Here is a 72,089-nt window from a genome sequence, read left to right on the forward strand (position 1 = left end):
TAGAAAGTGGGACACTGACAAATGAATCCAGGTAAAATTATTTTATCACTGCCATAATTGCCATTGCATATCATTGACGCAAAGGACATCACATATCATTTCTGGAAAAGCCATTACATATCTGTTGATGCGCTAGAAACAACACTCGCGTCGAGGATATCATCAGCATTTAATATCTGTTGACGTACTAGACACAACACGGGCATTGAGGATATCATCATCATTCATTATCTGTCATAAGCTAGACACAACACTAGCGTCGAGGATATCATCAGCATCCAATATATCTATCGACATGCTAGACACAACGCTGGCGTAGAGGATATCATCAGCATCAAATATATCTTTCGACACGCTAGACACAATGCTGGCGTCAAGGATATCATCAACATTCAATATCTGTTAATGCGCTAGACACAACGCTGGCGTCGAGGATATCATCAGCATTCAATATATCTGTGGACACGCTAGACACAACGTTGGCGTCGAGGATATCATCAACATTCAATATATTTATTGACACATAAGACACAACACTGGCATCAAGGATATCATCATCTTTTCATGAATCAACATCTGAATACATTAAGAGCACACGATTTGGAGGGACGCCTTCAGGTCGCCATCTAAGGATGAATGATATATAAGATTTCCTAGCAATTAACAATTTGAAGGTCATCTATAAGTCATATTATTTGAAATAGGATAGTGTGCAAGATCACCTATGAGTTGATAGCCTGTAGGTCATCCGTAAGCCACAATAACATCCTAACCTGATAGTGTGCAAGATTTTCCAAAAGTTGATAGTTCAAAGGTTATCCGTAAGTAGCAACTAAATCCTTACCGAAGGATATGTAAGATTGTCAAATTGATACATCCAAGGGTTCTATATAAGCCACTTCATATCCAAGATCGACTATGTGCAGGATTACCCAAAGACGATCAATTTGAGGGAGTATCTATAAGCCATATTGTATCCAAGGTCGGATGATGTGCAAGACCACCTGAAAGCTAGCTATTAGAGGGATATTTGTAAGTTATCTCTTATCCAAAGTTGGATGATGTGCAAGATTACCTAAAAGCTAGAAATTCAAAGGATATCTGTAAGTCACCTCGCATCCAATATCAAATAATGCACAAGATTATCCAAAGATTGACAATGTAAGGAAAATTTCTACATCAATCATTGGCTATAACCGGAGAGTTCATCATTCCACATACAACAAGTGATATAGGTAACCAAAAGGGTTTCCACACCAGCATAAGATTTCACGATTATAGAGACTGTTCTGCATAAAGTATCGTCGGTGTCCAAAAGGGCCGCCCCACTTTGAAGATGTATTAAACCGATAAATGTCATAATTATACAACAACCAAGACGGTTGTTGTTTCTGTTGTTTCCAGTTATTTTATTCCAAATAGGTACCATGAAGAGATGACTCCATTTTTCAGGCCACAACTCACACAGAGATATGGTAAAAGACTACCTACATCTTTCATGAATTATTTTAGTACTAACACTTTTTGCTTGAGAAATTGTCGAGAGAATCCAAAAGGATGAAAATCTCAAATCAAAACCACAGGTGCGGACGACTCCAAAAAGGACGCAACACGATGTGGAACTCTTTCTCAGCAGCAAAATAGGACATAGTCTAAAGAGGGATGTCAAACTCTTTGGACGCAAGCTAAAGGATGATCACCACCACCATCCAACCACACCCCTGTTAGAAGGCTTGTCGGTATTTTAGGATATTCTAGTTTCAGCTTCACCTTCGGGATATTTTTAAACTCATGCCGAGGGTAACCTTCTCTTTTTTTCAAATTCGGGTGGCAACACACTTAGAGTTTTGAAAATTATGTCCACGTAAGTTCTTGACTATGGATGTGAAGGATCCCAGATTCATGGTCAAGAGTTTACAAGCCTCTTTTTTACAACTCGATCAACTTGTCACTCATTCCGAGCCAAAGATGGTCTGAAATAAAAGACTATCTTTTCTACCGATTGGGTCGAACTACAAGCAGTCTGATTCCCTGAAATCTTGGGGATATGTAGGCTGGGATCTATGTAGAAAACTCGAATGCATTCCAACCTCCCCCCTAATCCCTTTATTCCTCAGTTTCTCGGTTTTATCAAACACTCTAAAACTGAGATAACTTGTAAATTTTTTGAAAATCGTGCTTTAAATCAAGCTCTATGAACTACAAGTGGCCTGAATTCTCATATAACCTGGGATATGTAGGAAACCTAATACCGAGGTCCGGCCATGACTCTATGAAAATCGTGCGAAAACTAACCTCTTTCAAATTCGAATCAATGGTCAGACAAAAATTAGGAACGTCAACCTCCCTTTGCCCAGGGTTACTTACATCCACCCTACCCAAAGGGAGGGGGCAGTTGTTGAAACCTAATTTTTTTCCTCCACTACTAAATTTAATCCTGAGTTTCTTCAGTTTTTAATAAACCAAAATAATTATTTCATCCAAATAAAAAAAAAACTTAAAATATTTTTCGTACGTGATTTTGTCATTTTAAGTAGCGATTATATACTAGTATGTTCAGTTATACGAGATTATATAATTTGTTACTTAAATATTTATTTTACAAAATATCATATTTAATTAAGGCTTATCTTGAAAATAAATTCAAATGATTAAAATCTTAATTTAAATATCATTTATTCTCAAAAATAATTTATTTGGATAAATATGCATTCATTTTATTAAATCAAGAAGCTCGGGATAAAAAAAAAGTATTAGTCCAATCTATTAGATTTGACCATAATTGAAAATTGGTCATAATTGCAATGCAATTCGTCAATTAATTTTTAATTTGATCAAAATAAATAAATATGACTAAATTTTAAATTCCAATTGGGGTTATATTTTAAATGACCCCAAAATTCTCAAGAACTCTCATAACTTTTACTCAATTCCCACCAAAAAATAAATTCAAATTGCACTATTCCCCCCAACTTTGTCCTTTTTCAATTTTGAAATTCAAAGATTGTACTACATTGAACTTTTTCCCCCCACATTATCTTTCACCTCACCTTATCTTTAATTTTTACATTCTAAAAACCGCCCTAAATGCTTTTTCTCCCACATTTGTAGATGACAAGAAATATATCTCTATCCTTTCCTATAAATACTTTTCTCCCATATTGGTGGAAAAAGGAAAAAAATACCCCATTCTCTCCTATAAATACTACCACTACTTTGGTAGAGAGAGGAGGGGAGAAGGAAGAAAAAAAAGGTTAGAAAGGTGAAAAAATCCTTTTAAGCAAAAATAGTTATTTTTATTTAGTAAAAATTTTTGTTTCATAAGTTGATCGACTAACCAAAATTTTTAAGTTGCCGGCGACATTTTTCGTTGGTGGATGATTCCAACGAAGCTCGTAGTCTCGTTTTGTTGCCCCCAAAAAGGTAAACACACCTTTTTTTATTTTAGTTTTTATTATTGTTTTATTCTTCATCTTTTTCTTCTTCGTAGTTCATAGATATAATTTTGTTTGCTGGGATTGTATACTGTAGATGGCCTTGAAGGCCCTAGGATGTTGTGGTATAGATATTCTAATTATTTTCATGTTCATGATATAAAAATGAGCTAGCAATAGTTGCATGTGCCTTTTTTACTTTATTCTTTGATTATTTTGGATAAAGTTTCAATCTTTGCTTAAAAGATGTATTTATGCTTTGCTTAAACTCATAGTTGTTGGATACATTTATTTTTAGTATGTAAAGTTATTTTCTTTATCTTTAGAAGAATGTTGAATGTTTTGCCTTTTCACCTTATTCTTTGATTATTTGAATAAAGTTTAGATCTTTACTTGAAAAACGATACTCATGTCTTGTTTAAAATTATTGTTGGGAGATATATTTGTTTTTAGCATGTAAAGTTATTTCCTTTATGTTGAAAAGAATAGATAATATTGATTGTTTCTCTTTATTTACTTTATTTTTTGATTATTTTGGATAAAGTTTAGATCTTTACTTGAAAAACAATACCCATGTCTTGTTTAAACTTATTGTTGGTAGATATGTTTTTTATAGCATGTAAAGTTGTTTATTTTATGTTGGAAGAATAGTTATTATTATTTGTTGCACCTTAATAAAAATAGTAATTAGTTAAGTCAAAAATTTGTCATTTTCTTACAAATTATTTTAATGGATTTCAAAACCCTCATATAAGATATGAAGTGCTAGCTTTATTTTTTTATCCAAGATGTTTATTCTTCTTTGTTCGCATGTTGTCTTTTCAAAATGATAACAAATTTTGAACTTTTGTGGCTAAATAAAATTATTTGGATATTTTTTACTCATGCATAGTATGATTATGAAACTTTTGCTTTGCATTTTTTATTTGTTGACCCTCATTCTTGTGCAAGTGTGCTTATTCTTATCATTCAAAAATTGGTTCTTGATAGTTTCTTTTACTTTGAAATATGTCACTTTTATGCCTTGAACATATATTAATTTCTTTATCTTTTCTTTGCATGCAAAAAAATATCTCGAGTCCAAATAGACTCCTCTCCTATTGCATTTCATAATGGGTAAATGAGACTCACCTCTTCGAGTCAAGTTCGAAGTTTAAACCCAAGGTCCACTACATGGCGTGCGGGTGCTAGAAGATAGACGAAGAAGGAAAATGGGTCAAAACCCATTGATGAGATCACTAAGAGACTTGAAAAGTCTCAATTTTTATTATTGCCTTCTATTTATTTTTTCATTTAGTCATTTATTCATTCATTCATTCATTTCGGCCTCGAAGCCAAAGTTGTATTTAATACAGGTGGAGCAAGACTCGAGCCAAAGGCTCTAAAAATAGTTTAGGACAGGTGAAATGGGTCGGAAGCCTAACTAGACTAGGACAGGTCTTGTTGATTTGGGCCCAATGGCCTAAATCCTTCACTTTCTCCTCCCTTCTCCTTTTATGTGTTTATTAGTTTTGTTTAGACTTAGTTCAAATCCCTACTAAGTTTCCTAAATCTATTTTACACACATCTTTTTTTTGAAAAAAAATCAAATCACTATTTCAACAAATTAATCTTTTCGAAGTTAATCAAAAGACGATTTTCAAACAGTCCGGATAACCACAAGTTAGCGGACGTTTTAGGTGTCTAACACCTTCCTAAAACATTAATAGGAACCGCTTATCTAGAATATCTAACTTAAAATGATTTTCCTATTTTGAATCGTTTGAAGTAAATTTTATAAAGTTTTTTTAATTCCTTTTCAAAATTAAGTGGCGACTCTCTTCAAAAGTCAAAATTTCCGCAAAACAATGGTTATGGTACCAAGTTTGGTACTGAAATCTGAACATGAGAATGAGTAATCTCAAGAAAGACTGTTACGTTGAACTGAAGATACCGATGATTCTGAGATTAATCACTCAATATGCATGAGCGAAAACATGAGAAAATAACTGAGTCTGGAACATGATACATGAGTTGAAATGAGTCTGTAATGCGTGACATAGATAGCGTATCGTGGGCTAAACTGATCCATTAAGAACACAGATTACGACTGAAATTCGGAGCTAGAGGGTCATCTTATAAGTAACCCTTCCTCCAGCTGGATTCATCTAGAGAAAATAAAGTGGCATGTTTAAATCACATAAGGTCGGGGGATATAGGGTATCTCCCCCTTGGGAATCTAGTTCCCTTGAAGAATACTGACTTAGCTGAGATACTAAGGAAAACTAAGGCAGTGTACAAGGCACTTACGAACAGAATTGTGACTTAATAGCTGGGATCTGAAACTGAGACATGATGCATGAACTTAGCTGATTATGAGTGCATAAATATACTAACTTATCTGATTAACTGAATAATTGGTAACTGAATATTGGGTATGCAAGACTGAATTGTACTTAGTCTGAATAGCTGGACTGAGACCATAGAGTATTATGCATATGAGAAGGGACTGACTGACTAACATGAGGTAGCTGAGCATGGATTTACCAAAGAGGTTTGAACTGAGGATATACATGATATGGTATGAATCTATCTGATCTTTAGGGGCATATCATGAGTCATGAAAGCTGAGTATACTGTAAAGCATGATACGTGTACATGAGTTATGAGCTGCATCACCTAAGTTTTGAGTTTTTTGTATTCGTGAGACACGATTTGTGACACTGAGTGATTTAGATCTGACTCCCTATGCTGGGAAATGAAAACGCACATAATTCTATAGAAAACGTGCAAACATAAGCTGTGTTCATGGAATTGATTTGTACTGCGGGTTAAACTGAGATCCTTTATATTGGGAACTGAAACCGTACATGATTTATGGAAAAGTGCATGATCGTGGTCCATGACCATAGAGTTGATATGTAAGAACTGAGTGGATTTCGTGATAGCTAAAGTACAAATCTTTGTACTGAGAAAAGAATGGGTTGGGAATCGTCTTCCCTTACTGCTTTTCTATACATACTGGCACTACTATTAGAATCTGAGAGTCTGAATTGGTCACTTGATTTATCATCACATACTTATACTCTGTTCGACACCTTCCCATCCTACTAAACACATCAGCTGCTTCTGTTTCCTTATATACTACTAATATCACATCTACACCTTCATGCTTAATTTCAATAAAATAAACTTAAATTCTAGCTCGCCTGCTAGCACTGTTCAAACCTACTAATTCATGTTGGTACAACTATCCCCATGAATACATAATCTAATCAGAATAGATAATACTATCCCAACTTATCTACTGCTAAACTCTTAGGTCCATGCTTAAAATTCTAGGTCTATACTGTCATAGGATTCTGAGAAGGGATCTAACGGCATATCAAAAATTAGATTTGAGTTTACAAAGAAGTTCTCATGATCATAAATGAAATATGTACAACTTTGGAACATGAATGAACTGAGGGGATATTGTCTGAGCATGTGGCAAATCCCATAACTGTCTCCAGGAACTGCATGAGAAAGCCATATCTTTAGAACTTAAGCTTCACTGTTTCTATTACCTTGAAAGTAAGGTAAGGTTTACATAAGGGGAGCCTGATGTGAATCTGCATGGGTTCCTAAGAGAAACCTTCTATAGCTCGATCTTGAGACATGAAAGAAGGGAAACTGTTCCTAAAATATCTCATAGCCTCCTGCACATAAGTGTGGTGCACAACACGCCTATGTACAAGACTCTACTTGATGCAACTTTCAGACTTCCTAGGACACTGTTGAACCATAGGCTCTGATACCAAGTTTGTAACAATCTAATTTTTCTGAACCGAAATGCTACACGGTGCTCATGACCTCGAAGGACCACAAGCTAACATATGACTGATATCTGTACCTATAAACTACATAATATCTCATAAAATATGCGGAAACATGAACTATAAGGCCATAAGGTTCAATACTGATAAATATCTGAAAAATATGGTATAATAATACCAAAAAGAAACATAAATACTGAAGTCTGAACATCTAATCTAACATCTAGTCCGAAAGCCTCTAACTGAACTGAATAAGGAGTTGAAGGAATATGTCTCCAACTAACTCCATGAACTAAAAAACTAATCTAAAATACTGTAGTAAAGTAATAATAATATTGTCCTCAAATAAAGAGGAGCACTGACTGCTGACATCTGCAATGCTACTATTGCTTCAAAACTCGTACCTCTGTACTTCTGGCGTCAAATAAAATACCATAGCATGAATGCGTCAGTACGACTGAATGTACTGAGTATACAAGTGAGGTAGGCTAAATGCAAAAATTTTTATATGCATGAACAATGCTGACTAATATGAACGTGAGAATACATACATACATACATAACTGTAACTAAACTCGTGGTGATACTGACTACTGAGTCTGAATACTGACAACATGAGTTTACTGATACTGAGATACTGAATGACTAAGTTTACTGATATTGAGATACTGAATGACTGAGTTTACTGATATTGATATGTAATTCACTAATAAGTGAGGAACTGATACTGTATTACTGAATACTAGGAGACTGATACTATATTACTGATAAAGGAATGATTGTTTCTGATAGTTCTGATTATGAAGAACTGATTTGATTGACCGTATATAACAGTCCTAAAATTGAGCTCGTGATAACATGACTACTGAGTATGAATACTAATGACATGTATATACTGATAACATATCATGAATAATAACTAAATTTTGACAACTGATATACTTGATAACATAAGTTCTGATAACTGATAGCATGAATGACTGTATCTGACAGTCCTAAATTTGATGGAACTAACTGAGTTCCGTACTGTATCTGAGTAGACTGTATCTGACAGTCCTGATATCCTGAAGAACTATCGGAGTTCTTTTACTGAGACTGATACTGAAACTATGGGAAGTAGTTATCTAACCGACATACCCCAAATACGCTATAATAGCTAAGCTGGGGTCAAATCTCTGCCCTGATTGGAAGGGTGTCAATACCGCACCACTGGTAAGGACAACTTGTGAGTGACCCTCATCTGGAAGGTACTCTACTAAGAACGGTGGAAACCCTCAGCTAACAGGTTAAGCCACCTCATCTACCCTCAACAGACAGGTATTGATGTCCCAACCTATGCTGGCTACATAGTTCTAGAATGCAAGGACTATTTCTAAGAATCACACCCTCTACTGGCAAGTGAGTTCCCATCCTTGGGTTCGCTCGGTGCTGAATCCTACTCCCAACTGAATGACACTGAACTGATTATACTAAACTGATTTCCTAGTTCATACTAGAATTAACTAAACTGTTACTTATTGTTCTGTTTAACTGAACTGAACATGGACTGAGTTTATTGAGTTCTGATAACTAGCGGAACACTACTGAATTCTATTAACTGACTAAATTCTACTGAGTTCTGTTAGCTGACTAATTTTACTGATGTCTGAACTAAATACTGAACTAAATTATACTGATACTGAGATTTACTAAATTCTATAGACTGACGGAATATTACTGAGATTATGTAGATTACTGAGTACTGAGTAAAACTGAACTGATACTGCCTTTACATGAGTTTTCCTGAGTCATGAGACTGACTGAAGTCTACTAAACATGGCTTTACTGAGAGTATCGTGAAAACATGACATGGCTCTAGGCACACAGCTATATTTTTCAGGTACGAATATCCCCAGGACTCGATGGAAGGAAACTGACATGACTTAGACATACAAGAGTACTTGACGAACATTAACAATCCATAATATAGCATCTAAGGGGAATTCATAAATCATGTGGTTTTCATAACATTTTCATATAGCTAACATCATGGTCAACTCTAATATCATGACAAGCCAACAACATATTCATAGCACATTAATAGCATAGAAATCATCTTGATCAAGTAGACATGGCTTAACTTAAGAGACATGGCAAAATCTTGGAACATGAAGACTAGGTACTTGATCATCATTTATTCATTAAGGCACATTATCAAACACATGGTAGGCATAGCTTTAGCATGGGAGTCAACTTAATCACATGGATATAGCATGGAATCATCATTTAGATCACAAATAGGTCAAAGTGCTCAATTCTTCTTCACTAAGACATTTTAACAAACACCTTGCATGCACTATTTAGGGCATAGGCCTAATGATCAATTTTATACACCATAACACCATAATTTAAATCAATTCCACCAATTGAATCTACAAAATATCATGGTATCATGAACAACATGTAAAGATTTGAACTTTATTCACACAACATGGAATTCACGTGAAATCATAAAACATGGAGTAAGGACTTGTTAATTGAGCACTCTTAAATCATGAAAACATGATTATGCCTATTCTAGGCATTTCGTCGAACACCTTGCATGCACACTTTATGGCATAGGTATTTATAATAATTTAGTCATCTTAAACCATCCAATTTCATGGGTTTTAACTACAAGCACACATACTTCATGAGAATCACCTTAAATTAACATCTTGAAGCATAAACAACAACCATCAACATGTACATGATCATATCTCAACAAGACAATCATAATATAATATTTAAAGCATGGTTCTTGGACTCCAACGGATGAAAGAAATCCGTGGATGAGCACTACGCATACCTTAGTTCTTGATTTTAGGAAGATTGACAGAGAGAATTGCTTGAACTTGGATCTTCTATGGAAACCCTTTCTTGAGTTCTTGAGAGAAAATGGAAGAAAAGAGTATATTTTGATTCAAATGAGCCTTAATCCCATGTTTGGGGTATATATAGGGGTGGAGGATGATCAAATTACCCCTAAGAAAAAAGAAAAAGACGAAGTTGTCCCTCTGTTGACAGCTTTGATAGGCTGTGGTAAATTGATCATATCTTTTTACTCAGATGTTGGATTTGGATGAAACCAATTGCATTAAAAATACGACTCAAAGATATTTCCATTGATATATAGCAGTTCTCCCAATTCATTATATACAGGAAGTTATGATTGTTTGAAGTTGACCCTGAAATGCTGAAAAAACTAGGTACAAAAGCTATAAGAGGGCTCCGCGGCTCAAACGCATTTAGCTACTGGTTCGGGCAACCAAACATCCCTTACACTACTATAAAAATTTTGAAACTAACCCGAGATGTACTAAGAGTTTGACTGATCGAAACGCAACTTTAAAATCGAAAAACGGAGGTCGGAAAGGTCGCCAAATAAATCCCCAAAGTTTGGAAGTATAAAAATGAGACTAAGTCTTGAGAACTTAGCAAAATATTCTAAGTGTTAGAGCTTGTAAAGCTTAATGAGCTGAATTTTAGACTTAGGATTTTACGGGGTCTTACAATAATGTACTGAATGTACGGAGATCATATCAGTTATGCAGGTTTTATAAGAAAAACAAACGGTGTACAAGTAATGCAGAATTATATGGACACTTTTTTTTTGTGAAAAAGTATATGTATATTAAAGTTTCTTATAATTCAAATAAAACAATCTCTGACAGTTTATAGAATTTATAATCATCAACAGGAATAACTAGTAAACACAACCTTGTGAAGTACTATTTGAAAAAGTGGGCATACCCCGCGATACCTACACAACTAAAATAGTAGAAAAGCTCGCTCTCAACTAGGGGCTTAGGAGAAGGCAAATGTAGCCAGTTTTCTTTATTCTTCACCTACGTTGTGTCCTGAAGATCACCGGAGAATTATGTTTAGTTGATTTCATTATCTTTACCTGTTTTTCACTATTTTCACGATACTCTAATGCAAAAACATTATCAGAATGCTCTAATGAAATTATATGTGTGCCTCTTGAAAATACCTTTCAGTTTCCTCCATTTTGCCATGTCCATTGAAATACTAAAAGCTCATCATGTAACTTGAAAGCTGTTAGTGCATTTTAATATTTTAATTATATTAAAGTGCATTATATCAAATGACAAATTGTGTTGCTGATGGTTGCACTTCTCCAATGCACATTAGTGAAATATTATTTAGAGTAAAAGTGTGTATTTACTTTGTGTAACTCTTATAACTACTAACACTTTATTTCACTCATTATTTTATGGTAGAATGTGACGTATAGTTCTTGTAACATCTACCATTAGTCTACCTCATTACTTTTGAAACTCTTATAACATTTGCAACCTATAGACCATTCATGTATCCACTTTACTACACCATATTCTTTCTATTCAATACAAGGGTGAATTCCTCACCTATAAATAGTGGTGTTTCTTTCTTTGTTATGGTGTACAAAGAAAAGAGATGAGTTGTAGTATATTATGAGACAAGAGGAAAAAGATAAGTGTTGGAATATTGTAATGTGTAGTAGTGAAAGAGAGAATTTAGACATAGAAAAATATTCTGAGTCTTTAACTATATTCACTATTCAAAGAGAGTTTTAATGTGTTGAAGGAAGGTGTTCTTATGGTGGAGCCAGGGGCGGCTCAACCTTATAAAAAATAGGCAGCTGCCTTAGGCCCCCAAATTTGAGGGACCTCATTTTTTACTAATATATTATAGATTCTTTTTCAAAAAAAAAATATTATTTATAGAAAAAATAAAATTTTCATATAAAAGGAAAGAAATATTAGAAGTTCATATATCTAAAATATGATGTCTCAAGAAAGATTAAATGCATTGATAATATTATTACTTAAAAAAGATTAATTAGAAAAAATCGATTATATAATTTTGAACATAGATTTCATTATAAAAAGGTTATTATTTCTTAAAAATTTAAGGCCTCTGTTTGATTTTCGCCTTAGGCCACGAATATGGTTGAGCTGCCCCTAGGTGGAGCTTTGGACTCTTCAAATAATCCAGAGTTGCTTGAGTTGTACATCGTTGATGGGTTGTTGTATCTTGATGGGGACAAACCAAGAGTTGATACTGCTGGATCGATGTAGATTATGCCACAGTGAGCTTGAATCTCTTTAAAGAGAGCGAGATATCCACGCCACAGCCAAGAAGAAGATTATTTTATTTTCACTTGGTTGTATGTTCAACTGTAATTTATGTGGTATATTACACCAAAAAAAGCCTTCACCTATAGGAAGTGAAGTGATTTAGGATTTGTTATCCCACTTGTATCTCCACACACTTGGCTTTGATGTTGAAGTAATTGCTCCATCACATCTTTTTGTTCTTAAAATCTAATCCGATAGATGTTGGGTTTAATTGGTGTGAATGAAAAATGGAGGGACACAACCTTTGAGCAAAAGACATATTGTTTTGAACAATGTGAGACTGTTCAGATAGTTTTGTCTGTTCAGAAAAAGACACAATATTTTGAATGAACAGACATGACTCTTCCAAAGGATACACCTTTTAAGTGAACCATTGCCACCTTTCAAAGGAATCTAATGGCTATATAAACCTGCTTTCATCCGCAGGTTTAGAAATGAATGAAAAAATTTCTGAAATAAAAACTCTTTTTGTCTTCAAAACATTCTTTGTGATCAATCAAATCGTTGAGTGAGTTCAACAAATCCAATTATTTGAGGTACCACTATAGTTTGATTAAAAGTCATTTTATCCTGGGAGGAAGATTCCAAAACCTCGGACACTCCGTGAATTTAGGGGGCTTGGCTTTATATTTCTCTTTCATCTTAATTCTGAAAATATAAAACACACTTCTTACAAAGATCACTTTGATCTTGTTGAGGGTGTTTTTGTACTTCATAGTGTTCTTTTTTTAAACTTGAACTAGTGTTGAAGTTGTTGTGCCTAAATATAGATTCTTGTACCCGAAAACTACATAAATTAACAATCTTAAGGAATAATTGCAGAATTTGTATTTCTTGTATTTGAAGATTAAAGCTTTAAACTTTCTACTCTGTTTGAACTTAACTAGTGATTCGAAGACATAAAATCTTCATCACAAGTTAAGATCACTCGGTTGACAATTGGAAGTCATAAAAACTTCATTGCTAACTAAAAACAAGAGGTGTTTAAAATTGTTAATAAGTAGTATCCTAAAAATACTAAATTTACTGTCCTGTGATGAAAGGAAAAATGACTAACGAAAGTCAAATGCAAGATGCGGCTACAACATTAGGGGAAACTAGTATTGCCTCAATAAGTCGAGCAAATGCTCTGCAACCAATGGAACCTGCGGAGAAGCCCAGAAATTTTGTGGGCATTGACTTTAAGCGATGGCAGCAAAAGATATTCTTTTACCTCACCACTCTATGCCTTCAAAGGTTCACTAATGAAGATGCTCCTGAGGTACCCGAGGGAACCTCGGACAAAGAGTATTTCATGATTGTAGAGGCTTGGAAACACGCAGACTTCCTTTGCAGGAATTATATCTTGAGTGGTCTCCAAGACGACCTCTATAATGTTTACAGTGAAACTAAGACATCGAAGGAATTATGGGGGGCACTAGAATTAAAATACAAGACAGAGGATGCGGGAATTAAGAAATTCTTTATTTCAAGATTCCTGGACTTTAAAATGATAGATAGCAAATCGGTTGTCTCTCAAGTGCAGGAATTGTAAGTAATCATCCATGATCTCCTAGCGGAAGGTATATCTTTAAAAAATACCTTAGTTGAACAAATTAAAAATGTTCTTAGTACTCACATAAATTGTTTTGTTGGTTTAATTGTGAATGATGCATTTCAAGTAGTAGCGATCGTTAAGAAGCTACCACCTATGTGGAAAGACTTCAAAAACTACTTGAAGCACAAACGCAAGAAGATGACTATCGAAGATCTTATTTTTTGACTACGTATTGAAGAGGATAATAAAGCTGCTGAGTGAAGGTCAAAAGAAAATTCTACAATTAATGGAGCACATATTGTAGAAGATGACCAAAACAATTCTAAGAAAAGGAAGAAAGTTGAACAAGAAAGCAATCAACCTAAGAAGAAATTCAAGGAAAAGTGCTTCAACTGTGGCAAGATTGCCCATAATTCCATGTATTGTCATGCCTCTAAGAAAGGCAAGAAAAAAGACCAAGCAAATATGATTGAGTCCAACAAAAAAAGTGATGATCTGTGTGCTATGTTTTCAGAATGCAACATGGTGGGGAATCCTCGTGAGTGGTGGATGGATTCTGGTGCCACCTTCCATGTTTTTGCCAACAAAAATTTTTTTTTGGCATTTGCTCTAGCTCAAGCGGAAAAAATAATCTACGTGTCTAACTCCGCTACGAATAAGGTAGAAGGCACAGGAAAAATGAACATGAAAATGACTTCAGGAAAGATCTTGACACTTAACAATGTCTTGTATGTTCCGGATTTACGTAAGTACTTGATTTCTATTTCATTTCTAGACAAGAATGAATTCAAATGTGTAAACATTTTTGGAAAAATTATAATTAGCAAAGGAGAAGTATATGTAGGAAAAGGCTATCTCACCGAGGGCCTTTATAAGATGAATGTAATGAATGTTGAAATAAATAAAAGTTCAAATTCATTTTACTTACTTGAGTCTTATAACCAGGGCCTTACCGCCCGAACCAGCAAGACTAATGTCTACTTATACCTTTGAGAGGTCCACTTATACTATTGATAAAGTCTCTAAATTAATAAGGCCCCGGTTGTGTTGTTATATAAGATTCAATTCAATCTAACAAGCGGACTACCTTCGGCTACTACAAGATCTTTATAAACAAAAGAATGAGCCTACATTACGCAGGTAACACCAGTTGGCGAAGTGGCATTAAGCATCCCTAGCGGATGCCTTCTAGTTGTAGTTGACTTATCGTAATCGATTAGTTAACATGTTGGTTAACCGTATTCTGAAACATGGAAAAAAATCATTGGCTTATCAAATTATCTATCGAGCTGTGAAAAAGATTCAACAAAAGACAGAAACAAATCCACTATCCGTTTTACGTCAAGCAATACGTGGAGTAACTCCTGATATAACAGTAAAAGCAAGACGTGTAGGTGGATCGACTTATCTAGTTCCCATTGAAATAGGATCCACACAAGGAAAAGCAGGGTCAGTGGCTGACTGATATAGCCCATCACCATTTAGCTATTGCAATTCTTTTCCTGATAGTGGGTCACCGGGGCGCAGGATCCCGAAGAGAGAAGCCCAACGAATGTCAGATGCAAAGCCCCGCACCTCATTAAGATCATATTGGCATACTCTCCCAAAAAAGCAACCTCAGTTCTCTCACTTGTTAAAGTAAGCAAGTCAACTCTCTTACTTGTTCTTGTAAGATATTTCTTTCCCGTACTTTAGTAAGTAAGCATGTAAACGACCACCTCTCTGTAGATAAAAGACTAGAGTAGGCCCCATAGAGATGTTGACATTCGGGTTCACTGATCTTGAAAAACTAACGGAGATAAGGTCGATAGTTTGCTTTCTCGTGAAAGTATGAAAAAAAGTCGTTGAGGTAGAGTCCATAGGGCCCTCGTACATTTAGCATAAACCGCTGAAAACTCGAAAGTCTGTCCACTCTGAGTGGGCAGAGCCTTTCATTTCGTGGAAGTCCCCGGCAGAGGAAAGGGCCCCTCGGTGTCTTACACGTCTTCTTCGACCCTGCCGAAGCAGCTTTCTTTCTTCAGGTAGTGAAGTCACTCTGATTTGAGTGTTGGCGACCAAGAAGCTACTCGACCTTAAAGTGAGACTCTATCTAACAAGGCCGAAGTGAAAGCATAAAGCGACTTCATAGCATCAAAGCAGAAAGCGACTTCATAGAGTCAAAGCATAAAGCGACTTCTCCAGCTCTTTCCCACCAGCTCGTTCTTTACTAGGCATCTAGGCGAACCCGCCGGGTTATGGCATGAACATTTACGCTATGTTAATTACAAAATATTATGAAAACTGATTAACTTAGAGGTTTTTTCAAACTTTGAGTGCAATAAATTAAAGTGTCAAACATGTGTGAAATTAAAGTTTACAAAGCATCCTTATAAGTCTGTTGAAAGAAATTCCAATCCCTTGGAATTAATACACACTGATATTTGTGATATGAAGTCAACACCATCACGTGGTGGGAAAAAGCATTTCATAACTTTTATTGATGATTGTACTAGATATTGTTATGTCTACTTGCTAAATAGTAAGGATGAAGTAATAGATACATTTAGGCAATACAAAACTGAAGTAGAAAATCAGTTAGAGAAAAAGATAAAAGTGATAATAAGTGATAGGGGCGGAGAATATGAATCGCCCTTCACCAAAATATGTGTAGAGAATGGAATTATCCATCAAACTACATCCTCGTATTCACCTCAATCTAACGGAATTGCAAAAAGAAAAAACCTAACATTGAAGGAAATGATGAAAGTCTTACTTATAAGTTTTGGTTTACCACAAAACTTTGGGGGGGGGGGGGGGGGGGGCTATCCTTACCGCCAATCATGTACTCAATAGAGTTCCCCATAGTAAGACACAATCAATTCCTTATGATAAATGGAAAGGAAGGAAACCTAACTTAAAATATTTCAAAGTGTGGGGGTGTCTAGCAAAGGTCCAAGTTCCAATGCCTAAAAGTGTTAAGATAGGACCTAAGACGGTGGACTATGTGTTCATAGGATATGCTAAAAGTAGTAAAGCATATTGGTTTTTGGTTCATAAATCCGAACATCTGGATATAAATGAAAATACAATAATTGAATCGAACAATGTTGAATTCTTTGAAAACGTTTACCCGTATAAAACTAGGCATGAATAGTCTAGTGGGGGTCTAAACAACCTCGAGATGAATCAAGTGAGAATGTACATAATGAAGAAAATCCAAGACGTAGTACACGTCAAGAACGTCTAATTTATTTGGATTAGATTTTATAATATTTCTCTTAAAAAATAAGCCTCAAACATTTAAAGAAGTGATGTCGTCGTCAGACTCATCCTTTTGGAAAGAGGCAGTCAACAGTGAAATTGATTCAATCTTAAGCAACCATACGTGAGAATTGGTTAATCTTCCTCCAGGAAATAAACCTTTAGGTTATAAATGGATCTTCCAAAGAAAAATGAAGGCAGATGGTACTATTGACAAATACAAGGTAAGAGTTGTAGTAAAAGGCTTCAAACAAAAAGAAGGTCTTGATTAATTTAATACATACTCGCCAGTAACAAGGATAACATCGATTCGAATATTAATTGCCTTGGCGGCGGTATATGATCTTGAAATCTAGCAAATGGATGTGAAAACTGCATTCCTAAATGGAGAAGTGGAGGGAGAAATTTACATGGAATAACCTGATGATTTTGTTATTCCAGGAAAGGAGAATAAGGTGTGTAAACTTATTAAGTCATTGTATGGACTAAAGCAAGCACCCAAACAATGGCATGCGAAGTTTGACCAAACCATGTTGGCAAACGGGTTCAAGATAAATGAATACAATAATATGTTTACATTAAAGACACTCCGAATCACCAAGTCATTGTTTATTTATATGTGGATGATATATTGATCATTAGTAGAGACATTTCAGACATAAATGAAATGAAATGAATGCTCGAAAGCAAGTTCGATGTGAAAGACCTTGGAGTTGAGGATGTGATCTTAGGTATAAGAATCGATAGAACTCCACAAGGGTTGGCATTGTCACAATCTCATTATATTGAAAAGGTACTTGACAAATTTAAGTATATGGAATTCGGTATTGCCAAGACTCCTTTGGATGTGAGCTTTGCACTTTGAAAGAATGAAGGTGAAAGTGACTCACAATTGAAGTACGCAAAAGTATTGGGATGTTTAATATATATAATGAACTGTACACGACCAGATATAGTATGCACTATCAACAAATTGAGTCGGTACACAATTATTTCCAACAAAACTCATTGGATAGCAATGAAAAGAGTTTTGGGGTATCTTAAATACACTCAAAAGTTTTGGGGTATCTTAAATACACTCAAAACTATGTCTTGCATTATAATAAATATCCTACGGTACTTGAAAAATATAGTGATGCAAATTAGAACACCGAATCGAATGAATTAAAATCCACAAGTGGATATGTATTTACAATCGGTGGAGGAGCAGTCTCTTGAAAATCATCCAAACAGACTTGTATTGCTCGCTCTATAATGTAATCTGAATTTATCGTATTAAATAAAGCCGGTGAAGAAGCAGAATGGCTCCAGAATTTCTTGGAAGATATTCCTTATTGGCCCAAACTAGTGGCACCAGTATGTATACACTATGATACCCAAGTAGCAATAGGTAGGGTAGGGAGCATGATGTACAACGGTAAATCTCGTCACATACAACGGAGACATAATACCATTAGGGAATTCCTGTCTAGTGAAATTATCACTATTTACTATGTGAATTCAAAGAATAATATGTTGGATCCACTTACAAAAGACCTATTTAGAGAAGGAGTGGAAAGGACATCCAAGGGAATGGGTTTAAGGCCTAGGACAAGTCAGCATGGCGGTAACTCTACCTAGCAAACTGGAGATCCCAAGACCTAGGTTCAAGGAGATCAAACAAAGTTGTGTCAGACAGGTTCAACATTGTCAATTACCCAACCCATTCTCATTATGTTGACAATGTTTAGTAAACAAGGATAAGACTTAAAGTGAAAAGTCTTTTAGTGATTATCTAAATTTGGCAGATTTGACCAAATAGTTTAATCTATAGGATTGAATGTTTAGAAATTACCTATGTGAAGTGGAAGCCATTTCAAGGAGAATGTTAGTAAAGGCATATTCTCTAAGCTCTCATGAAACCGGGATATGTTCATGGCTGAAAAGAACAAATCTGTGAGAACCATAAATGGTAAAAGGCTAGTTGTGTGACATATGCTGTCTAGGTGTACATTAAAGTTCGACAGTTTAAAGATATCAAATCTACCAATTGACCGAGTACATCCGATGCATGTTCACTACGAAAATTTCAAAGGGAAACCTACATATCCAGATTCAATCAGTCTTTGCTTGATGATCACATACTTATCCGTAAAGTTTTATAAAGAATAGTCATTCCCCATTCATGTGGGGGATTGTTGGGTTTAATTGGTGTGAATGGAAAATGGAGGGACACAACCTTTAAGCAAAATACATATTGTTTTAGAAAAGGTGTGACTATTCAGATAGTTGTGTCTGTTCAGAAAAAGACACAATATTTTGAATGAATAGACATGACTCTTCCAAGGATACACCTTTTATGTGAACCATTGCCACCTTTCATAAGAGGCATCTGATGGCTATATAAACCTGCTTTCATCCACAGGTTTAGAAATGAATGAAAAATTTTCTGAAATAAAAACTATTCTTGTCTTTAAAACATTCTTTGTGATCAATCAAATCGTTGAGTGAGTTCGACGAATCCAATTATTTGAGGTACCACTATAGTTGGATTGAAAGTCATTTTATTCTGGGAGGAAGATTCCAAAACCTCGGGTACAGTAAGGGAAATTACTCCTTAAGGACACTCTGTGAAGTCGGGGGACTTGGCTTTATATTTCTGTTTCATCTTAATTTCTGAAAAAATAAAACACACTTCTTAGAAAGATCACTTTGATCTTGTGTTGAGGGTGTTTTTGTACTTCATAGTGTTCTTGTTTTAAACTTGAACTAGTGTTGAAGTTATTGTGCCTAAATATAGATTCTTGTACCCGAAAACTACATAAATTAACAACAGATGCTTCCTACAACCAAGGAACATAAAATTAAGTGCAAAAATATACATAACACGGAAATTCTCAAGATCTAATCAAGGCTAACCTCGATTTTCTCCTTTAGGTAACCCTTTTTGCTAGCAAAGTAATTAAGACTGTAAGCGGTTTCTCATGATCCATCAAAGTCATGCAAGCTAGATGATGCAATGAGAGCAGTTAGTCTCATCTGTCCTTGCCATCCTTCTCTTTTTCTTTCTGTTTCTTTTCCTCTTTCTCTTTCTCTTTCTTGAAACATCATCCATATTCCTTGATGGGCTACCACAAACACTAATCATCTCAACATTTTGAGATTTATGTTCCTTTTGAACTTCCAATGCTGCTTGATCTACCTCTAGAGGTTTTCTCTCGTACCCTAAATATAGTCCCCTATCGGTGGCAATGTCGCACTCAGCAGACGCCCGTGAAGTAGAAGGGAGAGAAGGCTCGAGTACCATAGTGCAGCCACTTTCAGTTGTTACGGCAGTATCATTTCGAGTAACTGGAAAGAGTTTGGGACTTTGCGTTGCTCGTTGCTTTCTTCTCCATCTCCTATCTTTATTCTCATACTCCAGGCGAATTCCCCGACATAGTTCCTTGGCGTACACTTCAAATACCTCAAAAAGGTAATAGTCATTTGGGTTCTTCCCTTCTTTATTGCCATAAGCATTCCATAGTGTTTCAAACGGAATGTAGATGCAACTCATGACAGGAGAGTCGAACCAATATTTAGGGACGTCGTAGTTCAACGAATGCTTGCTTTCAGGGTCAGATTTGCAGACCAGTCTGGCTACTAATCTCACTTCCAGTCCATTAGGACAGTATAATATTGAAAACCCCTTGAACTTATTGGTATACCAAGACAGGTTCAGATTAATTGAGACCATTTCTTGATTTATAAACTGATAATCAAACAACTCCAAAATTCTGACTTCAGGAAAAGAAATGAGAAAATAAGCCCTTTGGTTGAAGTCACACTGCGGAATAAAAATCAATATTACTAGAAAGCAATTTGACAAGAATATTCGGCATTCATATGTGTGTGGGATAGATAATTACCTGGATACATGCTTTGAGAAAATGCTGTAGCAACTTCTTCACATCTACTTGTTCACGTGAGACAGTTCGACATTTGGATTTTTCATGACCACACCATGAGATTGCGAGCGCACAAAGCTTAAGACACTTAATTACTAGATCTCTGATGCTCTTCAAGGCTAAATGATAATCTGCATCTAGCCGCTTTAAATTTGGGGGTAGCTCTCCCGGAAGTTCATTAAGATTATGACAGAAATGTACATTCAGATGCTGAAGGTGTAAGAGTTCTTTGATGCTCTTGGGTAAACAAGAAATATTACTTCCACTAACATGCAGGTATTCCAAAGATTGCAAAGATCCCAAATCCTCGGGGAGTTCACCCAAAATATTGCGATTAGTAGGATCAAATTCATTCAAGAAGGATAAAGCTGACAATTGATGCACATGCTGTAAAACATGTGAGATGTTTAACATCCACAGTTTGCCAAGCTTGGTGATGGAGGGAGGTGGTTGGGAGATTACAGTTTCTCTTGCATCAAGTTTCGATAACTCTTGCAGATCACCAATGTTTTCCGGAAGCTTCTCTAGCTTTTTGCACCTCTGGAGATAAAGAGAGTGAAGATTCTTCAAATTACATAGGCTGTTTGGTAGACTTACAAGATCTTCACAGCCATTCAGATCGAGAGATTCGAGGCCCCTCAGATTCCCAATGGACAAAGGCAGTTCCCTTATCCCAGTAGAATTTATAGTCAGTTCTTTCAAGCGATGCATATCTCCATTGATTTCTGGAAATGTATCTAATTTTGGGGAATTAGATATCCTGAGCTGTTCAAGGGATTCCATCTGAAAAGAGCTTGGAAGCTTCTTTAAGTTCTCACATCCTTCTATCTCTAACCGCCAGAGCTTCTTTTGAACTCCAAGATATATGGGGAGTTCTTCCAATCCAGAACATTCTCGTATACAAAGGCCTTCCAATTGCTGTGATTCAAACATGCTGTTTGGCAGCGTTGCAAGTTTATTGCAATCTTCAATTTTGAGATATCCTAGATTTTGAATATCCCAGGGAATACTTTCAATAAGTTCACAACCAATTAATTCCAAAATTCTAAGGCCGCGGAGTGACGGGGGTAAGCTTCTTATCCAGTGGGATCCTACATGGAGTTCTGATAAGCGCCACATATCTCCACAGATTTCTGGAAATTCTTCTAAGCTTGTGCATTGCTCAAGGTTGAGAGTCTCAAGAGATTCCATGCTAACAAATTTTGGGAGCTTCTTAAGTTTGACACAACCATAAAAACTCAAATAAGTTAGCATTCTGCAATGTCCAAGAGAAGGATGGACCTCTTCCAAATTTGAACACCAACAAAAATCTAGTGTCTCCAAGTTTGGCATATCACCAAACTCAGGAGTTTTTGTTAACCCAAGGCTCTCCCTGAGATCCAAATGCTTCAAGTTGCTCAATTTCTGTTTTCACAAAGAAAACATAATGCTTCGATGAAATATCAGTTAGCTTAAGTAGTACTCATAATAGAAATATATGATTCTACTTTATGCGGAAAAAAAATAAAGAGAAGGTTGTTAGGGAATGAAGGAGAAGTTTCACTTTCAGAATGCTCATTGAAGTATGTTGGTTGTAGATAATGTGGAAAGAGTTTTGAACTTTGTATTTGAGATGCATAATTGTCTTAAATGTCAATATATTTTTGTTCTCTTTTTATGTAACAATGAAAATAAAACCTCTTTAATGTGGTAATTTCTTTTTAGATTTTACTTTTTGAAACGTTGATACATTAGTCCGGTATAGCAACGTGATTTCTAAATTCCACAGATGTTAGTTACCTCATTAAAACGTAGTCCATTCACTCTACCTGATAGTCATGATCTCTAGTTTTCACTAATGGAGTGATGGTACCTCATATAAACATATTCCATTAACTCTACATGGTTGTCATAAATTTTAATTTTTACTCATGGTACCACACAGAAACTATTAATTTGTACATCAAACACTGATTCGAAGTAGCTTACAAGTGAATTCAGAGTATATCAGTTCATACACACACAATCTGTTACAGAGAAAAAAATAGAAACTACTACATGATGATTGAACTAACTCCTAATTCATATACTACACCTCTATTTATATATACACTAGCACTAACCAACTGAATACAAAATATCAAATATGTACAGCTGTCAACTAACCTTCCACTAATTAGTTGTAACAACCTAACTAACAACCCAACTAACTGCTGATGACATGGCACTCAACCTCAAGTTAACTATCTACAATATCTTTATTATACTCTCTAATAGAAACTTGTTCCATTTAATATACTCATGATTTATAGATTTCACTCTTAGTACCTCATATAAAACATTCAGAAATGTACTTAACAAACCGCAAAATATCGATGAGACATTTGAAAATATACCAAAATAAATTACTCATGTAAAAAGCTTTAATATTACTACAAAATAAGAAGAAAAAATGAATAAATTTTAAACCCCTGCCATTAAGTTTCATAATAAATTCCATTTTCTCCTGATTTGTAGCATGCAAGCCTTACCATTTTGATAGAAGTTCATCATATATTAAACTGTCCTATTGTATTACCTACAACCCTATCGTCTCAGCATAACTTCCTCATACAGAACAACATGCGTCAACTATTGTTTCTTCATGAAACGACTATGCAGATGCTCAAACTTTTTAGTTAGTATCTGGATATACTAAGTAAATTGAGCAGGGATGTATTCAATAGAATAGCAGAAAAGAAACACAATTTTGCATCAGGTAATCACGACAAGCACAGGGACGGCCTGATGGGCTTAAATCCGAAAAACAAAAATGTCAGTTGCCTTGCATAATAGACAAATTGAGCCTATTTTTGCAGCAAAGCAAATCATGGGGACAATATTTAAAGAACAACCATAAGGAGGGACACTCAGTGCAAGAACCTGAAGTTCTAGTTCCATTTTTAACATTAATAGGGGAAAGAAAGAAGAATGAGCTATTGGAGAGAGGCCGGAAAGAGATAATATGTTCGATTTTGGATAAGGCCTCTGTACATCTTATGTGCAAGTTTAACTTTTACATGATGTAAATTAGTAAATTGAAACATTTATTTGGTGTCGCATTTGAACCATGGCATGATTAATTCACATGTTCTGTTATTTTGCAGAGAGAAAGAGATCACTATACCTTTGGCATTGGCCAAAGTTCAACAAGCCGACTTCTACTTAAACAAAGCCCCACGAGGTGGGATGGGTCAAATTTCTCCGGTAATGAACTTGACTGATAGTACGGCCATTCAATCCACCGCAGACTAGAAGGAAGACAAGTGACAGTGCTTTCAGAGCAAATATTTTTATCAACTATCAACACCTGTAAGCTTCGCATCCTCTTGAATACCTTGTTATGATTTACGTTATCATCTTCAAAACGATAACCTTTTGGGATCCATAGGCTTTCCACCTTTTTTGGTTTCTGTAAACAAAGAAGCATATATTTATTTTTCACGCAATTTTTTTAAAAAAATGAAGCAGAAAAAACTCGGTATAACGAAGTCACAATATTAAGAGTTCTTAAATTATCGATTTTTTTTTGAAATATTCTTACCATCTTTCCAGTAAAAAGGTCATGAACCTCCTCAGCAAGCCATAGTTTGGTGTTTGTGTATTCTTCCCTTGACACATTTTGACCCATTTGACTTATCAAACTATGCATCTCAAACATGTAGCCATTCCTTATGGATAATAGAGATTTTTCGATGAGGCGGCTTAGTCCTATCAAGTGAATGCCACAACTCTTAATTATCCATTCCACCTCATAACTTGGTCTATGATTGTACAAGCATGCGATATCTAGAAATATTCTCATCTCATCTTTATTCAATCCATCAAGACCAATTTTAAGTTTTCCTAGAATGTCATCATTAGGTATCTTCTTCAACCTATCAATTATGTCTCTACATTGCTCTTTATTTCGTCCATAAACAGAAGAACCCAAAACTTTAAGAGCTAAAGGGAGTCCATCAGCATACTTCACCACTTCACTTGAAAGTTCCTCAAAATCTATCTCCGGAGACTTTCTTTTGAAAGCATGCATGCAAAACAGTTCAAGAGCTTCAATCTCAGATAATAGTAGGACTTCATATACTTTATCCTCCTTCACATGAGTGATTATCAGGTGCTTGTCTCTTGTGGTTATCAAAATTCTACTACCCCTTCCAAACCACTCTGTCCCTCCAACTATAAGATCTAGTTGACTTAGATGGTCTACATTGTCAAGAATAAGCAAAACTTTCTTCCAGCGGAGCTCATTCTTTATAATCATGGTTCCATCACGTTCACTAGTTACAACAATCTTTTTCCCCAATAGCTTGCAGATGAGAGTTTTCTGCAGCCATGTTAGTCCCTTTCTCTGGTACATTTCTCCAACATCACCAAGAAAACAATAAGCTTCAAATTGATGACGATATCTCTCATATATAACACTAGCAATTTCTGTCTTACCAATACCGCTCATTCCCCATATTCCAATGGAACAAACGTCATCGGATTTCATATGTAATAATGAGATTACTTTGTCAATTTGAGTACCCACTAAGCTTTCTGAAACGGGTGAAATAACGTTTGGTAATATGTAATCAACAACCTTCTGGATGCAATCTGCCTCATCCCTAAATGTTACAATGAAAACAACAACTATTTTAAATCGAACTTTAGAAATCAAAAAATATTATTATAGAGTCATTTACATTTTGCACGCTAGTGTATGCTCTCTTTTATGATTTATACCTTATTTTATTACTTTAAACAATACTTGCAAAACAATAGACACCCTATGTTCTTGAATTACCCACAAGGGCAAAACATGAAATTACAAATAAGTCAAAAAAGGATATATGGTCCAAAATAAAGAAGAGGTCAAGAAAAGCAAACAGAACAGATCGAAAAAAGCAAAAGAAAGAAAAACCTTACTTGCACTCTTGTAAATGGTACCCTGATATTTTACCAGCTTGCTTACATGCTTCTCTCCATCTTTGAACCTTCTCCATGTCATCTTTGTATTTTTCCTCGTGTTGAGAAAACGACTCAGCGAAAGGTGAATTTTGATGGCTTACATCAGATGGGCTCACATCATAAAAAATTGGAATCACAATCTGATCCAATTCATTTCGGCACTTTATGATGTGTTCAAGCTCCTCCAAGCACCATCTTGATGATGCATATCTCTTTGAAAATATCACGACCGCAAATCTGGATTCTTCTATGGCTTTCAGTAGTTCATTAGGAATTGATTTTCCAGTTTCCAGCCTCTCATCGTCTTTAAAAACATTAACTCCCCTTTGTTCTAAAGCAGTATAGAGATGACTCACAAAGTTCCTACGGGTATCTGGACCTCTAAAACTCAAAAAAGCGCCATACTTGCTATCTTTGGAAGAAGATGCATGAGACATTTTGAAGAATAATGCAAAAGACTAATAGACAAATTCACCGCTTTGGATATATGGTGATAAAATTCACAGAATTGGGGTGGTTAATAAAGAGCAAGACTTCTTTTTTTTCACTATTCTTAGTCTTTACAGGAAACTTCTTATCATCTTCCTACCAGTATGACTAATTTTGTGTAAATCATAACAATTGAGAAAGTTGTTGTAGTTAACGAATGAATAACATCCGGGGGCTAAAGGCTACTATTATTTTAGCATATGCTGGTACAAGTTTGTAAATAGAGAGCTCTATAAATACAATATCTAAGTACTACTTCTATATTCTAGGCATTGATACATTTTTTAAAATTAGCATTCAAGGGTGGGGCCCAGTGATCAATGAAATGGATTGAGCACCATGATGTCTAAGTTTAAAATCCTAGTGAATACAACACACTAAGTAATTTGTTTCCATCTGTTACTTGGTACCTGTTGCTGGTGGGAGGTAACAGGTATTAGTTGAGGTACGCGCAAACTAGCCTGGACATCATGTTATTAAAAAATATATATATTTTTGAGAATGAAATCATTTTGTTTGAAGACATTATATACTTTAAGCTTGTTGATGGTGAACATACTCCAATTTACTATTGTTAATAATATCCAAGTTGTTTTCACATTTTAAGTCAATGCCTGGTGTGAACTCTTCTTAGCATTACATATTTGTAGTTATATACATTTTTCCACTCTGCAATATGCATTATTCATAGAAAGATCCCATCAATAAAAGTAAAAAGAAAGTTGACTTACATGTTTTGTTAGATCAATATTTCAAGCCTCCGCAAATTTATCACTCCATCTTTTGAAACTTCTCCATGTCATCTTTGACTTATTACTCCCCTTGAGAAAATGACAAAATGAATGATAAGTCACATCAATTGTTCATTTTGGAATAATACACAAATCTAATCTTTAACTTGGCCTCAACTGGCATCTATGCTCCTAACTTAAGGTGCGCACAAGTAAGCACTTAAACTATTATAAAGTTAAACAAATATAGACACACGCGTCTTACTTGGAAAATCTCACATGATTTGACATGTAGGCAGCGTGCATATCGCGTGATTTACCGAGTAGGTGCTTGTGTCTACTTGTTCACTTTTAAGATGTTTAAGTATCTACCTGTACACATCCGAATTAAAGTTGGACACATAGATGTTTATTTATTATGCCTTCTTTTTAATAACAATTGTTCGTTTCCAGGTCAGCTTCAGAGCACCTCAACCCTCTAGCACCTCAACAAATACCATGAGCCGTTTGCTAGCTCCCACAAGCATAGCTACCGAATAAATCATGACCACTTTAGAAATCACATTGTAACTGAGATTGCTTCTCTTTCAGGCCAATCTTTTTAATCATGAACTTATTTAGTGATTCTCTTACTAATAATTCAAGGTGTTCCTTTGAGCTTTATGTCAACTGATTGGTGAATACATCACAGATGTTTCTCAAGTTATCCTTTTTGCATTGGAAAACTTTTTTCCTTCCTTTTAAGTTGTTATGTTTTGATTTTTGAGTGTCAATTATTTGATTTGACTTTTTAAAGCTAAATTATGTAAAAGAAAAAAAAAAAGAAAACTATGACAAGTAAAAAAGAATGGAGAGAGTAATTGTAAAGGTAAAATTTTAGTCTAAAAATGTTCTCTTCCTTCCTTTTTAATTATCATAACTGCCTTTCTAAGATTCAAACATATTTACTTTAACTAACATTTTAAATGTAGTTTTTTACTATGTTGATATGAGAAAAATTACAATTTATAATACTTTTTGAAAAATTTTTGAATATCTAAATTTTGTTTTTAAAAAATAAATTAATCCGATGTAAGTTAAATTTAAAAATTAATCAAATTAATATTTGAAAAGTGAAATGTGACGACTAAAAGAGAATGGAGAAAATAAAAGGGGAAAAAAAAGGGTGAATTGGAGCACGCAAATATCCAATCCCTAAATCTGTCAAATTGCATAAATAAGCCGCTTCTAATCTCTCGATATTATACTAGTTGTCCGCCTTTTCATGAATAGTTGTTTAAATAAATCTGTTTTATTTTACTTGATCCAATTAGTAAGATTAATTATTTCAATTACTTTCTTCATTTAAAATTATTTATCAATTTTTGACTTAGCACATCCATTAAAAAATTAATGATTGATATAGTGATTTTACTTTATAACCCCTATCAATTGATGTTTAGTAGTACTCCATCCGTCTTAAAATAGTTGGAATGTACTTCTTTCGTTGTTAATTAGTTGTCATCCTTACTAAAAATAGATATGCCTTATTACTTATCATTTCATAAAATCAAAGCATAGTTATTTTTTTCTTTTCACCTTTATCCTAAGTCATATTTGTAGAGATATCAATATAATGTAAAAAAAATATGTAAATACTAAATAGAGAAGAGTAATAAAATAAGAATAATTTAGTCAATTTAGCACCTGGTTAATATATTATTTTAAAGGGAATGCAAACAAAGATGGTGACAACTGTTAAGAAAAGGAGGAGTATAGATTTTGCACAACTGACTAATACGACCTTATTATCTTTTGAGAAAATGCACTGTTTTTACCCTAAACTATACACGAAATTACTGAGATACACTTGAACTTTAGGAGGGCCCTATTATGCCCCTAGACCAATTAAAACTGTATTTTTGGCAACCTTAGTACTTACGTGACACATACGTATGCCTACGTGGACCTTCAGTGTGTTGATTCGCTAATGTGCCACGTATGTGTCACGTAGGCACTAAGGTTGCCAAAAATACGATTTTAATTAGTCCAGGGGTGCAATAAGACCCGCCTAAAGTTCAAATGTGTCTCAGAAATTTCGTGTATAGTTTAGGATGGAAACAAACATTTTCTCTTATCTTTTTAATCTTGATTACATGAATCTTGTTCAATTGATATGAGAATTAATTATTGAGGGTAGAGTTGGAAAAAAGTAGTTATTAACTCTTGATTTTTAAATATACCAACTATTTTGAGATAATTTTTAGTAAATATGTCAACTATTTTGAGACGGGAGGAGTAATAGGTATTGAAAAATGATTTATAAAATGCTAAGGGTAAAACAAGAAAAATAAAATAATTGTATTTTCTTGATATGCCAAAAGACAAATAAAAATAAAAATACATTTAGAAAATAAGTAACAAGTATTTTGAACGGTGTCTAATTTATGTAATCAATAAAAGTCTATTAATTTCCTCTAATACTAGTAGTAAAATATTAATAGTCAAACTTAACTTTTCACAACATAATTAATAAGATTAATTTAGTAAAAGTAAATGTTTTCCTTGGAACAAGGCTAGGTGAAAGTGAGCAAGTAAAATAATACGAGAGACTACTTTTCTGTCTATCAAATCAAGATAAAATTAATTGACAGATTTTTTGAAAATCTAAAAAAAATTTATAAGTTTCAAAAAATTTCTTTTTATTTTCAAATGAGTAGATAAAGAGTAAATTAGTAAAACTGCTCATCTTATTTGTGATTTTCATAGAGGTGGAATACATATGCGACCCCGTTAACTTGTCAGTTTTTTGTGTATTGATATCTTAATAAGGTCTTGTTCCTATCTAACCTCTGAAACCCTTATAAAAATATGTTATTTAGCACATTCGACTGACCTGACACATATCTTGAGTTTGCACTTGTTATGAGTTATGTGTGTGAAATTAAGTGCATTCCACATGGAAACTACACCAATCGAAACATCACATTCCATTTTTATTTCACACTTCATCTTTTAAGGGTTAAAAAAAGACTAAATTACAGATTCTTATTTATTTCTCAAAATAAACTCTTGGATCACTACCCATCCTCATCGAAAAACTATTGACAAAGAAAACCCTAGAAAAATTTGTGTGATTTCATTAGTTTCTCTTGCAATAGACAATATATTTATATTATTGACAATAAAATCCTACAATTTTGTAATGTGGACTTGAGGAAGGTAGCACAATAACATTCGAGAATCAAATTAGCATAAAGTTCTAATGAGATCTCCATTTCAACATTGACTCCACATTAACAGAGCTTAGTTGCAGTTGAAGAAAATGAAATCGATCATCTTGACATTTTTGAGCTCCAAGTTAATAATGCAAGATGGGAGAAAAGGGAAAGAAACGAGAAGTAAGAACAGAGGAAAAAAACTAGGGCTAAATAGTTAAATAAGAGGAAATATTATTAATGCCAAACACTTTTTTCACGCACTCAAACAATATGAAACACACAATATGTGCTAGGTCATATGTATACGCTTAATGACACGCTTTATGGAGGGAAATTTGAAACTTAATTTTATACCGATACATTACATTCCATATGGATACAATAAATTCTTTTGGATACATCACTTAATTTTACATAGATACATTTCATTCTTTTATGATGTATCTAAACTTTTAAGTAAAATCAAGAATTTATATAATTATTTATACAGGTTGAGATTTTAAGTAGTTATTATAGTAATTTAAATAGTGATATGATGTAATTTTTCGATAATTTATTGGGTTACCACGTTCAAGAAATTACATGGTATAGCCCCAAAAGTTAGTGATTTTGGATTTTTGACCCCAATAAGAAAAGTCTTTAAAGACTGGTCTTCCTTCCCTTTTAAGTATAGTACAAATACAATTTTACCCCTCTAGACCTCAAATATTTTTAAAATTTTCATACTCATTTGTCTCTCAAATTCTATTATTATTTTCACTTTTTTTTATTTCTCCTTTAATTTTATTTTCAAGTTTTAATTCATTTGTTTCAACCTTTATTTTTTTCTCTTTTTTTTTCTTTTTTCTCAAACATTATCTATTTTTCATTTCTCTTTTTTCTTTTTTAATTCATCTGTCTCAACTTTTATTTTTCTTTTATTTTTGGTTTTTATCTTTTCTCTTTTTTTCCTTACTAATTTATCCGCACGTGCTTCCCACGTGTAACTTTTAATTATTTAAAATTAAACGATTTTATCTATTACGAAGGTTTTTAATGAAGTGCAAAAAGTTCAAAACAGATATTTTATTATAAACACACATATATATGAGAAAAATATTACATTGTCAGATTCGAATATACGAGAATATCAAACCTAGAAATCAAAATTCACAAACAAAACAAATGTGATAATGCATGATGTGTTAAACTTAAAATCACTCCCAAGCTAAAGAAAAAATAATAAGCCACGACAACCAATAGAAAAAAAAAACAACTCAAAAGAGAGAGAGAATAACATACTAACCTAGAGGATGACAATTACAATGGTTGAAATAGCATAAAATACAAGTGCGGGATGGAACAATATATTAATATAAAAATATGTTGAAAATTAAATCTACATAAATTACAAAATAAATAGGAGTCCTAATTTAAGAAAAAAACTTACCATATTTTAAAGTCCTATTCCATTACCATATTTTAAAGTCCTAACCCATATATTCTAGGATTTAAAATTATATCTATAATTAAATAATAATCGAAGAAAAAAAGTGAAAAAGACGATTTTGTCTATTGTAAAGTATTTTAATGAAGGGCAAAAAGTTCAAATCACTTTTCTAAGGGTCTTCACACTTTTAATATACTATAGATTTTTCTCAAACTTTATTTTTATTTTTTTCCTCTCATTTTTGTTTTTCTCAAATTTTTTATTTTGTCGCTTTTTCTTAATCTTTATTTTTTTTTCTTGTCTTGTTTTTTCTCAATCTCTTTTTTTATTTCTCTATTTTATTTATCTCTTCATTTTTTTCCAACTTCCATTATATTTTGCTAATCAATAAAAAATTGAATAATCTGCAAAGGAATCTTCTTCTTCTTTTTTTTTTTACATCAAAGCAAATTTAAAGGCATGAATTGTTGTTAGGAAGTTCTTTGGGATAAGTTTTTCCTCTAAGGCAAAATTATAGAACAACTCATAAATCAAGGCATAATGTGGTAGTGTCAAGTCTTGCTTGTGGAGCACAACTTGTTGTTTTGAAAATCCTTGAGTTAATTCTTGCTTCTAAGGCAAGAGTTATAAAACATCTCATAAATCAAAAAATAATGTGGTAGTGTCAACACTTGTCCATTGATCATAACTTGTTCTTTTGGGAGGTTCTTGGGCTAAGTTTTGTCTTAGAGGCAAGACTAATAGAGCATCACATAAATCAAGACACAATATAACAGTGTCAACTCTTGTCCATGAGGCGTAACTTGTCGGCTAAATCTTGCCTCTAAGGCAAGAGTTATAGAATATCTCATAAATCAAGACACAATGTGGCAGTGTCAACTCTTGTCCATGGGGCGTAACTTGTTGTTTGAAAGTCCTTGGACTAATTCAAGCATCTAAGACAAGAGTTATAGAACATCTCATAAATTAAGACATAATGTGGTAGTGTGAACACTTATCCATGGGGCATAACTTATATTTTTAAATTTCTTGATTTATAAAACATCTCATAAATCAAGACACAATGTGGTGGTGTCAAATCTTGTCCATGAAGCGTAATTTATTGTTTAAAAGTCCTGGGCTAAGTCTTTCCTCTAAAAGCAAGAGTTATAGAACATCTCATAAATCAAAACATAATGTGGTACCCTCAACTCTTACCCATGAGGCATAACTTGTTATTTGAAAGTCCTTGGGTTAAATCTTGCCTCTAAGGCAAGAGTTATAGAATATCTCATAAATCAAAACACAATGTGGTAATGTCAACTCTTGCCATGGTGCTCAACTTATTACTTGAAAGTCCTTGGACTAAGTCTTGCCTTTAAGCGAAGAGTTATAAAACATCTCATAAATCAACATACAAAGTAGTGGTGTCAACTCTTGCCCATGGGACATAACTTGTTGTTTGATGGTCCTTAGGCTAAGTCTTACCTCTAAGACAAGAGTTATAGAGCATTTCATAAGTAAGAAATATAATTTGTTAGTGTCAACTCTTGCCCAATATACGTAACTTGTTTGAAAATTCTTGGGATAAGTTGTGCCTCTAAGGCAAGAGTAGTAGAATATCTCATAAATAAATACATAACATGATAGTGTCAACTCTTGCCCATGAGGCATAATTTGTTGTTTGAAAGTCCTTGAGCTAATTCTTGCCTATAAGGCAAGAGTTGTAGAACATCTCATAAATAAAGACATAACTTGGTAGTGTCAACTCTTTCCCGTGGAGCATAATTTGTAGTTTGAAAGTCTTTGAGCTACGTTTTATCAACAATGCAAGAGTTGTAGAACATCTATAAATGAAGACATAATATAACGTGGTAGTGTCAACTCTTGTCCTAGGGCATAATTTGAAGTTTGAAAATCCTTGAACTAAGTCTTGCCTCCAAGACAATAGTTGTAGAACTTCTCATAAATAAAAACATAACGTGGTAGAGTCAACTTTTACCCGTGAGGCATAATTTATTGTTTGAAAGTTCTTGAGCTAAGTTTTGCCTCTAAGGTAAGAGTTATAGAACATCTCATAAATCAAAACACAATATGGTAGTGTCAACTCTTACCCATGAAACATAACTTGTTGTTTGAAAGTCATAAGTCTTACCTCTACAATGTGGTAGTGTCAACTCTTGCCCATGAAACGTAGTTTGTTATTTGAAAGTCATAATTCTTGCCTTTATAATGTGATAGTGTCAACTCTTGCTCATGAGATTTAACTTAATTAGAAGAAATCGAAGAAAAGAACAAAAATAATATAAATTGTAGAAAAGAAGAAAATGAAGAAAAATATTAAGAAATACAAATCAAAGAAAATGTAGAAGTTGAGAGAGAATGGAAAAAAAATAAATGTTGATAAAAATAATAAAAAAAGATAAAATAAAAATAAAGGCCAAGAATTTTTTTTAAAAAAAATATATTAAAAATAAAAAAAACTATAAAAGTAGACGTTGAGAGGAGTAAAGAAAAAAAGTAAGGGTTGAGAAAAACTAAAAAGAAAGAAAGATAAAATAAAAAGTCAAAGTAAAATAAAAAGGGAAAAAAAGAAGTTGAGGGGAAAAAGGAAAAAAAGCAAGGGTTGAGAAATATCAAAAAAAAAAAATTAAAGTAAAATTAAAAAGAGAAAAAAATAAAAGATGAAAGATAGATAAGTACGAAGTTGTTATGTATTATGAGGATATTTATGTAATTTACTTCATTGATTAGAGATAATTTTTGTCCGAAAATTTATCACTTAATAGCTGGAGGCTATTTTTATGAAAAAAATTTATTTGGGGTCAAAACTTGAAAAGCTACCTTATTTTGGGGTTATTCCTGTAAATTTTCCTACCACGTTAGATGAAGTCCAACAAGAAAATGGAGGACAAAAACAAATAAAAATTACACAAAGCCAAAACTTAAGTTTTACTTATTACACAAAATCTCTACTCTCAAAACATATTACAAACATTTCACTTTGTCTATTTCTCTCTTAAAAGTACATATACATAACTTTATCAAATTATTTACAATTTATTATCCTTGAAAGAAGCCTAAAATCAAGGAGTCATAAAGTAGTGGTTATCATTTTTTAATTAATTATTGTGTTTGGTTCAATCTCTTTCTTAGTGGCATTCAATTCTAACAAAAAACACCATTTACAACAAATCGGGTTAGTTTCTTTTTTTCAACTTCACCAAAAAATCTTAGATTCCGATTGAACAATTTCTTGCATGTTGTTCATTCAATAGAATAAGTTCAATCTTTGTTTTTCCTACTTTGAGTAAGATTTTTCTTTTCTACTTTACAAAAATTTAAAATGGAAAAAAGGTTCAAATATGCCACTGAACTATCAGAAATGGTTTATTTATGTCATCCATTAAAAGCTGAGCTCATTCATGCCATAGCCGTTACAAAACTGGCTTATCCATGCCATTACTTTTAACAACCGATTTTTAGAAAACAGCTTTGCCACGTGGCGGCACAATAGAGGTCCACGTCTTTTTTTTTGATGCATTAAAAAGAATCCACCCAACTTTTTGATCCATTAAAAATTAGTTTGATCTATGCTTTTAAAATTTGAGATTATTTGTATATTTCCCCATGTCAATAGTTTTTTTTCCTTTTCTGGCTTTCACGTATGACTGTTCACAATACAGATCAATAATATGATCATTTCCCTTTGAACTAAGTTTTACTTGATTAATTACTGTTAATGAGTTAATTTTGAGATTATTTGTGTATCGCCTCATATCATCCGAGTATTTATAGTTACCAAACTCATCGACTTTTTTTTAGTTGTATGCGGCTTAAAATTGTGGTCAAATATAGTAAATTGATCCATAGACAAGCAAAGACAATACGTCTCATGCCGTTACTCTATCATCCTCATACCCATCCTGCAAAAATTTCAGTACAGTGGAGTTGATATCAATTATTGTGCTAATTAATTACCATAAAATACTTTATATTGTATGATATCATTCACTTTGAACCAAATTGACATTTTTTTGATTTCAATAGACCTTAAATATCCGACATTTTATAAATAATTTCATTTCTTTTTTACTTTTCATGTGGGATATTGTTCTCTCAAACAGTTATTATACTACTCCCTTTCATCTTTTTTAATATGCCGTTTAATGTTTTGACACAATCATATATTAAGATAATTATTTGACAATCAACATTAATCATTGGAGGTAGAATATTTGTCTAAATTACAATTATGTTTTTCTTAAATTACAATTTGATTTAATGATATAGTTACATAAAAATTGGTGAGACGTCATAGTTTTATATCCTTATATAATTAATTTTAAGTGGTCCAATCCTAATTAAAAATTGAATAAAAATAATATATAAGCCATGCATGCAAGTTACAACTCACAAGTATTATGTATGTATAGTCTTTATCATTTCATTATATACTTAATTCAATAAATTGAGTAATTCCAAAATTTTATTTTTTCTTTTCTCTTTAATGAAATAAAATATCTAAGAAGAAAGAATAAAATGAAGATGACATGGAATTTGTATAATACAGTCTAAGGCCAGTTGGCATATATAAAAACAAAAGTAAATCCAATATATTTTTGATAAGTTAGATAATATGGGAGTATATATTTGTGTGGAAGTATAAAATAAATTAATGTATATTTTATATATATATATATATATATATATATATATATATGTTCATTGATTTCTTCATATATATTTTTATGTTATTTTAAAATCTTTTAATGAAAATTTTGACTCTACTATTAACCTAATCATTATAGATCAAACTAATTTTTAATGGATCAAAAAGTTGGGTGGATTCTTTTTAATGGATAAAATTTTTTTTAAAAAAAATTAAAAAAATAAAATAAAAATTTAAAAATGGCATGGACATCTAATAAGTCGCCACGTGGCAAAGATGTTTTCTAAAAACCGACTGTTAAAAGTAATGGCATGGATGGGCCAATTTTATTACGGTGATGGCATGAATGAGCTCAACTTTTAACGGATGGCATAAAGAAGCCATTTCTGATAGTTCAGTCGCATATTTAAGCCTTTTTCCATTTAAAATTCTATAGAACAAGTTCTTGCATGTACTCCATTCAATGATTATAACTTAGTAAATGGATGATACTCTATCTTTTAGTTTTGGATTAACTCGGTTAGACCATTGTCAACCAATAAATCAAATTATTGAGTTCGTTATCGGAGAATTTGATTACGAGGACCCTAATTTTATTGAAAACAGATCAAAAAACCGTAACAACCCCATTAAGATGAAGAAGCTTAGGAAAGCTGCTGATCAAAGTTCAAAAAATAAAATCAGAGAATCATCAAAAAATACAAAAGAAAATGATACTGCACGACCATGTCTACCAAAGTTTTTTATTTTTTCTAGAGAAAATACCCAATTACTCTTCTAAACTATACCCAAAAAGGTTATGACATACCTTAACTTAAAGGGGGTCCTATTACCCCTTGAACTAATTAAAAGTGTAATTTTGACACCCTTAGTGTCTATGTGGTGCCTACATGGCACATACGTTGCACACACGTGTGCCTACGTGGATACTTCAGTGTGTTGTGCCACGTATGTGTCACGTAGGCACCACGTAGGCACTAAGGGTGTCAAAATTACACTTTTAATAAGTTTAGGGAGGGTAATAGAACCCCCTTTAAGTTGAGGTATGTCATAGCCTTTTTGGGTATAGTTTAGGGGCTAATTGGGTATTATCTCTTTTGTCTATTTGAATATGATTGTTTTTGTAATTGAATATTGTGTTTTTTAAGTAATGTGAGGCTATTTGATTTTTATTTTTTGAATACTATTATTACTTGTGCAGCATATGTATTTTTTTCTGGAATGTTATGATTTATTAGTAATTGACATTTCATATTTATAATATTATTTATGTATATGATAAACATATAGATAAAAAATGTTATGTATATGAACTAAACTGATATGTTTAGATCATATACATATCAAAATATAATATATACATAAGTAATTTATGTATATGTAATAACTAAATTTTTATGGAATTTTAGTTTGTTTCTGTACGATTTTGTTTAGTTTTGGTTCTAGTCAACCATTTGGACGTTATTAATATTGTGAGGTGTTTTGAAATTTTATTTTTGAATATGACTGTTAGTTTGTGCAGTTTTTGTGTGGTTATTTTTTTTTTCAGGAATGTGATTGTTTATTAGTTGTTGACAGTTCATACACATAACATTATTAATGTATATGATAAACATATGCATAAATATGTTCATATACATCTCAGAATGTAATATACATAAGTAATTTATGTATATGTATTATACTGATATGTATACTCAACATATATCTCATTAACTTTTTTATGATTTTTTTTATATTTTTATGAAGGATTTTATTTGGTTTAGTTCAAGCTGTATATATATTATCAACGACTTGGACATTATGATTTTTTTTAATTTTTTTTTTCAAGATTTGAAATATAGAATAAAACAGGTCCCTGTGCATTTATTGCATTTTGGCGGTTCATGCAATCGTGATTTTGAAGAAGATATTAGAAACTATATGAGCAAAGATGAACAAAATCTATTCCGGCAATTAATTTTGGAGAAGTTTTGGACATGCCTAATTATAATTTTTAGGGACAAATTTAAAAATGTTTGCTTATGCTTGAGATAGAGCAAGATAACCCCGATGAAATACATGTTTGGGGAATTATTCTCAAGTTTTCTATTTTTGATTTTCCTCTCATAACCAGTCTTATACCGGTAACATAGAGTACTACCTGTATCCTGAATCATCCAAGTCTATTTTGATTAACAAGTACATTTTAAATGCGAAGAATTTGATAAAAAAATAGATGTTTGTCCAACGCTTTAAGATGAAAAACTTTGATAACATTACAGATTCTTTGCACATGTATAGTTTGTATTTCATCTTTTGATTCACAGTTTGTTTATAAGGATCTACGTCCAACACTTAAGAAGTTTAAACACTTAATTTGTCAATGTGAGAAGGCATTGAAATATATGATCCGCCTCTTCATCTGTACCTATCAGTCAAGCAAATTGTCGTGAAAAAAGAATTGTTGATGAGCAGCCGTCATATTCACACCCAGATCATTAAGGTTTTGAGGATTTTAGTAGATTACCACCATACGAAATACTCATAAAAGCGGGTTACCTTATTGATACATCATCCGTTCAACCTTCAAAAAGAAAAAAGACAGTTAGCTTTGATAAGAAAATAATCGAGGTGCAAGAACCGAAGAAATCAACAACAATAGATCCAAGACAAAATGTGTCTGCAGTGAAAACAATGATGATCCTTCAAGACCCAAGACAAGTTATGTACCTCCTCTCGACGAATCTAGAATTTTTAGTTTGGAATAGATTGGCAGTATGGTGATAGTTATGAATACTTCAAAATATTTTGGTTATAATTATGTTGTTTCTACAGTGTGTTGGAAAAGACATCTTTTTTGATGCATGGTAAAAATATTATGTTAGTTTAGAAAAATTTGACTTTCATATTTTTTGTTTTATCAATTTACATAATGTTGAGGCATTATACTTTTGTGTACTATGTCACTATCAAGTATGAGTGATATTTTTGTTATTTTTCATACACACAGTGAATATTCTTCTGCATATCACAATATCAATAAAAGTTGTAGAACACACTACCTAACAAAAGATAATTATGCATTGAATAGGTAGAAAGGTTTCATATACATAGATTTATTTTTTTAAAAAAATTATACACACATGTCAGATTTAGTTTTAGATTACATAAATAACTATCAACTTTTTATTCGTTTGTTATGTAATAGCTAATATACATATTTTTACATATATATAACAATTGTTATTGCTCGAATACATTTATATTAGTCAAACATTTAGTTACATAACATTTAGTCATAGATAAAATATTTAGTTGCATAACATTTAAATTAGTAATTCAAATAGTTACGTTACTGTGGCACCTACAATCATTATTTATATTGTTAACATAAACATCCCTCATACATTATCTTCAAATACATATTATTTTTACATGACTTTTTGTCAATTTAACTCATATATTTAAAACGTTAAATTTTCATCACAACTCATAATTATTTTAACAAATTACTAAAATAGATTTATCACAAAATATTTGATAATGATTTGGTTATATATTAAATACATATATAATTTTTTAATATACATAAATCTAATTTCATATACACAAATAATCTGTATTTTTAAATTATATACATGTAACTAATTATGTATCTGGTACAATATATATATATATGTGTGTGTGTGTGTGTGTGTGTGATACAGGATGCAATCACCAGCTACAGAACAACCACACATTCATCAAAAGGAAAATTCAAATATAGCAACTTCATGTAACAAGTAAAAACTAGTATATTTGTCATAACATAATTCAAAGTAATTACATGGCATCATGTTAATAGTGAACTAACATTGCTCAAAATATATGAAATTGAAATCTAATTATACATAACTACTTTATATAACATGCTGTTGAATTTCAACAACTAAATCACTAATATACATAGCAATGATATGTATATGTTGACCCTAAATAAGAATTGTTCAACAGTAAAGATTGTTCCTGAATAATTATGTATATGGTGTGTTCAAAAAAATAGCTGAATTTTGCAAATACGCATCTCAGGCCACAAAGTTTCTTCACCTTTTACAAAAGGAGAATAAAAAAATAAAGATATAAATATACATAAACAAAGCCAGGAAAAAAAGCAGCCACTAAGGAGAGAATATACACAGTAACGAGTGGGAGATAAACTAAAAAATAGAGAAAAACAATGGAGAATTGAGGATTAACACAGTTTTTTCTTCCTCCATTAGAAATAATAGAACACCATCTTTTCTTCCTCCAAAATCCAAATAACAATAATTATAGAGAGAGTGAGGAATCATTAATAAATAAGAAACTACAAGAAGTAGAAACTATACATAGAAAAAAATGCAAAAAAAAAAGCAACAAACAAAAAAGATTCTTTTTTTTCGTCTTCGCCATAAATAGCAAAAGCAACAGAATGAAAGAATTTCTCCATTAACAAAAAAATCTACACCCATTAGGTTATACATATCTTGATATTTATGTTATTTATATGAGATTCCTCAATATCTAATTCTGCCGCAATTGCATATATCAACCTCAGACACGAAATATTCTCTGCAACAATAATTTCGACACTGTTTATTTCGAAATTTCATTAACTAGAGTGCCTCAAAAAAATTGTAATATTCATCTTCACGAATAAAATAAAATAAGTTTTTTTGCAAGAGATCATAAAATCAGTGATTAGATTGTTTGTGATTTCTGTTGTTTGGTTGATTTTTTTTTTTTTTAGGTATTTTGTTTTGAAAATTTAAAATATAATAGCTGTTACACAAATTAAGGGATGCAGTAATTCATCATTAATGTTGTTGCATTAATTGTGTTCTAAATAGAAGAAAGATATGTTAATTTCCTATTAAAGCATCGTAATTAGATTTTTATATGCATAACATCTTATGTATATAACGGTTGAGTTATGTATATTAATCGGGACAAAATAAATTAATTAAGAAGATGGGAGAGAAAGTAAATTTAATAGGATTGAGATTTATGTTATTTATACCAAAAACAAGCCCAACTGAACCAAAAAAGCTCACCTCTCTCCATTGATCATTTCCCAATGTAATGGAGGGACAACCCAAAACTCACTTTTTAAAATTCAATCTGAAAAACAAAATTAACCAAACAACAAATTTCCAAATCTTAAAAATCTCAAAAACCATATCGCCACCCTACAGAGGCGCCCAAACTCAAATTTCCCCCAAAAGTACTCTTCTGAAAATGGCGCCATTTATATACAAATATACATACACCCTTCTCTGTGTACCTTCCTCAACTTACTACGCACTCTTACCCCTCCCCCGTTAACCCCCCCTCCAAGAGAGTAAGAAGCAATGGCAGATCAAGAAAATAGTGTAAGAGTAAAAAGATTGGCTAAGAAAAGAGTAGCAGAAGCAATGATTCAACACTTACAACAACCCAACAAGAAGAGAGTTGTATTGGCTGAAATTCAAGATTTATCCAATGTGGATATCAATCAAATGAATCCCAAATGTAAACAGATTACAACTAAGTGGAAAGTGAAAAGATGTAAATTGGATGATGATGACCCACAAATGTGTAGTGCTTATGCTTTTGACATTTATGATTATCTAAGTCAAATGGAGGTTTGTCTTTTTACTCTTTTCGGTGTATTTTGTGTGTTACCTTAAGCCTTATTTGATTGCACTTGATGAAGATCTTAATCATAATTATATAGATTCAGTGATTAAGTGCATTTATTTTTTTAGTGTTACAACTATTTCATAAGTCTGAATAGATATGAATGATTAAAACGTGTAGCAAAGTCGTCGTAGTTTGCAGGGGCGGACCTATGTCGAATGAATTTTGTGGTGCTCTAGAACACGTTGAACCCAACGTAGATTATGTATAAAAAGAGTTAAGAAAGGTCTAAAAATTGGTATAACAGTTCAAAAAGCACTCCAAAAATCAAGAAGTTAGTTGGGTGCTTTGGTTTTCGAACAGAACCGGAAAGCTTTGGTAGTCAATATGTGTTTTGGAGTCTCCGGGCACTTGTGACCCCTAAATCCTGCATCCACCACTAGTAGTTTGTGGTATATTTCATGCGTGTTTAGAGAATGTAATTTTTTTTTAATCTTACATGATTAGGAAGTCACATGTCTAAATACTTAAGAAAATTAAAGGAAAGGTGTCTTTTAAGTCTTGAATGAAGGATTGGTGACATTAATCAACAGATAGGGTCAAACATCATTAGGAAACTTGATTAAGTTAATTGTGGACTTGGTTAATATTTTCAAAACTTTCTAATCTTTTCAAAAATACAAATTAACCCAACCCACACCCCTCTTCAATCCAAATCAACCACTCTCTCCTCTCTCTCCAGCTTCTCTCAACTCTCTCCCAACCAACAGTTCTGCAAAATTTCTCCCTTCAACCCTGACGACTTCTACCTCTGGCGATAAATAGTTGGGCTTCGAGTTCCCCTCTTTTCTCCCTTCAACCCCCGACAACAAATAGTTGGGCTTTGAGTTCCCCTCTTCAATTCAATCAAACTATCTCTCATCCCTCTCTCGATAGCTTCTCTCAACTCTCTCTCAACCAACTATTCTATAAATTTCTTATTTCAATCCTCATAGACTTCAACATCTGACTAAAAATAGTTGGGCTTCGAGTTCCCTTTTGACTTCAACCTTCAATCAATGTGACAGCCTTGCTATCCAGCCATAACAACTTCGAATTCTTCATCGTTCCTTTTCTTCTTTCACAGGTAAAATTTTTTGGCCTTTTTAGTTTTGAATAAAATGAGGAACTTGAGCCAACTTCTCTTAAGTATTGGTTAAAAATTTTAATATTTATTGCACTAATTTGAAATGCGGTCTGAAATGGCCTTTTTATTATTTGTGTTTATAAAAACAAAATGACAATTTGGTTTGATGTGTTCTGTTCTTGTTCTTGGTAAAAATGATAAAATTACTATTTTTTTGTTAAACAAAATCGTGCTATTATTTTTTGTTTCCACCGACAGATTACCCATCTGGTGCAACATATTAACCATCTGATGCAATAGATTTATTATATGATGCACCAGATCAACCATCTGATGCGCCAGAGGAACCACTAGATTATAATTCTGATGCAACAGATTAAAAATCTGATACAACAGATTAACTATCTGATGCAACAGATTTACCATATGTTGCAATAGATTAAGCATCGGATAAAAAATATGATGCAACTAATTAACCATCTGGTGCAATGGAAGAACCATCAGATTAATGATCTGATATAAGAGATGAACCTTCTATTGGATAAAATCCCATCAACTCTTCCTACAGGAAATATCCAATATCCAACACATAGTAGTGAACATCCCACATAATCACCAAACATAACTCGGCACACAGTTACGAACCAGAAATAACCATTCAATATAGTCCAATAACAATAAACTATGTCAGCCCCAAAAATAACAGGAGTATAATTCAAAATTTCAAACACTAAACAGTAGCTGCTACTGTAGAAGTTGATTCCGATGGTAAAGGAATGGTCAATGCTGCCAGTATGTTAGGATCAATTATTCCTGCATTCTAAAGCTGAGAAATTACACCTGCAACAACTTCTTTTCGAATGGTTCTCTTCTGCTCCTCGATCTGATCCTCCATTTTTGGAAAGACTCGGGAATCTGAGCAAATGGAAAAGCCTCTTTAATCAAGTCCAGCAAGTCCGAGAAAGCTACATTACTCATCCCGTGAATGCATTTAAACAAGTACAACCGGATGGTGAAACTTAGCTTAGAAAAACTCTTACACCGCGGATATAAATCTTGTTTTCCTTCCTCCAGTAATTTAAAAAACGCTTAACATCTTCAGATAGTCCTGTCTTACTCCTCCATGTCCTTTATTCCTCTGATCATCTTCTATATTTCTAAAAGTATCATGAAGTAGTTTATTAATATCATCATGTTTATCATCAGATAGTCCCTGGCTTACTCCTTTATGACCTTCATGACTTGGATGTGGAATATTTGTTGATGAAATTCCTTCTCCATGGAAAACCCATTGAGTGTAATTAGGAGAAAATCCATGACCAAATAAGTGATCCTACACCACATCTCGATAATGCCAATAGCGATTAAAGCACAATCGGGCATAATATTTCATTTACTAGAGAAGCTCGCTCAAATGCCTTATTGAGAAAATCCTTGAATCCATTTTCATACTCATTGGCGGATCTTGAAAGGTACATCCAACTTCTATCTCTAATATCCATTAAATATCCTATGTTAAGCATTTAAAATATTGAAGAAAAAAAACATGAGTAAAGTCAGTATCAACGTACAAACAGTATCATTAGGTATGTGAAATAATTTGTGTAACATATATTTAATAAAGAATAAAATAAAGATAATTTTCCTTGTTTAAATAATTTTAGTCATTGTAATTTTAACTTAAAATAAGCCAGGCCAAAGAAGCTCAAAGTCACTTGGATTCACAAACAACCTCTGTCAATATGTTCAATGGAGACAATGTCCTTCATACTAATCATGCTCTACTTTCATCAAAGCATCTAGGTTCCTTTGGAACAAACAACACTAGTGAAACTACACCAGATAACCTTTCATAAATTTGGACCAAGAACCAATCAAGACAAAGAAAATACTGGAGCAATTCAAACATGTAAACAAATATTTGAACCAAAATCATATAATCACAAAATAAACGCACACCCAAAGAATTGATACAAGCAATAAACCTACTAGACCTTCTCCACAAGAAATTTTTCAATGATAATGTGAGGAACCTTTTTGGAAATTTAATCAGGCAATTTAGAACTAATCACTGCTAAACATTAAGCAAAGGAGTCAAGGATATGACACAACAATGCCATTAAGTAGGAAAAACGTGTGTACAACTAACTAATTCAACCATATTAAACTTCAAAAAAGGGACTAAGAACAAATTAAGCACCAAAAAATCACCAAAAAGTCAAATAGAAAAAGAAATGCTTGAACCTAAACGTATCATCATATAATAAAAATAAAAAGCTTGGAATTGATTAAAAAACCAGTACCTTCTCGATAGGGAGACTTCCTAGTAATGTTTGCAACTTTTGTGTGAATTCAAAAAGGTTCCTTGACCCTGAGACTCTTGTCCTTAGCACCACGAACCAAATTCGCACACACTACATTTATAAGGAAAGACAAACAAGAAAAGTACAAGTCAGTTCTTCAACAAGTTTCAATACACTGGATCAAATCAACCAACAGTAAAATAGAACAAGTTTCAGCTCTCATTTCCTATTAACTAATGAATTAGTACCTTTTCCAGATACATATTCAAAAATATAAGCTCAACCACTACAAAAACCCTTAGATTACAACAAAAAAAGAGCTCCTGCAACAACAATAATAACAGTTTAACATTGAAATCGAAACAAAATAGGTCTTGAATTCAGCTCTCTTTTCCAGTGGTCAAAAATAAATAGGAGAAAGTGATAAATAAATAAACTAAATAGGAGAAGGCATTTTCATTTTGAAACGCAGCTTCATTGTTTAAGGCAGTGTAGTATGGGACAAGTTATGTAGAATCCATATATACAAAGAGTATTTAGGAAACCAAATATAGAATTAGAGTCCTTACCTAAACTGTATTTGATTCCCAATTTCACTCTCTTTAAATACCCACATTTACACCAAAACCTCAAACGAATTCCAATGCAAAATCTACTTGAGAAGAAATTAAGGAGAATAGGCATTAGGAAGAAGAAGAAGATTGAGATTCAGAAAATCACAAAGCAAACCTCAAGAATGGTGACATTTTCACAAAACAGGTCTTGAATACAGATTAAAGAAAATAAACAACAAGATCTTGAATTCTAATAACTAAAACCCTAAATACTTTCTTCTAATTTCAAGAACACCAACCTTTGCTGACCTTGATAAAGAGGCTATTGTACGGAAATACGAGCTTGAACAAGAGAGAGGTTGAACAAGAGAGTTGTTGATGTACCGATTAGTAATTCAACAAAACCAAATTAAAAATTACATAAAGAGGTTGAACGATTTGTCCCTTGAACCGACCCAAATTCGTGAAGAATTGTAGATGAGAAGAAGAAGAAGAAGAATTGCATGTAGATGAGAAGAAGAAGTATATTATCGATCGTGAAGAGAGGAGAACAAGTATGATTTAGGGGTTTCTAATTAACCCTAAAGACAAAAGATGAAAATAATTGATTTTTTTAATAAATATAATTAAAAAAAGCGGGTATCTCAATATGTTGGAGGGAAAATTCCCGGAAAATATTATTTTTGGTCATAAAATAACCGTGGCTAAAAATGGTCTTTTGCGACGGTTCTTAAAATCGAACCGTCGGTATGGACTACTTTTTCGCGATGGTTATACATCTATTGCGAAGATTCTGATTGTTTTTTGTGCTAATAGACTAGACATCTTTAAGCGAAGGTTTTAACCGTCGGTCATCTATAGTAGCGGTTTTTGAACTATCACTAAAGAAGCATTCCCATAGCCCTTATTTATAGTAGTGAACAAATAACCAACGTATTGCAACAGATAAACTATCTTCCCGAATGAATTAAAGATATTTTACAAAAAATTTACAATTTAATCTATTGTATTATAAAAAGCTCTACTTTCATCAGAAAAAAATTATTGCCACTACATGTACATGCAATAAAGTGAAGGGTGACTTGAAATTAAAAATTTCTATTTCACTGGCTCTTGTATTTACACAGGCTTCAAGCGTCCAGTTCTACAGTTAGTACACTATAAGCCCATACCTCTTGCATATTTACCACAATGTTGTCGCACAGAAAAGTCATTGGCTCGGCTATTTTTATGCCGGTCAGTAAACATTCGATGTGTGCAAGAGCGTGCGAGCCGCTCACTTTAGCGGCATCATCTTTTGGAAGGATCATTCCCCTGTTTTGACCTCTAAAATTCTATGATTTCTTCATCAACACTTCCTTTGGAAAATGATTTATCAGTTTACCTTCTCTCAACAAGATGTGCAATAGCACCGATTGAAATCGTCAATGAGAGGTACGTTGGAGTCATAAACATTGATCTTTCCCTCCTTGAGTAGTATCTCAACTGCTCAATAATGCATCCTATTTATGATAATGACTCCAAAAATCCATTTTGCCTCAGTCCAGCTTTTGCCGTGTGGATTTGGCCTGTCCCCTCTAACATATCTTAATGTTTCGTCTTCATCCAAGACCAACGTAGGAACTAGGAAATCAAGTCCCACGCCAAGGGCTGATGCCTCTCCATTGAGTTGATCGTACCTATCCTTGAGATTTTTGTAGAAGTCGAAGTCCATTACCTATCGGCAGCGTCATAAGCTTCCCGGTACATTAATTGTCTTTACCTTATGAGGCTGAGAATTATGTGAACATGCTGTGAATTAAGAAGTCAATTTTTAAATAGGTTAGTAATTGTAAAGATGCAATGGATGGTCTATTTATTGCATAGGGTTCTCTGAATCAATAATCCAACGCAACTTATGCAACAGATGGATAATAAGTTGTAACAGAACCACTACCAGTTGAACCAGTATACCCAACTGTTACAACAGATGTGAAATTTATTGCGTAGCTTCTTCTTCATGGGGTATATTAGAAGGGATAGGTTAGGAAAAGTAAACTTGCCTTATTCTCGTACCGCATATGCATATCAGTCATAGTCTGGAAATCTTGGGGGGAGGGGGGGAGGAGAGGCCTGGGGTAATCTGGTGCGCCTGGCTAGCCATTCTTGGCCTATCGTAGATCCCTCTTCTCTTCGGTGCCAAGTTCCACATATATGACCACCTTCTTGACAACCCCTGAACTTTAACAACTTTTGGAGAGGGAGGAATTGCAATTTCTTTTGATTTCTGAGTGGAGAGTACGTCTCTAATTGCTCTTTTCTTTCTCCTAATCAACGTTGTAGGAGCGTGTGGCTCCCTCACCTTCTTGGATGGTATGACATACCTCTTGGATTTGAATTCCTCAATAGCTTTAGAGATAGCTTCTACTTTTTTAAAGATTTTATCCTATCTTTCCTTATACTCATTGCATTCACAACGACAACACGAGGGTGAAAAGGGGTGAGAGGACCTGTGTAAGGGCGAAAAAGGGTGTTTTCAAACTCATTTATTCTTTATTGAGCATCAATATGCTTATCATCACGAGTGGTAGCAGCATCAACATACTTGTCACCAATACCAACAACTCCACCAGAAGAAACACCCGGATATTCCTTAGTAGAAGGTTGGTCATGAAGAGCCTCAACATTAGGCTGACCTTGCCTAGCTGCTCATCTTATGGCTGTTGCTCCAGCCAATTCCTTCTTTATTAACTCCACCGTTGGGTCTGTTGTAGTATCAACATGACCTATAGTAATATAAGAAGTCATCACTGACTCCTCCTCAGTAGGCACGATCCGTTGATGCACAACCTATAAAAAAAAAGGGAAAAAACAGATGTATTTAAATTATATAATATAATAATTTTCACAGTTGGGCTATGTTTTAAAAAAAAAGACCCATCTGTTGCATAGTTTGCGGTATATGGTTAAAATCCATTTGATTCTGGTTCAGAGAAATAGAGCAACATATGGATAATCTGATACAAAATATCAATCATCTGTTGCAACAGTTCCACAAGACGTGTAATCTGTTATGCAACAAATAATCTGTACATCACAATAGATGAACAATATATTATCACATTAAACATCTGTTGCATGATTTGCAGTAGATGGTTAATTTTTAGGAGTAGGGTTTAGAGTACCAAAGCAACATATGGGTAATCTGATGCAAGATATACCCTGTCGCAATAGATGTCCCATCTGGTGCATCTGATATTACATCTATTGCACCAGATATAACATCTATTCAATATCTTTCATATCTTTGAGTAGAATTATTTTACTTGAAGAAGACGTACTACATCATCTAGAGGGTTAAAGAGATCAGCCTCCTTAATATTGGTGTTGCTCTTTGCAGCCAGCCACCTAAACATCCTTGGATGAGAAACCTCATCCAGGTAATCTATTAACTGCTTTAGGAGGGGAGGAATGACTTCAAATGCCCAAGCCTAAAAAATGTAAACAGGAAGAAAGCAAAAAAAATCATAATAACTAAATTCAATATAAATTAATGGATGAGTAAAATTAGTGATTAATTTTAGCATAAAAGCCCAAGAAAAGCCATATAATGTGGTCGTCCCTGAGGATAGCTTTGTCAGTAAATATTGGACAGTCAAGTAGACGCTGTCATATCCCCAGGGATAATTTTTGAATTTATCAAAATCCTAAGCATGCGCCAGCGAATCATCTTCTATGACCTTGTTGACGTCTCTTGCCAATATAACCGAATGGCCAAACCAAACTAAGCATAATTTCTCCCTGTACTGCTCTGGTATGGTTTTATTCTCAAGATCTGTCAACAAATCCGATGCTTTATAGCCACGTCGAGCAATGTCAAACAACTCATCTATTTTTTCCTTGCATTTTATTGCCTTGGATCTTTTGCGGTATGGTGGTCCTTCTGGACGATGGCATCTCAAGCCTGTCACTATGGCAAACTCTTGCAAGCCAAAACAAACAGGCATGCCACAGTAGTTGATCCAGATTTAATCCAACTTCTTTTTTCCCCCTCCTCCGGATATTTATCATCCCCTGCAAACTCGAACCTGTGCTTTAGAAGACCATAAACCATCATCATAGGGAAACGGATATGGGCAGAGGGGTCCTTAGGCAGCTCGAGAAAGTGTCCAAAGCTGCTCTTCTTAAAAAGTTCGCCTATATTTTCATTCTTCATAATTTTCATAAAATGTTCAAAATTTTTCCCCATTGACATTTAAGTACAATTTGACCAGTTAGTTGTTTTCCTTCTGGGTCATTTATCGGTATCGCAACTTGAAACCTGTCAATACTAAAAGTTTTGACAGGATCATGCTGGGATGTTGATATAAACTCACGCCCCATCGGTGATCCATTATCATCATGTTGATGATCATCCTCTTTCTCTTTTTGACTCTTCAATTCCTCCTCTTTCTCACTTTCATTTTCTTCATCACCATCTACGGACCCTTGTCCACCTATCTCAATGTTGTTTTCATATCTCTCCTCAGCTTTACTTTTCCCTGACTGAGATTAATCAGGAAGCTCCTCTGAATCCCTCTTTACTATAGCCTTTTTTAGTGGTCAGACGTTGATCCACTTTCACTTTCTTTTCTTTTGGGAGACATGTTTTACCTACAGACAAAGAAAAACAAAAATTACATTATAGTTGATGTATGCATAGATTTTAAAAAATACATTACAAACACAATGAATACCGACACCACTACAAACACCACCAACCAATGCCACCATTGGTGCCACCACGATGACCACAAACACCACCACCACCACCAAAAATACCAAAAACACCATCCAACAATACCACAATAGTCAACGGAACACTGTGATGGAAACTAGCAATTTCTTGAGTTCTTCCTACGATTTTATCATCAAAACTCAAAATTGTAAACCCATTCTCGAAGATAATACAACTAAAAGTTTTGTTTTTTATCATTAAATTAAAAGCCCTTATTTTTAGAAAAAAAAAACAAATATAGATCTCTTCTCAAACTCTGTTGCTTATGAAGACAAAGAAAATGATTGATATAAGCAAGAATGAAGTAAAAAATAACACCTATGTGGTCAGAAATGAGAAGAAAAGCAATCTTTTGTGGAGGGTTGAGCAAATTTGTTGAGTAGTTGTTGTCTGTACTGTATTATTGAGTGAGAATAAGAGTGAAAGAGCCATACCTCGAGATTTGAAATGATGAAACATTTTGTATGGGTTGATTTGTATGTTGAAATAGAATGACAAGTAGTTTTGAAAATGTTAATTTGATTCTAAATGATCTTAATTATTTTAAAAATCATAAAATATATACGTAATTTTTAACCCTCTCATCATGCAATTGCAAAAAGTGTAATTCAATTGAAATTGTATAAAAACAATTGAAGCTGTAGTTGACCGAGTACGCTAGGAGGTGACCTTGTGAAAACTCACCCCTGGTCCTAGATTAATTAATTAAGGTACTATTAGTCTAACATATGAACTCAATTGAAATTGTAAAAAACAAATGTTCAATATATTATGTCAGATTTCTCATCTATTGTAAATTATCAATCAGATTAGGTAACAACTGATTACGAATCTAATGTAAATTATCAAACAGATTAAGTCATCTATTGCTGCAGATTACCCATCTGTTGTAAATTATCAAATGGATTATCATATGTTGCAACAGATTAACCATATATTGTAAATTATCAAATAGGCGCTGCCATCTGTTGTGGCTGAACCTATGAGAACTCAACCCTAGTCCTAGATTAATCGATAGTTTACCCTATGAAAACTCACCCCTAGTCCTAGATTATTCAATTAAGGTATTAGTACCCTAGTCCTAGATTAATCAATTAAGGTATTAGTCTAACATATGAGGTTGTAAGAATCGGTTCGGCTAAGAATGATCGATCGAAGACTCTGTCTAGAGGAACGCTGTAGCGTCTCATTATGCAATTAACAAAAGACTCAATTGAAGTTGTAGTTGACCCTATGAGAACTCACCCCTAGTCCCATACTATTCAATTAAGGTATTAGTACCCTAGTCCTAAATTAATCAATTAAGGTATTAGTCTAACATATAAGGCAGTAAGAATCGATTCGGCTCAGAGTGATCGATCGATGACTCAGTTGGGAGAAACATAGTACCGTCTCATTATGCAATTGCTAAAAGAATCAATTGAAGTTGTAGTTGACACTATGAGAACACACCCCTAGTCACAGACTATTCAATTAAGGTATTAGTACCCTATTCCTAGATTAATCAATTAAGGTATTAGTCTAACATATGAGGTAGTAAGAATTGGCTCGGTTCATAGTGACCGATCGATGACTCTGTCGGCAGAAACGTAGTGCCATCTCATTGTCAATTGACAAAAGACTCAATTGAAGTTCTAGTTGACCCTATGAGAACTCACCCCTAGTCCCAGACTATTCAATTAAGGTATTAGTACCCTAGTCCTAAATTAATCAATTAAGGTATTAGTCTAACATATGAGGTAGTAAAAATTGATTTGGCTCAGAGTGATTGATCAACAACTCTATTGGGAGGAATGCAGTACCATCTCATTATGCAATTGATAAATGACTTAATTGAAGTTGTAGTTGATCGTATGAGAACTCACCCCTAGTCCCAGACTATTTAATTAAGGTATTAGTACCCTAGTCCAAGATTAATAAATTAAGGTATTAGTATAACATATGAGGTAGTAAGAATCGGTTCAGCTCAGAGTGATCGATCGACGACTCTGTCGGGAGAAATGCAGTACTGTCTTATTATGTAATTGCCAAAAGACTCAATGAAAGTTATAGTTGACCCTATGAGAACTGACCCCTAGTTCTAGACTATTCAATTAAGCTATTAGTACCCTAGTCCTATAATAATAAATTAAGGTATTAGTCTAAGATATAAGGTAGTAAGAATCGGTTTGGCTCAGAGTGATCGATCACGGACTCTGGTCAGAAGGAACGCAGTACTGCCTCATCATACAATTTCCAAAAGACTAAATTGAAGTTGTAGTTGACGTTGTGAGAACTCACATTCAATTAAGGTATTAGTCTAACATATGAACTCAATTGAATTATCTATAAATAAATATTAAACCTTTTACAACAGATGTCTTTCTGTTGGATCAAATCGAATAGATTATTTAATGTATTGTAATATATTATCCATCTATTGTAAACTATCAAACAGATTAAGTTATTTGTTACGACAGATTATGAATCTGTTGTAAACTATCAAACAGATTAAGTCATTTGTTGCGACAGATTATCCATCTGTTGTAAATTATTAAATAGGCGTTGTCATCTATTGTAGTTGACATTATGAGAACTCACCCCTAGTCCTAGATTAATCAATTAAGGTATTAGTTGAACATATGAAGTAGTAAGAATCGGTTTGGCTCAGAGTGATCGATCGACGACTCTTGTCGGGAGAAATACAGTCCCATCTTATCATGCGTTTGCTAAAATACATAATTGAAGTTGTAGTTGACCCTATGATAACTCACCCCTAGTTCAAGATTATTCAATTAAGGTATTAGTTAAACATACGAGGTAGTAAGAATCGGTTTGTCTTAGAGTGATCGATCGATGACTCTTGTCAGGAGGAATGCAGTACCGTCTCATCATGCAATTACCAAAAAACTCAATTGAAGTTGTATTTGAACCTTTGTGCTCATTTATCCATCCCTAATTCCACCTAGATCAACGCAGGTACTATTATTAATCTGAACATTAAGTTAATGAGAATATATTTCAACTCAGAGTGATCGATCGACAACTCGGGTCAGGATGAACGCAATGCTAACACCATGCAAATGCAATGACTCAATTGGATTTGTAGTTGACCCTATGATCTTATTCATTCATCCCTCGTTCCACCTAGATTGATGTAGGTACTATTATTAATCTTAACATTAAGTTAATGAGGAGCTCATTCTTTCATCCCTAGTTCATCCTAAATCAATTGCAATAAAATCTGTTGCAACAAATAACTGAGTTGTTGAAGAATTTCAAACAGATAAAAATATCTATTACAACAGATGACATTTCTTATTTAATTATCAAATAAACATTTGCATTTGTTATGACGGATGACTGAGCTGTTGGAAATTTTCAAACAGATATTGATATCTGTTGTAACAGATGACGTTTCTGATTTAGTTATCAAATGACATTTCCATATGTTGTCACAGATGACTGAGCTGTTGGGATTTCTCAAACAGATATCTAAATCTGTTGCAACAGACGACATATCTCTTTGAAATTTTTTTTGTTTTCTTTTAATTTTAAAGTAAGTTACTGTTCGAGTAGATAAAGTAGTAGTACTACTAAAGGTGGTAAAAACTATTTCTTGGATAACTCAAAAATCTCATTGAGTAGTCTTGTCTAGTCTTTTCAATGTCACCCATTTTCTTCCTCGTACCCCTCAAATTATTAGTGAATATTAATTAATGAATATTGAAACCCCTAATACTTATTTCATTTCATATTGACTTGGCACTCCCATCAAGAAAATATTAATTAGGAGTTTATTTCACTACCAAATTAGCCTTATTAATTATGCTTTAAAAATATAAATTTGAATAAATACACTTTGTTTAGTCATTTAATATTAAGGGTAGTACATCTAGAAATTAAAATTATCTCATCTCTCCTCTCCCCTCCTTCAGCCCTAAATATCTCATTTTTTTTTCTTTCTATCCTCTTTACGGTTATCACAACCTTTTTTTCTCTCTCCTCTTTCTCAAAAATTTTCGTTCGAAACTAAACCGATCGATATCCATATCTTAGATTCCTCGACTGAAATTGCTATTTTGACCCTCTTTTGACACTAAGGTATGATACGATTCACTATTGCTCTTTCATTCTCATCTTCTTCTTGCAACTTTATTTACATCTTTTATTTATTTAATTACCATTTTCCCATATCATATTTATTTAAAAAATTTGAAGGAAGTTTTAATTGTTGAATAAACATACCGAGAATTTTTATTATATGATGCAAAAAAAAGTTATCTGTTGGGAGAAGTTTAAAAGCCTTGTTGGCAGTATCATTTTTTTATGTATTTTGTTTGTTTTTTTGTTGTTGATGCTGTTATTGATGTTGTTGGTGGGGTTTGCATTGTTAAAACTTGTTGTGTGGTGTGGTTTAGATGGTGGGTGCTTCTTAGCTTAAAAATAGTGGAGTCCGAACAATCAACACAAGGAGTAAGGGAGAAAAAAATAAAAAGTTTAAAGCGAATAAGAAGAGAAGAGTTGGTTACCAAAATTAAAAAAAACAAATATGTGCTGAGTGGGAATTAAACTCAAGACCAAAAGAAATAAATAGCCTTAAGAACCCATAAACAACAACTAGGCAAACCAAACAACTCTTACTATGGGTGCTCACTGATTAGATTATATACGTTTTTTCTTTATTTCCACATACATATATAAAGTTCAATACAAGTTAAGTCTGTGCTCACGTACCTGGAGGACTCCATGTGGGTCCGTCCCTTGTTGTTGATGGTGTTGGAACATAGGATGTATGCTTCTTTGTTGTTGATAATGTTGTTGGAACAAATGTTATTGCTTTCTTTGTTGTTGATATTTTTTATTTGTTGTTTGTAGTTTATGCTGTTGTTAATGTTGCAACAGACGGAGAAACTGATGGAACAAATCAAACCACCAGCAAGGCTGCTATGTATTCTAATAGACTCCATATCTGTTGCATCAGACTCCATATCTGACGCAACAAACTCTACATTTGACGCAAACTATCCGGGATTTAATGTAATATTGCTGAAACTATCGGGGATTTATTTGTTGTGTGTGTTACTTAAATAAAACTGGTGACTTAATTAATATGCAAATTAAAAAAAATGGATCTAAATAAAATATTTTATCTTTTTGTTGTATTTTCGAAAGAGACAGATTGGTAATCTATTGCAAAATATATTCCACCTATCAGATAACTTATAAAATATGGACAATCTGTTGCAATAAATAGATATATAAGTTTGCTTTTCCATCAGCTGTGGCATCTGTTGGAACGTGCTAGTCACCTGTTTATTCAATTTCATCGAGAGCAATAGATTTTTTTAAACACTTCTTGGCCAAACTCAATTTTTGCTCTTGGATAGCATTTTTTTTTCTTTGCATCCTTCAAGCTAGCTTCGATAGCAGAAATTTAGTTTGGCTGAAGGATGCAAAGAAAAAAAGAGAAGTAATCCAAGAGCAAAAATTGAATTTGGCCAAGAAGTGTTTAGAAAAATCAATTTTTGTCGATGAAATTGAATAAACAGATGACTAGTAAGTTGCAACAGACGCCACAAGTGATGGAAAAACAAACTGATATATCCATCTGTTGCAATAGATTGTCCATATGTTGTAAGTTATCTGACATGTGGAATATATTTTGCAACAAATTACCAATCTTTCTCTTTCGGAAATACAACAAAAGGATAAAATGTTGTATTTAAATCCATTTTTTTGCTAATTTACTTATTAATAAAGTCACCAGTTTTATTTAAGTAACACTAACACATACAACACATAAATCCCGGATAGTTTCAGTAATATTACATTAAATCCTGGATAGTTTGCTAATTACATCTTATCCCGGAATTTCGAATTATGATACATATGTTAAGCAGTGATACATATATGGATTAGTGATACATATGTATATGTATCACTAGTATATACATATGTATACAGTAGTGATACATATAGCATATGTATCACTAGTAAATATGAATCCGGGATTTTATGTAATTTTTTAAAACATTAAGGGATATTGTGTAATATGGTGTCTTAAATATGATATTTATGTAATTTTTCCTTTTAAGGGATATGAATAGTCGTGGCTTTTTGTTTGACTAAGTCCAGTTCCTTCTAATTCAATAATTTTATAAATAAATCCCTCCGGCCTCCTCACTCACTCTCGTTCATTCTACTATACTTACAATACTAATATGTCAGATCCAGATTCATACAAGAAGGTTCATATCGAGTCCTTGCAGGAACTTCAAAGGTAGCTTGATGAACTCCAGAGGGATTTGACCGACTTCTGAGCAAGGCTGAGGATGGCCCTACTGCTACTGGATGAAAATTGTCAGGTTGACAATAATAATAATAGTAGTAGTAATAATAATAATAATAATAATAATAATAATAATAATTAGGTTATATTTTTTCTTTCTTTTAGCGTATGTATTTCTCTTTTTTATATACGATATACCTATAAGGGATTTAAAAAAATCCATGTATATGTTTGGTTTGGTTTGGTTTGGTTTGGTTTGGTTTGATTTGATCGATTTTGAATTTTTAATTCTTATTCAATATTTAATTATCATTCTATTCATTCCCTATTCTCAACATGTCGGCGGTTGGAGTTAGGGATACGGTCATGATGAGAAATTCTCTTAAAAATGGTTCGTTAATAAATAATAAGGAACTAAATGATATTATAATTGTAAAAGAAAGATTATTTAATTGAAAAAAAGTCACAACATTGGATTAATTTAATTAAGATATATATATATATATATATGATGATATGATTTTTAAGAAAAAAGTTAATGAATAGTCGTGACTGTGACTTTTGTCTAAACAGATTCAACAAACACACCAAAACAAAAAAAGCTTCTAATGCATCAAATTCCTCATATGTTGCGACTTACGAATCAGTTAGAAGAAATCAAAAAATCTACTTAAACAGATGGCCGATTTAAAGTGACAGATGGTATATCTATTGAAACAGATGAGTTATCTGATACAACAGATATACACTCTGTTGTCATAACTCAATTAATAAAAATAGTTATTAAAGAAATGGAACAGTTATTGAAAACCAGGTGTATTTGATTTTTAAATTGAGAAAAAGGTTATTTAAATTTAATAAGCTGAAAAGTCATGACTTGTCACAATAACAAAAAAACTCACCACCAGCTTGATTTAATTAGGTCATTTCTCTTCACAGAAAAGAATAACGAAATAAATGATAAACACAATTTAAAATGTAAAAAACTCACCAAAAATATTCTTGTTTTTAAATCTTCTTTATTAATTTATATAATTAAAATGTAAGAAAATTTGGATGTCATGAAGATAATTTTTTTTTTTAAAAAGATATATATATTATATGTTGCAACAGATACATTATCTGATGCAACAGGTTAACTATTTATTGTATCGGATGATATATCTGTTGTAACAGATCATTTATCTGATGCAACAAATATATAATCTGTTGTGCAACTCAGTGTAAAAAATAAACGGTTGCTTGGAAGAACTAATTATTTTAATTATTATAAAGCTAAGGCTCAAGCTGAAAAGTCATGACTTATCACAATATTGCTTAATTTAATTAAGTCATAACTTTTTACAGTAATCAAGAATGTCATTAATAAATGGAGGTGAACAGTTGTGCCTTTAAATTTTCTTTATTAATTTATATAATTAAAAATTCATAAAATATGGATATTATGAAGATAATTTGTTTATTATATATATATATATATATATATATATATATATATATATATTATATGCTGCAACAGTATTATTATCTAATGCAACAACTTATCTATTTGATGCAAATGATGATATAACTGTTGTAACAGATTATTTATCTGATGCAACAGATATATTATCTGTCCAACTAAGTATAAAAAAAATTGTTCCTGGAAAGAACTAATTATGAATAGTAATAAAGTTGAAACGTCATGACTTATCACAATATTGGTTAATTTCATTAAATCATAACTTTTTACAGTAATCAAGAATGTCATTAATAAATGGATGTGAACAGTTGTGCCTTAAAATCTAATTTATTAATTTATATAATTAAAATGTCAAAAATTTTGGATGTCATTAAGATAATTTATTTTTTTAAATATATATATATATATATATATATATATATATGTTATATGTTGCAACAGTAATATTATCTGATGCAACAGGCTATCTATTTGATGCAACAGAAGATATAACTGTTGTAACAGATGATTTATCTGATGTAACAGATATATTATCTGTTGTCCAACTCAGTGTAAAAAAACAGTTCCTGGAAAGAACTAATTATTAATAATAATAAAGCTGAAAAGTCATGACTTATCATAATATTGATGAATTTAATTAAGTCATAAATTTTTACAGTAATCAAGAATGTCATTAATAAATGGCGGTGAACAATTGTGCCTTTAAATCTGCTTTACTAATATAAATAATTAGAAAGTCAGAAAATTTGGATGTCATAAAGATAATATATTTTTGTAAATATATATATATATATATATATATATATATATATATATATATATATTATATGTTGCAACAGATATATTATCATATGTAATAGGTTATCTATTTGTTGCAAATCATGATATATTTGTTTTAACAGATGATTTATCTGATACAACAGAGATATTATCTGTTGTCCAACTCAATGTAAAAAAATGATTTCTGGAAAGAACTAATTATTACTAATAATAAAGCTGAAAAGTCATGACTTATCATAATATTGATTAATTTAATTAAGTCATAACTTTTTACATTAATCTAGAATGTCATTAATAAATGTAGGTGAACAGTTGTTCCTATAAATCTGCTTTATTAATTTATATAATTAAAAAGTCAGAAAATTTTGGATGTCATGAAGATAATATATATTTTTTTAAAAAATATATATTTTATGTTGCAACAGATATATTATCTTATGTAACAGGATATCTTTTTGTTGCAACGGATGATATATCTGTTGTAACAGATGATTTATTTGATACAACAGATATATAATCTGTTTTCCAACTCATTGTAAATTAAAAAAGGTTCCTATAAAGAATTAATTATTTTAATAATAAATCTGAAAAGTCATGACTTATCACAATATTGTTTAATTTAATTAAGTCATAACTTCTTACTATAATCAAGAATGTCATTAATAAATGGAGGTGAACAGTTGTGCCTTTAAATCTAATTTATTAATTTATATAATTAAAAAGTCAGAAAATTTGGATGTCATGAAGATAATTTATTTTTTAATATATATATATATATATATATATATATATTATATGTTGCGACATATATATTATCTGATGCAACAGGTTATCTATTTATTGTAAATCATGATATATCTATTGTCACAGATGATTTATCTGATGCAATAGATATATTATCTGTTGTCCAAAACAGTGTAAAAAAAGGTTCCTAGAAAGAACTAATTATTAATAATAATAAAGCTGAAAAGTCATGACTTATCATAATATTGATTAATGTAATTAAGTCATAACTTTTTACAATAATCAAGAATGTCATTAATAAATGGAGGTGAACAGTTGCGATTTTTTGCCTAACTCATTCACGTTCAATCCTCTATAAATAGGTCCCTACTTACTCAATCATTCGTTCTACTACACGCTATTTATTCCTCGCTCTTGTTACACCTTCAACTACTTTCTTTTCAAGGACTTGATAGATTTTTCCTGTCTCTAGTAAGATTTTTTTCTTGATTTTTGTGTAAATATACATCGTATTACATTACATTCGAATTCTTTCTTTTCTTTACTTTTGTGTTTACGTGTGTGTTTTGCCAACTTATGAATTTTTTAGATATGGTTGATCCTGTGTGGGATGTCGCTATTTTACGAGATGCCATGAGGGAACTGCAGAAGGACGTTCATGACCTGTATTGGGAGTTGGCCGCCGTCAGTGCTCAGGTTCACTTGAGTAATTAAACCCCTCTGAAAAGATCTCCAAAACTATGAAGAGAATTGCGTACCTCGATCAGATATAATGGATACAGGTGCCCCATGCAAATGAACTATCTCCTCAATGTACAACTTGGCATAATCATCTCCTGAATAGTTAGTCCTCATAGGCAAAATATGGGCTGACTTGGTCAACCGGTCTATAATTACCCAAACGGAATCATATTGGTTTCAGGACCTCGGAAGTCCTATGATAAATTCTATATTGATCATCTCCTACTTGCACATAGGTAAAGCTATCTCTTGGGAAGTACCACCTGGCCTCAAATGTTCTACTTTAACTTGTTGGCAATTCAAACACTTGGTAACAAAATCAGCCACATCACCCTTCATATTATTCCACCAATATATAGTTTTAAGATCATGGTACATTTTTGTAAAGCCTGGGTGAACAACATACCTCGAGGTGTGATCTCATCAAGGATTATTTTTCCCAATCCATCCCTGTATGGCACACATAAACTACCCTGATATCTTAAAATTCCATTACCATCAATTTCAAAAGACATCACCTTCTATTGAACCACATCTTTCTTAATCTGCATCAAGATGGGATCCTCAACCTGCTTCTCCTTAACTTCTGTACAAGGGAAGATTTGGCTATTTCATGCACAACAACCTCTCCATCTTTGGAATCTAGAAGTCGCACCCCTAGATTCGTAAGCCGATGAATATCTTTCACCATCTCCCTTTTTTCCTTTCTCAACATGAGCAAGACTGCCCATAGATAATTTGCTGAGGGCATCGGTCACCATATTTGCCTTGCCCGGATGATAGTGCAGGCTCATGTCATAATCTTTCAATAGTTCCAACCAATGCCTTTGCCTGAGATTTAATTCTTTCTGCAGGAAAACATACTTGTAAACTTTTATGGTCAGTAAAAATGTCAACATGTACCCCATAAAGATAATGCTGCCATATTTTAAGTGCAAACACCACAACTGCTAATTCCAAGTCATGGGTGGGGTAATTTGACTTGTGCACCTTCAACTGCCTAGATGCATAAGCTACCACCTTACCATACTATATAAGTACACACTGAAGTCCCACTTAGGATGTATCACAGTATACAACAAAACTATCTGTACCTTCTAGAAGAGTCAAAACAGGTGCAGTAGTTAACTTGTCTTTTAACTTCTCAAAACTACTTTCACACGAGTTAGACCATACAAATTTTACATTTTTCTGAGTCAACCTGGTAAGTGGAGTAACTATCAAAGAAAAACTCTCTATGAACCTTTTGTAATACCCCGCCAAACCCAAGAAGCTCCAAATATCGGTTGGAGTCATAGGTCTGGGCCATTTTCTCACTTCCTTAATCTTTTGGGGATCAACTCTAAATCCCCCACTAGATACAATATGTCCTAAGAAAGCAATATCATTAAGACAAAATTCACACTTGGAAAATTTTACATACAATCTATGATTTTTGAGGGTCTGCAGGATGATTCGAAGGTGATTGGCATGATCTTCCCCATTCTTAGAATAATCAAAATATCATCAATGAAGACTATAAAAAACAAATCCAGAAACTGATGGAACACCCTATGTATTAGGTCCATGAAGGCTGCAGGGGCATTAGTCAATTCGAATGACACGACTAAGAATTCATAATGGATATATCGGTTTAAGAAAGCTATTTTTGTGAATATCAGCCTCCCTAACCTTCAACTGATGACATCGCGAATGAAGGTTTATCTAAGAAAAATATCTAGCACCCTGAAGCTGGTAAAAAAGATTGTCAATTCTAGGAAAGGGATATTTGTTATTAACGGTGACCTTTTTCAACTGACGGTAGTCTATGCACATATAAAGGAAACCGTCTTTCTTACGCACAAAGAGTACAAGTGCACCCCAGGAAGAAACACTAGGTTGGATAAAGCCCTTGTCAAGAAGATCTTTTAACTGCTCTTTTAACTCTTTCAGTTCTGCAGGAGCCATTCTATATGGCAAAATAAAAATATGGTGGGTTTCCGACAATAAATCAATACCAAAATCTATCTCCCTATCAGGTGGTACCCCTGGGAGATCATTGAGAAAAACTTCTGAAATTCCTTAACCACCAAAATAAACTGAAGGGAAGGACTTTTAGTATTAGAATCTTTTACTCAGATTAGAGGATATAAACAACCCATAGATATAAGTTTAGGGGCTCTAAGGTAAGATATGAATTTCCCTCTAGGTGCTAATGAATGAACCTCCCATTCTATCGCTGGTTCATTTGAAAAGGAGAAAGTAACCTTTTGGGTTCTACAATTTAGCGTGGCATAACACGAATGGAGCCAGTCCATGCCTAAGATAACATCAAAATCAAACATATCAATCTCTATGAGGTCTTCCAAAGTATCACAGCTACAAATAGATACAACAAAATTTTTATATACGCTCCTATCCATACAAAAATCACCTATAAGAGTAGAAATAAAGAAAGGTTCACATAAGACAGGGTAGACCCAGGATCAAGTAACACATACACATCATAGGAGATGATTTGTAATGTACCCGTGACTATATCTAGTGAGGCCTCAGCCTCCTGGAGATTTGATAAAGCGTACAACTGGTTGCGACAGCTCCCAGTAGCTGAAGTAGTGCCTTTTGGAGGCGGTGGTGGCATAGAAGAATTAGCTTGTGACTTAGTTCCCCCAACATTACTTCTCACTGTCGGGCACTCTCTCTGGATATAACCTGGATAGCTACAACAATAACAAACCATTGTGCCAAACTAACACCTTCCTGAGTGGTGACTCCCACGCGTGTTACAATGAGGATAAGGCCTAGCAGATTATGCCACACTCCCTTCCGACTGCATATCCTGTACTCTCAATCTATGGCTAGACCAAAAATTCTAGAATCATCGATCAACTAGAGGTTGGGGCACTGGCCGTAGGCTGAGCATTACTCTAGGACTTTTTCTTTGGCCATCTCTTACCCAAATTATCATCTTGCTATTGACTATGGTTCTGTTCTGCTGGTCTAGCTCTCTTGTCCTGTCTATAACCATTCAACATCTCTCTCTGGGAGGTTGGGTGTGGTTAGTCCCAGACTGGGGAGCTCTATGTGCTCTGGGTGGACTAGTCTGAACCAAAGGAACTCCCCAGGTATGAGCCCGATTACTTGTCCTTACCTCGTGGGCGGGACGAAAATCTTTTGTCTGGGCATTCTTATCATTGGAGTAATGTAGAGGCATAATAGCTTTTTTGAAATACAAGAGACCATAGATTACGGGACATTCAAACTTTATAGCACGAACTAAATCACAAAGAAGGGAAACATTCCTAAATGCCTAGTAGCCTCCTGCCTATAAGTATGGAGCAATACATACTTATAAACAAGACTTTACCCGATGTAATTTTGCAGACACCCTGTGACTATGAATCATGCTCTGATACCAAATTGTCACGACCCGAGCTAGGGCCGTAGCTGTGATGAGCATTTTGAACTATGGGGGCTCGAACACCCTTTTATCTCTGGTAATCACACATAATACTCAATAATAAAGAAAGGAATATGGAAATGAAATAAAAAAAAATCATGTTCATACTCTGAATTCAATTTAATAAAAACTGGAAAGAAATCCATCAATATCTAAAACGTCTATTACAGTCTGCAAAATCTCTAATACATACGAAAATTTACAAACTATCTACAACTGAGACAAGGCCCCCAGTGGACCTAAACTAAATTAAATAGAAAATTTCTGAAGGAAATAGGCCTTCCGGAATAAAGAAGGCTCACCAAATGCACACTTCTGACTGTCAACTCTATGATTTAGCAGGACCACTAGACTAAGCCTCAAACCCTGAAAGATAGGGGGTCAATACAATTGTATTGGTACATAGAGAAATTCCAAAATAAAAATTTTTAATTCAACATAGGAAAGAGCAGTTTAGAAACAATTCATAGATATACATATGCAAATAAAAAAACACTTGGGCATATTTAAAAGACTCTAAACAATTTTCTGAACTCTATGACACACTCTTTGTTTTAATTTTGTGCTAGGTGGTGTACCCTACAACTCTAAAATTCCATGGGCAATATGAAATTTGCCCTTAACTTGACATCCAATCCCCCAACCCAAGTTTGCTGCAACGGTTGGAGTATCTGTCTCTGTTATCCCGCAGGACACTAGGCTGCATATAATCCCTCTAGGGGATGTAATGAACCCGTATTAGCAAAACACGATTTTAGGATAAGAGTTACTTGAAATCAAGACTTTTTTGGGTATCCACCCAACCCTCTTTAAGCCTATTTTTAGCTCTTTAAAACATGTTTTCTCTAAGAAATTCTGAAACTCTTACTCTATTATGACATACATTTATATGGTATCATCATACCATTGACTTGCAAGTCGAATATCTAATCCATAATATATAATATTATAATCTCTTCTTTCAAAACATAAAGTTTAGACCACCATACTTTAAAACATTTACCAAAATATGCAAAGATAGTTCTTTTCAACGTTTCAATAAATATGTGGTGGTCGTGAAGTTTGTGACAATTCATGAAACTTTTTCTCTTTATATCTTCAACATTTTTAACATGTAAAACCCCCTCTATTAAATTCAAAACCATCATCAAGTCATAAACTAAATTCAAGACATTCATATCATACTTCTCAAAATGAAATCGTGTAGTTCATAGCACATATAGAAACAAACTTCTTAATAACAAGAGAGATATTTTAAATAAACTCATGCTCTTAATTCAACCTTTAATCTCAATTTTATGTATACATATATATATATGAGTATAAATTGGTTTAATGGGAAAGGCCTCAAGGCCAAAACAACAATATCATTAGGAAATTCATGATGCATAATTGAAAACATGAATTCCAAAAACACTTTATAAATTTCATGATTTTTCAATGGTTAAATATTGATGAAAAAAATTCCCTTATGCCCATGTAGTTTTAGGAAAAACCCCACATACCTTAGATTTCTTATGAGGGAAAGTCAAACCCGGATCTTGCTTAAGTTCTTAAAATTCTTGGCTTCCATGATGACTCTTGATCTATTGGGGAAGGACTAGGGTTTTTGATTTGAGATGATAAGAGTAGTTTTTGATGATATTTTTCCCTAAACACTCTTTAATTTCATGTTATGACAGAGTTATGATAAAGGAAAATGACTGAATTACCCTCCCCAAGGCCAGTTATTTAAAAGAATTCATGAACTAGGCATCGATGCACCAACCGATGTGACACATTGATATCTCATCGGTTCACTACTTCATCGATGCAACCATCAATGTGACGCATTGAATTTGCATCGATTCACTATTTCTAACATCGAAACACACCTCTAACATTGTCTAAAAGATCCAAAACTTCCCCGACACATCCCTTTTACTCCTCCAAAAATAAAACAACTTAAAAAATTAACTCTCCGAGGTTGGGAAGGTCAAAAATAAAATCATCAAAGGCTAGGGGTTCAAAATGTCACTAAGTCCTTTTGACACTTAGAAATTTTTTCAGAAAATTGACCCTTATAAGTATACTATAATATCATATTAAGTCGAGAAAACCATGGGGTGTTACATATTGATACCCACCAAGGATGGAGAATACTGTGACGATATATTAATTTTTGACAAGGCTGGAGGATACTGTGATGATATATTGATACAAGGCAAAGGCGGAGGATACTATTGTGATGATATTAATACCTGGCTAGGCCAGAGGATACTGTGATGATATATTGATACCCAGCAAGGCCGGAGGTTAATTATAATGATGATGGTCATGGTGATGACAGTTATGGTAAGTTGTGATATTGATTGTGTATCTTGCATTCATTCCTGCATACACATTGCCAATTACTAATATGCACCTATGTCTATCACCCGGTTTGGGATGGTTGCATAAACATGAATGGAGAATATGTGTTGTGTTATTTTATGTTAATTGAACCTTTCAAGTCTAGGACAGTGGGGTATGCCTTGGCTAAGTTAGGTATATGGTTGTTCGGAGTAGCCGTTTACTCGCGCTATTATTGATATTGTTATTATCATTATTATGATCATTATTATATCTAGCTTTTGACAGATAGGCCGTCAATTTTGTATTGAGATTTGAGGCATATTTTTAGACACTTTTATCTTATGATTTCATTGTTATGCACGATTATGTCATGTCTAGCCATGTGGATTATAACCCTGAGCATAATAGCCTTAGATCTTGATGGTATTATAATGAGGTCTTAGAATAAGGATATGATATCTAGGTTGTGCTTGAGATGAACTCATATTTATATGTATGTATATATGTACAGATACATATATATACATGTACATATATATATATGTGTGTATATATATGTATATATATATTCCTATACGAAGTTATGGCACTATCGTATATCCCTTCTTTCGCTTGTTCATATTGTATATTAGTTTCTTGACATTGTATATTGTTATATATATTTCTTTTGCTCTTCATTCATATAATTTCCTAGGATATATGGTATAGTATTGACATATGTTGAATGTAGCTAGAATAGGATAGTTCACCTTGATACTTCCTTGGCCTATCATGTTAGACTCTTGGACTTAAATAGGATAGTTACCCCATATTATTCTCATTGACTTTTTATATAAGCTCAGGACTCTTGGATGTAGTTTCCATCCTTTTTATATGTTTTATACATTTTCTTTATCTTTCGAGCTCAATTGGCAGTTGCTTACTGAGTGCTATTTGTTTGTACTCAAACTATATTTCTGCAGCCTGCAGATCATAGTATGGGTTATCATCATTTATGTGTGCCTTTTACAGAGCAGCCATGGTTCAGAGACTTAGAGTGAGTTCCTGACGTATGGAGTATTACTTATCTCTCTCTTTTGTTTTAGGCTAATCTCTATATTTTATTCAGAGATAAGTTGTATCAATATAATTCTATTGTTGTTTTACTTTTGTACTCCTGTGATATTAGAAGCTCTTGTACTAATATCACTAGGTTTTGGGATTCTGTTATATATTGATCTTTATATATTCCACATTCTTTTCCTTATACTAATAAAGTAGTTCGTTACTATCTATTTTAGATTATGTATTGGCTTAACTACTGGTGCGTTATGGTAGGTTCCATCTTGACCTAAAAAATTGGGTTCTGACAAAATGGTATCAGAGCCTAGGTTTCATCGGTGTATTAGTATAAGATCTAAGTATTAGTAGAGTCCTATGGACCGGTGCGAGATGTCTGTAATCTATCTTCAGAAAGACTATAAGGACATTTTAGGAATTTTACTTCTTGACTCCTTATCATGTGTTCATATTTCCTGTGAACCTCAAACATATTCTTTGAATCTATTCTATCTCCAAATAATTTTGTGATACTTTTGAAAGATGCAGATGAGACTTTAAAATGCGTTTCCAAAGTTTTAGCACAACATCAGTTAGAGAGTTAGATATGAGTATTGAAGATCTTCAGCGACAACCAAAAAGGATTTGGGCTAGCTTAGGCTCTAGTTGAGCTTTTGATTACTTCAGCCGTTAAGGTTCAACATTGGAAATATGAGTCATGTTGTAGATCCTTCACAGCCATAGATGACATTCGATTCATTGAATAGTTTTTAGACCAGAGTTTAATCTATTGGTGTTCATCATGGTTCTTTATCAGTTTTTAAATATGAGATTGGATTTCTCAAGTAGGCCAGACTTATTCCTATGTTATATCTTTCTAAGCTAGGCATGGTATATGGAATCATTAGAGGTTTAAAATTTCTACTCCGTTTGGCATCGGAGCACTTGATAGCAGCTGAGTCTTCCTTCCCTCGGGTTGTTGATTATGAGAGGACCATAGAGAGCATAGGTATTAAGGCTTATGAAAGTGGTGGCAAGAGGCCATGTTATCAGTATAGTGTTAATGGTATTGTATTCCAGAGTGAGGGTCCTTTCGGTATAGTTTAGCTTTATTTAGAGTCTATCAATTCTACACAGTTAGTATTTTAAACTATGAGATAGTTGATCAGACAGAGTTAACATGTATTCCCTGCCATCCTAGAGTCCCCGAGACAGGCTATGATTGAGGAAAGATGGGCATAATTCTAATGATTTTTCTTAGCTTTAGTTGTCCGTCCATTTGAGCTAAGTTTGTGTCCCTGCCATTCTGATACTTCAGGAATTGCTACGACTATAGAGTGATCAACTACTGATCTAGAAAGTGTCCATAAAATGGAATTTCTAGTAATTTTGCTCATTCAGATCAGCCCCATGATGTGTGACATTTTTAGTTAGAGATACTGCGGGTGGTGCCTCGGTTGATGATTAAGTCTGTCAGTCTGAGTTGGACCTGTTCAGATTTATTTTCCCCTTTTCCCGTTGGGCATGTGATTGTTGATGTCGCCATGATTGGTGTGCTTTTATTTCCTGCCTTTATGTTTTATTATATGTATTGGGGTTTTCATACGTATTGGTGCTTATATGTCTTGATGAATTGAAATTGATTATTATGTGCCTTGTTATTAAATTCATGATTATGTTACTAGTCCATGGTTTATTTATTTTAGTAATGGATTGAGTAGATCTATACTGATGTTTTTCCCCTATGGGTGTGGTTTGAGTTTGAGTCCCATTTATCATGGCATATTAGCCCTATTGTGGCCCTTGAGTGGTACATGATATTGATGTTCATTTTCATACCGCCTATTCAATATATTGATGTGGATATTGTTGTTGCTATTGCTATCACTACTTGAGGTTTTTGATATTATTACTTGATGTAATTGATCCTCACTAGGTAGCTATTTAGACTAGTGTTATGCAATACCCCGTAACATTTTAAGCTCGATACAGTTCTTAGTTGTATGTTTAAGGGGTCCAAGACTTGAAAATTTCAGTAAGTGTTTAAGCCTTAGTCATTTCCAAGACCCCTAAACTTTGATGATTTTTATTTTGGTCTTTCCGACCTTGAAACATTGATTTTTGGGTTGAAACATGTTCGGGGTTGTTAAAGGTATGTCTCGGGGAAGTTTTAAAATTTTTGGACAGGCATAGAAGTGTGTTTGGAAAATGAAACCAGTAGACCCATCGGGATACGCTCGCAACGCCCAATCTAGTTTGCTGAATTAATGCACATGGTGTGAGTCTTACCCCGTCGGTGTGGAGCTTGCGGCATGCCCATGCCCATTCATACATCCCTTTGTACTTTAAGCTAAGGGGCATTTGGGTCAATTTCCCTCATCCCATTCTGTCCATAACACGAATTGGGGTTCCTAAAAAGAGAATTATTTGCCTTTTTCACTCAAATTGCTCATAAGAAAACCCTTCTTCTTCGAGGAAAAATTCAAGATTCACTCTCAAGAAGTCAAGGCTTCAAGTTTCCCATCCAAGAAATCTTCAAGAATTCAGTTGTTAAGGTATGTGGGATGTTCATCCATGGACCCTTTCACCCACGGAGCCCAAAAACCATCTTTTGGTTTAATTTATAAGTTTATACATGTTCAAGATGAAATATATCCCTGAATCTCTTGTTAATTCAATGTCAAGTTATTGTTAGAAGTGTTTTTAAGTGGGATGAGTTATAACATGTTTTAGGTGTTGTGATTCCCAAGTCATGTTCAATTGATTTAAGAATAAATCCCCAAATTATGAATTTAGCCATGTAATCATGTTGCTTCTTCATGTTTAAGACATTCCTATGTTCAAGCTTATGATTCTTATATGTTTGATGAAATGTCCATGATTTGGATCTTTGAACCATGATTGCATATGATAGTATTTCAAGTTTGATATTGCATTTTTATAATCATTCAATGCTGGTAGGTTATGAACACCCGATACCTATGTGTTTTACATAATTTTAGATCTTTGAAGTAATAATTCAGTGAAACCATGAGTCTTGTTATTTACTCAGATATTTATGATCATTATGAGCACTATCAGTTATAAAAAATAATGTTCAGATAAACTTAGTTCAGTTAAGTTCTAGTATCAGTTCAGTTGGGAGTAGAATTTAGCACCAAATAAATGTAGAGATGATGGCTTCCCTGTTAGTTAAGCAGATTCATTAGTAGCAATCCATGTATTCCAGAATTACATAGCTTGCATAGGATATGAGTGGTCACTAGTATGTTCAAGCTTGACTTCTTCTCAAGGGTAACCTGTTAGTTTACGATTGACACCCTGGTCCTTTAGGACATCAGATTAATGGATTCACACAGGCAGTGTTAGTACCCATGGCATGGTACTAACATCCTTCCAACTGGGGTTACAAGTTAGACCCTGATTAGCTCAGATAGGGGCATGTCAGTTGTATAACACCTCCTATAGTCTCAGTACAGTAATCAATGTTTTTTATTAAGGTTTACTTGACCAACTGTGCAGATTTTTAGTTATTCATTTATTGAACTTTCACTCTTTCAGATTATAGATTATTTCAGAAACATGTTTATTCTTGGTCTTGCATTCTCTGGCAATACATGTTCATGTATTTATCCTCCGTTACCTTATGCATTTCAGCCAGTCCTTGTTTCATATACCATTACATTCAAAGTATTGACTGCAGACTTTTCTTTGCACTATGTTGTCTTTTAACATAGCTTCGGACGCACAGTTCCCGACTGCTCTTAGACAGCTTATCATTACTCAGCAATAGTATTGGTGAGTCCTCATCCATCGAGGACATGATTTGTTTATTTTAGTTACTTCAGTGCTTTCTTATGTTTAGTCAGTTGGAATTAGTTGAGAATCTAGCCCATCAAATCCTTATGCTGTTTAGAGGCATTCAAATAATCAGTTAGATAGTAAGTCAGTCATTTTAGTGTTATTAGTTATTTTCAAATAGATAGTCGGTTTCTAGAATTTTTATTTGATATTTCAGAGACGTTTTGAAACATATTTTAGTATCCTACTTTTCAGTATCTTATAAGCTTATCTCCCACATATATGTTGTATTACTATTTATTCAGTGCTCATTGTAGGTACTAGCTCATGGATTAGCTTATGGTCCCTTGTGGCAGTAAGCACCGTTGTCTCAACTAGGGTGTAGCCTCAGGTCATGAAAAAACTTGGTATCAAGGCTTAGGGTTTTAAAGTGTCCTAGGGACTCTAAAAGCCGTGTTAAGTATAGTCTTATACATGGGTGTGAGCGCACCACACTTATAGACAAGAGGCTACGAAATGTTTTTAGGAAAGTTTCCCTTTTTTCAGTGTTTATGTCATGA

The 72,089-nt window shown here is 33.4% G+C and overlaps 1 protein-coding gene across 1 annotated transcript; it reads right to left on the reverse strand.

Annotated features, from left to right (window-relative positions):
- Positions 1-19,953: 19,953 nt before the first annotated feature.
- Positions 19,954-26,759, reverse strand: LOC107851829 (disease resistance protein Roq1). Its single transcript, XM_016696926.2, has 5 exons — positions 26,020-26,759; positions 24,656-25,718; positions 24,239-24,523; positions 21,055-22,497; positions 19,954-20,972 (listed from the first exon to the last, which is right to left on the reverse strand). The coding sequence occupies exons 1-5, from the start codon at positions 26,496-26,498 to the stop codon at positions 20,154-20,156; spliced, it is 4,089 nt and encodes a 1,362-aa protein (XP_016552412.2). The 5' UTR covers positions 26,499-26,759; the 3' UTR covers positions 19,954-20,153.
- Positions 26,760-72,089: the final 45,330 nt, after the last annotated feature.

This window comes from Capsicum annuum, chromosome 12 (assembly GCF_002878395.1).
Source record: "Capsicum annuum cultivar UCD-10X-F1 chromosome 12, UCD10Xv1.1, whole genome shotgun sequence".
NCBI classification, from domain to species: Eukaryota; Viridiplantae; Streptophyta; class Magnoliopsida; order Solanales; family Solanaceae; genus Capsicum; species Capsicum annuum.

Excerpts from the sequence above, each read along its gene's own strand:
- LOC107851829 (XM_016696926.2), bottom strand. The coding sequence starts at position 26,498 with ATGTCTCATGCATCTTCTTCCAAAGATAGCAAGTATGGCGCTTTTTTG. Across the intron at positions 25,719-26,019 it reads TACCATTTACAAGAGTGCAA|GGATGAGGCAGATTGCATCC; the intron begins GTAAGGTTTTTC and ends TGTAACATTTAG. Across the intron at positions 22,498-24,238 it reads AACTTTGGCCAATGCCAAAG|AAATTGAGCAACTTGAAGCA; the intron begins GTATAGTGATCT and ends TTGTGAAAACAG.